This window comes from Lottia gigantea (genome assembly GCF_000327385.1).
Source record: "Lottia gigantea unplaced genomic scaffold LOTGIsca_9, whole genome shotgun sequence".
NCBI classification, from domain to species: Eukaryota; Metazoa; Mollusca; class Gastropoda; family Lottiidae; genus Lottia; species Lottia gigantea.
This window is the reverse complement of record NW_008710950.1, coordinates 663,561-735,649: the sequence shown is the minus strand read 5'-3', so window position 1 is coordinate 735,649 and position 72,089 is coordinate 663,561. Positions and strand designations below refer to the sequence as shown.

General features: G+C 32.1%; 3 protein-coding genes across 3 annotated transcripts; 1 reads left to right on the top strand and 2 right to left on the bottom strand.

The window, feature by feature from the left end:
* Positions 1 to 29,111: 29,111 nt before the first annotated feature.
* On the bottom strand, positions 29,112 to 48,096 carry LOTGIDRAFT_211312 (hypothetical protein; the record flags this gene model as incomplete). Its single annotated transcript, XM_009068226.1, has 22 exons — positions 47,908 to 48,096; positions 46,277 to 46,410; positions 45,119 to 45,211; positions 44,769 to 44,846; positions 43,751 to 43,855; positions 42,604 to 42,665; positions 41,150 to 41,219; positions 40,823 to 40,882; positions 40,470 to 40,513; positions 40,206 to 40,274; positions 37,750 to 37,846; positions 36,174 to 36,205; positions 34,858 to 34,939; positions 34,662 to 34,758; positions 34,180 to 34,233; positions 33,312 to 33,410; positions 32,205 to 32,329; positions 31,990 to 32,044; positions 31,491 to 31,586; positions 31,252 to 31,346; positions 30,289 to 30,366; positions 29,112 to 29,252 (listed from the first exon to the last, which is right to left on the bottom strand). Exons 1-22 carry the CDS (start codon positions 47,975 to 47,977, stop codon positions 29,112 to 29,114), a joined length of 1,836 nt encoding a protein of 611 aa, XP_009066474.1. The 5' UTR covers positions 47,978 to 48,096.
* A 9,487-nt stretch (positions 48,097 to 57,583) lies between these two features.
* Positions 57,584 to 64,883, bottom strand: LOTGIDRAFT_155686 (hypothetical protein; the record flags this gene model as incomplete). Its single annotated transcript, XM_009068225.1, has 14 exons — positions 57,584 to 57,761; positions 58,541 to 58,655; positions 58,953 to 59,061; positions 59,209 to 59,414; positions 59,616 to 59,811; positions 60,026 to 60,189; positions 60,307 to 60,395; positions 60,582 to 60,709; positions 60,990 to 61,054; positions 61,285 to 61,410; positions 61,841 to 62,002; positions 63,051 to 63,215; positions 63,818 to 63,949; positions 64,790 to 64,883. The coding sequence occupies 14 exons, from the start codon at positions 64,881 to 64,883 to the stop codon at positions 57,584 to 57,586; spliced, it is 1,929 nt and encodes a 642-aa protein (XP_009066473.1).
* A 375-nt stretch (positions 64,884 to 65,258) lies between these two features.
* LOTGIDRAFT_229738 (hypothetical protein) lies at positions 65,259 to 70,077 on the top strand. The gene is made up of 10 exons (XM_009068224.1): positions 65,259 to 65,395; positions 65,887 to 66,019; positions 66,254 to 66,465; positions 66,901 to 67,048; positions 67,747 to 67,838; positions 67,992 to 68,045; positions 68,309 to 68,455; positions 68,661 to 68,875; positions 69,186 to 69,330; positions 69,619 to 70,077. Exons 1-10 carry the CDS (start codon positions 65,306 to 65,308, stop codon positions 69,736 to 69,738), a joined length of 1,356 nt encoding a protein of 451 aa, XP_009066472.1. The 5' UTR covers positions 65,259 to 65,305; the 3' UTR covers positions 69,739 to 70,077.
* Positions 70,078 to 72,089: the final 2,012 nt, after the last annotated feature.

The following is a 72,089-nucleotide window of genomic DNA, read 5'->3' as shown; positions in this document are numbered from 1 at the left end:
AATACTTGTTTTTAATCAGACATCATAGAACTATATTTATTTTCTAGGTAATATAATACTTGTTTTTCAATCAGACAACATAGAACTATATTTATTTTCTAGGTAATATAATACTTGTTTTTCAATCAGACATCATAGAACTATATTTATTTTCTAGGTAATATAATACTTGTTTTTCAATCAGACATCATAGAACTATATTTATTTTCTAGGTAATATAATACTTGTTTTTCAATCAGACATCATAGAACTATATTTATTTTCTAGGTAATATAATACTTGTTTTTCAATCAGACATCATAGAACTATATATATTTTCTAGGTAATATAATACTTGTTTTTCAATCAGACATCATAGAACTATATTTATTTTCTAGGTAATATAATACTTGTTTTTCAATCAGACAACATAGAACTATATTTATTTTCTAGGTAATATAATACTTGTTTTTCAATCAGACATCATAGAACTATATATATTTTCTAGATAATATATTACATGTTTTGAATCAGACATCATTGTAATAGATCAGTCCTGACAATAATTTAAATAACATTTCTAAGTGTTGCATGTCGTCATCTGATTGTCTAGATATGTATATAAGAATTGATTATGGTTTAGGACAAAATTTCATTTGAAGAAAATTGATGTGAAATTTTTGTTTATAAATTATTGATTTTTATTTGTATATTGATGATGATTAAAATGGTGTTGTAATGTCTATAAAAGGATCAAACATGATAAAGTTAAATGTCATGATAACACTACTTTTACCAATCCAATTTCATACTAATTATTTTTATCATGAAATCTTTTACCATAAATAGAGACTCGAGAACAAAATTCAACATGTTGATGCCTTAATAGATAAATCTTGGTACTATAATATTGGTACTGGGTTTCTAAAGTTGGGTCTACGTTATATATGGAAAGGTCCATATAATCTAGAATCGTTTAACTTCACAAGAATACAGAAGAAAAAACATGATCAATATATTCAAAACTGTTATTCAAAAATTAATGTCTCAATACAAATGAAATCATACACAACTTATTACGAAAGTTATGAATTTAGAAATATTATGTGTAAATTTAAATGAAATTAAAAATTGAAGTTGGTCGATATTTAAAAATCAAAAGAAATGATGGAATACATATATGATAGAAAATGAATTCCATTTTTTACTATGCTCTCCAGCTTATAGAATAAAGTAACTCCCAAGATATTGTTGGAATTGGCCATCAATTTATAACTTTCAAAGTATTATGAAAAACAAACCTGAAACTATTATCATCAATCTGTCAAGATATATTGACTATTCCTGGCATAAACAAAAACAATATCTTAAGAAGTCAACTTTTCTTATATATAAATTGTAAATAATAAGTATCTATATAATTTAGCATGCGTTGAATCTGTTCCTCCCATTATATGATATGCTGCACAATTCTACATATTCTACAAATTTGTTTGTTAATTCTGCGCACCTTTCATTGTTATATAACTTATGCTATAGCAATATGTATTGTATTGTACATGTAAATGCTGATTGTAATAAATCAGATCAGTCAGAATTGGTACTTCCTAACATACAGACCCGAATTGTTTTAAAACTTTGAAAGTTTCTCTATTCTCAAGAACATGGAAAATAAAAAACTAAATCATTTTATAAATATCTAAAACTGTCATATTTTTATCTCTATCAATATACAGAACTCGAATATATATATCAACATTACAATTCTAGGTACCTAATCACCTTGACCTGTCTCATAATCTTGAAATACACTGTATACTAGGATCTTGTATACTTCAGTAAATACACATTATGGTAAATAATGTAATTTATGTCTTACCCTGATTGGTTGTTTAATATGAGCGCGGAATTACCAATGTAAATAGAAGAATGTTTCATGTTCCAAGAAATATGAGTTTCACTTTATCTTACATTTATGTATCAATTCATGTAATCTTTTCAATTGCTCAACTCATATTTCTCATATCATTGTAATAAATGATATTCACACCAACAAGCATACCTTTTATCTGGAGAGGAGAGGCACCTCAAAATTGCCTGACTATTCCTAGGGTTCGTCAGTCTGGGGGTTGAGAGACATAAGGTATTTTTGCACATTCGGAACCACTTTAAAACATAAATATGTGCAGTCAACTTTTGGGTGAACTAAATAAAAATATAAACCAAACAAATTGGATGTACTCTTTCCATTACCATTTCTCTATCTAAAAATAAAGTGGACAGCTCAGGTTTACAGTTTGTATTGGACCCGTAGGTGCAAAATGTATCTTTGGTCGATTTCAACAAATTTTGTTGTTTTTATTACTGATACAAAACTCACATAAAAAATTTTATGGAAGAAATTACAAATTTGGGAAAATAAAAAAATATATTTAATATAAAATTAATATTTCACAATATCATTTTTATTGTCTACTTTCAGCATAAACATTGAGAGGGCAGAAAGACATTAGTGATAAAATGAATTCAACAAATGAAGAAGAAAATATCATTATAACTAATGTTTCACAGATATGTTACCAATACATAGGACCAGCAATATGTGTCTTTGGAATAGTCAGCAACATCTTAAATTTACTCATTTTGACAGAAAGATCACTGAAAGTCTCGCCATATTCCTACCTCACAGCAATGGCTGTTACAGATTTAAGTGCATTGTGCCAAGCATTCCTATTCATGGTATTTTCTCAAAATAAACCTAACAATTATCACTGGAGATTTTATGATGCTCACATCTTCTACCCACTGGTTAACATCTGTACCAATTCCAGTGTTTGGTTGATTGTCTTACTCACAGTTGAAAGATTCCTGTTTGTTCGCTTTCCATTTTGGGCTAAAATTCATCTGAACAGAAAAGGGACTCATATCAAAATTGGATTAATTATCTTATCAATGTTCATTATCAACATTCCAAAATTTTTTACATTCACAGTTAAATATAATGCTGAAAAAGATACATACCACCTAAATTCACAGGAGTTTCGACACAGTCAGTTTAATTTTATCATCAACTGGTTTCACAGTACAGTTATCAACTTCATTCCTCTTACTATTTTGTGCTTATCAAACATCTACCTTTTAGTGGCAGTACAACAAATAAAATCCAACCACAGACTACTGACCAATCAAAACAACAACAAAACCACTTGGCATCGAGACCAAATGCGCCTAACCATAACACTAATAAGTATTGTTTGCCTCTTTATCATTTGTATCATGCCAAATGCATTTGCAGATAGACCTGTGGCATATGCACTTTTTGCTAAAGAAGGGCAACCAATAGGTGAATTTGTGAAGTCAAGTACATATCTTATTTTACAGTTGGTTTCAAATCTATTATTGTGGTGTAACTTGTCATTGAATTTTGTACTCTATTGTGCGTTTAATACAAAATTTGTCCAAGTCTTCAAAAAGATGATCAATCGTTGGGCAAAAAAACTTCACGAAAGAACAGAAGCCATGAACTCAAATTACCAAATTGGAGAAATGAATTCATCTGAAATCAGTAATGCTCATCGTCAAACACAAAATATATGTGTGACAAGGTCCATATGACTAGGAGAACATGTTGCAGAAGTTCTTCACGAACTCAAGCCTGGACACATACATAATTCAGTATAAATAATAAGACTTGATGATTACTGATATTTGACAGGATATATTAGGTTCATATGGATCACTCTACCACAACTTTAACAGTTGATGAGTGAATAAGTGAAGAGACCAATGAACTTTTATCATTCAATACTAACATAACTTTCAAAGGAATCAGAATCTGACTGAGAAGGGAAAGACTTACAGTGAAGGTACATCATAATCCTTTGATGTGATCTGGACAACATTGTTATTGAAACTTTGTGCATTTTCCACCATGAACTTATTGACAGAATTGTGATTGAGATTATAGAACACTTTGAGAAGTTACATTTGCTACAGACTGAACTAAAAAACTTGCATTATATACTGTCAACATTAATATATTTTTCTTTTTTGTGTATTGCCCTTAATTTACATTCTGATATATTTGTGCCTTCTGCATTTCAAATTGCTTTAGTGACATACAGAATGTCTCAGTATTAATGTTTATGTTACCTTTGTCTTCGACCAAGTAATTAATGCACCAGAACTATCTCAATCTCATCTGAACATACTTTTCATTGACAAGAATGTGTATATATAAAACATAATGAATTTAATGATTTTTACCACTCATTAGTTTCTTCTATAGATTTCTATAAAGGCATGAACATTTCAGTCGTTCAAGAAAAAAAACTAAGGCTGATTAAAAAGTTCTTATCTTTTCTCAAGAGATTTGGCACCTATCTTGCAGATGGGTTTCAATAAGGGTTTCAATAAAACCAACCCTGGTTAAGAAAAGTTTAAAATGTAGCTGTTTTATGGCTACAGTGACTGTATAAAATGTATCAAACAATATACTACCTTACAGTAATTAAAATAATTTGCAAAAGGTGACCAAGATTTTTTAAACAAATTCTAGATTGAAACTTAGTTGAATTTTAAATTTGATGTTGAATAACAATAATTCAATGTATTTTATCTCTGAATGACATGCTCACGGTTTAAAAACATCTGTGTGTTCCATAAATAAACCAAGTAGGTCTACTAATAATTTAAACCACAGAACAAAACTGAAATCCAAAACAACATAAGGTGATACATTGATAGCAGCTAAAGAACTTTTTGCATGATGAAGAATGAAGTAAATAAATCATAAGTTAATAAGTATTTCATAATGAAAGGTGGTATCAGGTGTCTAAAAGTTCTATCATCTCATGCAAGGAATTCTGGTGTATGTAATATTGACTACAGTCGAGCAATATTATTTTTGCTCATCTGTGTCAGATAAATTTTATTTTAAGTAGTTTTTATGTATGTATTAATAAACCTAAATTACTCTGCAGAGTTTCTATTACTATTCATTCTACCTACAAATAAAGTTGACTGATAACTTTTAAGTTTTTAATCAAACCCAGATTGCAAACAAGATCTAAATAAATGATTTAACCACAAAAAAATTAAGTGAAACCAAAAAATCTGGAAAGAATCATTAATCTTAAAATTAGAGGGTCACAGTATACAAGATAGATTAAATCTGTTTAAGCCTTACAATATGATATAAGAAGTACAAAGTATTATAAATATTACCTAATGTGGTCAGTATCATTTACAATAGATGAGGGGGTGTGTTCTGGTTCAAAATAAATAAGACCTGTCATGGATAATTGAATACACAATTATTAACTGACAGTTTACCATTATTTTTTTTTTGTAAAAAAAGTATTTGTTAGAAGGTGTTATTAAAAATATTTATTTCATAGTCAAAGAGATGATTGCCCAGAATAATATCATACTGTATCATATCATTTAACTTAAATATCTTATGTTCTGTCAGGCAAGTCAATTATTATTATTTTTTCAAAGATTATAATACTTGTCATATCTCTCTAATTAAAATTTCAAGGAATGACTTTCATCCTATTTGACTGTAAATGTATATATTGTAATAAGATCTGATTTTATTTTTGTAATGTATTTTATGTGAAGTAAATATTATTGTTAAGAGAAAGATTGTATATACTAGATATAATTGTTGTAGTTTACAAAAACATTTTGAAATTTAACGACAAGACACATTGTTTGTGCATCATTGCACGTAGTAAGAGCTTTTTAAGTAAATATTTGAGGACTGTCAACAATATCAGAAAGGTTTGTTAACACAGAGTGGTTTGATGGTAGATGGCAAGTTATCATCCTCTCTCAGCAGAAGCTGTATCAGGGACAGACTACTAGATTCGCAAGACGGAATCATAGAGTGGGAGTCAGCATAGAGACATATTACCAGTAATTTGGAAACATAGAGTTGCTGTAACATCTATTTACAGTAGTCTGTAAAATATAGGACAGTAATGTATTGAATTCTCAACTATATAATTAAATCTTCTGGTTAACTAGATATAACATGACTTACACTATTTCACATATGGCTATTCTCAAATTTTTACAGTTTTTTTTATCATAAAATGTAATAAGTTATATGTAAGGTTGCCCTATCAGTGAATCTTTTGTTTTGTTTATATTACATTGTTATATGTCTATTGGTATGTTATAAAATTGTTATCTTTCCTTCACATATATTTCTTTCATTTTCATCTTATTATATTTTTCAATATGGTCAGAATACACAAAATAGCTGCAAAAGTCATAACCTTTCATTTTGTGTGGAACCTATGAAATACAACAGAACCATTTAACTGTTGAGAATCTTAAGAGACTTCTTAAAAGAAGTATGCTTTTCTTGTTCTTCCAATTGTGTACCAGGGTTAATTGCAGCTATGACAAACAGACTCTATCATTTGATATCATCAGGAATAAGGTAGTCCTTGAATTTAGACCTGAAGCTTTAGTTGCACACTTTTATAAGAGGAATTCAGGAGCTTTTTGAGACAGAAATAACAATAAGCAGCTATATAGTCAGCAACTAATTAGGATCAGTAAAAGTTAATTGCCTACTTGAAACAGAAAATAAGCCAGTATGAGGGTGATACGAGAATAGAATTCCCATAAAGCCTGTATTATTTACTCTCACACAGCAGTTGTAATGAAGAAGACTTGTAATTTTTTTCCCAATAGACTTTTGTCAAATATCAGATGTATGGTGGCCCATGAGCGCCATAGCTGTTTTATTATTTTATTTATGAAAATACCTTTCTTTTGAATTTGAATTCATTTATATTTCACTTTCATTTTGTTTTTAAATTAATTTCGTTTTTTATTTTACTTTCATTTTGTTTTTAAATTCGTTTTACTTTCATTTTGTTTTTAAATTCGTTTTATTTTCATTTCGTTTTTTATTTTACTTTCATTTTGTTTTTAAATTCATTTTACTTTCATTTCGTTTTTACTTTTTATTTTACTTTCGTTTTGTTTTTAAAATCATTTTACTTTTTATTTCACTTTCGTTTTGTTTTTAAAATAATTTTACTTTTACTTTCATTTCACTTTTTATTTTACTTTCACTTTCGTTTTGTTTTTAAAATCATTTTACTTTTACTTTCATTTTCGTTTTTAAAAAAAAATTCTTCTTCATTTACTGCGCCATAGTGTCCAGATTATCCAGTCACACTTTTGTCTATCATCCAAGTGTTAGAGTAATTCCCCTTGAATGTGGTCGTGCAAGAATTAAACTCTCCTTTTTATACGCCCACATGAATATGTGGTCGTATATTGTCGTCGCCCCTGTCCATCGGTCCGTCCGTCCGTCAACATTTCTTGTGAGCACTATAGAGACTACAGTTTTTATCTGATTTTGATCAAACTTGGTGTGATGCTTTAGATTGATAAGATCTCGGTCAAGTTTGAATTTGACATATTTTCAATGAACGGTTTTTGAGATATTGCCCTTGACTTAGCAAGCCTTGAAATTTGTTAAAAATTGTTCGTGAGCAGGATTGAAGCTACAGTTTTCATCCGATTCTGATGAAACTTGGTGTGATCATTGGAATTCATAAGATCTCGGACAAGTTCTAACTTGACGCATTTTCGATGAACGGTTTTTGAGTTATTGCCCTTGACTTTGTTAAAACGCGTCAAAATTTGTTAAAAATTGTTCGTGAGCAGGATTGAAGCTACAGTTTTCAACCGATTCTGATGAAACTTGGTGTGATCATTGGAATTGATAAGATCTCGGACAAGTTCTAACTTGACGCATTTTCGATGAACAGTTTTTGAGTTATTGCCCTTGACTTTGTTAAAACGCGTCGAAATTTGTCAAAAATAGTTCGTGAGCAGGATTGAAGCTACAGTTTTCAACCGATTCTGATGAAACTTGGTGTGATCATTGGAATTGATAAGATCTCGGACAAGCTCTAACATGACGTATTTCGATGAACGGTTTTTGAATTATTGCCCTTGACTTTGTTAAAACGCGTCGAAATTTGTTAAAAATAGTTCGTGAGCAGGATTGAAGCTACAGTTTTCAACCGATTCTGATGAAACTTGGTGTGATCATTGGAATTGATAAGATCTCGGACAAGTTCTAACTAGACACATTTTCGATGAACGGTTTTTGAGTTATTGCCCTTGACTTAGTAAAAACACGTCAACATTTGTTAAAAATAGTTTGTGAGCAGGATTGAAGCTACATTTTTCAACCGATTCTGATGAAACTTGGTGTGATCATTGGAGTTGATAAGATCTCGGACAAGTTCTAACTTGATGCAATTTTGATGAAATGTTTTTGAGTTAATGCCATTCACTTACGAAAAACGCGTTAAAAGTTGTTTTTTGCCCTTGATTAGAGCTGTGTGATTTAATTGTTTGTTGTATTTGGGTTATTGATATTGATTTTAAAAAAATTTGTGGAATTATTCAGCATGAATGATTTCTTCAATATGAGAAAATTCGTACTTTAGTCACTAAAGACTGTTTTATTTTTTCTGACAGCTGCCAGTGGGCGTATGTTACCTTGTAACGCAAGCTATCTTTAATCTATGGGTGCTGGGGGTATTAATTTTCCAATATTCAGCATGCTTGCAAGGGAAATGGAGGCAGGGAAAGCTTGAGGTCGTGCAACAGATGCTGATGGTGTAACTGACAAAATATTTGTGCCGACAGGTTTTTTAGTAGAAATACCACTACAAGAAGGCATATTCCTATTATGTTCATTTGTTGTGTTCATGTCAGTCTGAGAAAATTCAACGAATCTGATGTGAAGTAATTTAAATGATTTGATCTGATCTGATCAATATTTGAGAAAGATGGCCCTCGATCTCCTGCCATAGTAAGAAGATGGAATATCAAAATGTTTTTGACAAGCAGCCTAGTTTAATGCTATCTAATGACATCTCCCCGTTAAATTCCACCATTGTGAGGGGACCAAGACGGCGATATTTTTGACATTTACCCTCAACATGTTCTGAGAGTCTTTGAACAGTTAAATATTCCAAGGTTTCGCCATCACTAGTTTGGTTTCTACGTTTGGCAATTTGGGCCTTAAAATCTGTCCATTTTCGTTTAGACATAATTATTTGCTCCGTTAAGGGGGAGGTTACTCGCAAGAGCACATTCAAGGGAAATAACTCCTGCTCATACTAGTATGCAATGACGTCATTAGCCTCAGCTGTTCAAAAATCTGTTTCACCATACAACAATTTTAACAATTCATCATTTACCATTCTAGTTTTTCTCATAATTCAAAAGGATTCAGTCCTATTTCAATATTTTTTTGCACAATGAATCCAATGCTTACATTTTAGATGAGGTGTGATCAGAAGGTATTGAAATTGAACATCACCTCCTGTGAGTAACATAAATTATTATGACTCAATGCAGGATTAAAACATTGAGTCCTGTTAATTCAATGATTAGAGTTCTATTATAAATCAACACCTTCTCCAAGTCTTGGTTCTAATATAGCAGAGAACCTTGTAAAATCAAATACTTTCAATGATTAAATAAATTTGATCACCTATTGCCCAGTTAATGAAGATCCACCTAGCCTAGGATACCACTTTCTATTTCTATTCAATCAAAGTCTCAAGAAATGACGAGTTGTCATTTTAACATTCAAACGTGGATAATTTTATTTTCAAATATATGAATACAATTCAATTAATCCTCTGCACACACATTTCTCTTCCACAATAAAAACCAAATAACTTTGAGCATGTGCAAAATCTGTCACATTGTTCCAATTCCAATTTTGAGTTATTCTTACACATAATAACTGAGGTTAAAACGCTTTAATTGCTTTAATGTAACACGTGACTGAGTGTTTTCAATGCATGTGCTTGACTGTATTTTAAGTAGGTTAAAGGTCTCGAGACTTTAAATAACTTCACTCATGTCCTTCGCATCTGTCCAGCTACGGATATTCGTAAAATTATTGAACATCACTCAACCATTAACCTTTACATATGGTATATGATTAAGATGAAGTTCATAATAGCTTGACATAGTAGTAGCAGAAATGGTACTTAATAAAACTTAATACGCTTCATGTACTTATGCATTAAGAATTCTGTGCTCATTTTAACTGGGAAATTCACACCATAGTTTCTGTATCTCTTTTCTTTTGACTCTCTCTATGACCCTTACATGCTATTGTCATATCTGTTCCCTTTCAAGTTATTTCCCACATGATTTCAAACCCATTATTACAAGAGCTAAAAGCTACAATGATCATTTATCTACACCATTAGAGCTATAAATCACTTTAAGAAGATTTGACAAGAACAGCAAGATGTAAAATTCCATCCATTTCATTCAATATAAGGTTTGATAAAGCCTAAGGAGTGTTTATAAGTAGACTAATGGATATCAATATCTATTGACAGAAGTTTGAAAATAATATCAAAATGATAAAATAATATAGTAACTATAATAGAAGTCCATATTGTCCTTCAATTATCAACTAAACCACTTAAAAAAACAATCAATTTTGTGAATCGTTTAAATGCCAGATAAAAGTTCTATGTTATATTTTTAAGAGTTTGATTCATCAGGCAACTTTTAATAAAGCTAAAAGAAAAGATGGAACAGAATTTGGATTTTCACAACAATTCCTGTCATAATAATTACACTAGGATGCATTAAAATGTTTTTTTATCTGTTTGGACCAACCCCAGATTACATGTGCCCATTTAAATTACAGTAAAATCAAATAATCTGAGAAAAGGTGTTTAATAATAGCGTAAGTGGAAACAGTTCCTGAAGTTAGAATTAGTTACCATAGTCACCCGAAGGTAAAGAACAATTGATTACCAACTTGCTGATGGTGGGCTGGGAGCAGTTGATGGTTCTGGCTATCTAATGCTGAGTAGCTCACACATAAGTCTTACCATACAAATTATAATATTCATAAATGATAATAGCACTAACATTCTACAATTTAAAGCTTTTTGGTATAAAATTGATAGTAACCCTTAAATGATGGGTCTATAATATCAAAATATATTTTGTGAATACTTGCTCTCTTTTCAATTGTATTGTACAAGGCTTCATATTGTTGTGTGGACCTAATAAGAGAAATCAATTTCAGGGCTGTTGATTAATGAACAAGAGTTAAATATTCTATTGTCTTGTTCCAAGGTTAACAGACAATGGCATGCATTAAGAGACATTTGTCCAGGACAGTAGCAATAGCTGTACTTACATTTCCAAAGTAATCATCTTTATCATGCTCAGCCTGTAGCACAAACAACCTTGATTTATTGTCCATTATAAATGACATGGTACAAGAAGATTAGACACATAAACAAAGGTCAAAAATAGTCTGAATAATGTAAAATAATGCTGACAAGTTTATATATATCACCTTCAAAATTGCTTGAAATTATTCAAATGAAATGTAATTGTTGGACAGCTAACTTCTTAGGTTATTGAGTCAAGAATGATAATTCCACATAGTATCTGATACACATAGTAAGTAACAAGTCCTGACGACGTAAATCCATTTATGTCAAGAAAAACAATTTGTCGAACATTCAATTAAATCATACGTCTTTTTAAACATGTTTCAAACTATTTTTACACAACACATATAAACACGATATAACAAGAAAATCTTATGTATCACCAATTTCAAGATTTTTCAATGTTTAAGGTATCCAGTCAAACAAAGAAATTACCACCGAATAAAAATTTGTATACAGAAATACAAGGTGCAATGAAGGAACGGCTTTTGAGCCTTTTTAATACAAATCATCAGATATGTATGACAGTTCTGAAATAAAGAGACTTGGGGTCATCTGCTAAGGAATCATAGAGTGTTATTATTGACGGATAATAAATGTGTTGTATTTGTAATCAACAAAGCTACCTCTAAAAGGCCATGATGTCTCTGGTAAGGCGTTTGGTACTAGCTTCTATTAAATTTAATGTGCTTCTTCGGGCAAAACACATTGCTGGCAAAACGAATGAGGTGGCTGACCATTTGTCTCGTTTTCAATTTCAGAAAACCAGAGAATGGGCACCATGGCTAGACAGCACTCCTCATTTAGTCGATCCCAGTATAATCAGAATTTGAGCACTACAGCCATTCGGTTATTAAGTGAAGCCTTATCGCCTAGTTCCAGATTGTCTTACCGGAGAGATTGGTCTCGTTTCTTAGACTATTGTAAAATAATGAGTTTGTCTCCATGTTTTCCTATACCAAGTTTTGTGGTAATTAATTTTCTAGCACACTTGTTTGAATCCGGCTTTGCACCTAGTACTATTGCTAGTCATGCATCAGTTCTGAGCTTTGTACAAAAGTCTTTGGGGTATGATGAACCCATTCAATCTTTTGTGACAAAAAATTTATTGAAAGGAGCTAAGAAATTACATGAAAGAGCTGATAACCGTTTACCAATAACGGGTCCTATTTTAACTCGACTGCTCAGTGCAATTCTGTCCGTTGTTTCAGTACATTCTAATCGTTTTCTCCTTAATGCCATTTTTAACCATGCCTTTGCAGGATTTTTTAGATTAGTTGAACTTGTTTTGAAATCTAACCTATTAGCAATGAATGTGGTACAGACCCAGCATGTTCAATTTCATTTTAAGTATAATCGTGTTGAATTCTTAGAAATCTCACTCCACCATTACAAACATAAGTCTTCCACTAAGCCCATGACATTGATTTTGCACTGTAGGTGCAGTGAGGTCGGTAAAATGTGTTGTGCACCTTGTTCCTTATTAACGTATATGCAGTCGTGTCCACACAAAACAGGCCCTTTGTTTCAGTTTCCTGATGGTTTAGTGGTTACATATAATTTTGTTAATCAGTATTTGAGAAAATTAGTCATTTTCATGGGATTGAGCGCTGAGTTATACAAACTTCATTCATTTAGAATTGGGGCTGCAACTACCAGGGTCATTCAGAAGAGGCAATTCGTGTTATGGGGCGTTGGCAAAGTAATGCATTGCAATCTTATATCCGCGTTCCCTCTTTGTCTCTTTGAAAATCCTTTCGGAGTGCGGTTTGTAGACCTTTTTCTTGGCTAATGTTGTAGAACATAGCCCTTTTCTCTTTTAGTTAGTACTCTTTGGCTAATGTTGTAGAACATAGCCCTTTTCTCTTTTAGTTACTACTCTTTGGCTAATGTTGTAGAACATAGCCCTTTTGTCCTTTAATTACTGGTCTTTTGTTTAATTAATCCATTTATAATATGTTAATTTTGGTATATTTTTTATTATAATTGCCATTACTTTCGACCTATTGATTTTTGTGTTTATGTATTTATTTTGATGATGTGTGTGTCTTGTTTGGGCATGACAGCTGGGGATGTGTTTGACGTATTTTATCATTATTGTGTTTAGCCCAACAGGAATATGAGCATTATTAGATATTTGAGTTGTTTTATGTAGTGTAAGTTTTACACCAATATTTTATGTTTCTCATATTCTTGTGGTCATGCAAAATAAATGACATTTCACACCATCAAATTGTTCTGATATGTTTGACGGATGTGGGGAGTTGGGTGGAGGACACAAATATATTTTGTGTAACAGGTTTACACTTAAAATTTATAATCCAGGTCAGAATCATTTATCAATTATATAATGTTATGTTCTCTGATGAGAGCAGATTCCTCATCTTCAGAAACGATGGACGGCAGCTTGTATACCGACGATTGGGTGAACGTTTGACGCCAAACTGTATCCAACAGGTCCGGTCGTTGAACGGAGGAGGTGAAGGGTTAATGGTTTGGGGTGGCATATGTGGTGACATCAAAACGAGGCTGATCGTAATTCGTTGAAACCTAAATGCACAGCGTTGCATTGATGACATCTTACGGCCTGTTGTGGTGCCCTTTATTCAGGCTTGTTCTGGCATGTATTGATGCTCAGAGTGGACATATCTGCTATTGACTTGACTTTGTGACATGTGCTGTGACATTTCCCGTTGTTTCTGTGATCAGTGCTCTAACAAAATGTTCATTTTTGACCCCACCCATCTTTAAAGTCATATTGGTTGAACAGATTTTTTTTAAATGAAATTTTGTACAGATGTTTTGAAAGGATTTCTCAAAAGCTTAACACCAATCCTAAACTTCTGCATTGTTTAGTTTTTCTTTTTTGTCGTTGCAAACAGGTAGTATGGTTTCTTTTGGACACTAGTTTATATGTAGAACGTATTCTAATAAATAACCCTATGATGACATGATGGTATCTAAACAAAATGATGAATACCTAATTTTATATTATATCTTAAAGCTTTCATCATACTTCCGGACACAAAAAATAATCTTAATGTAAAAGATCATTAATAGTCTGGAAACTTTATATATTTTGTACCAAAATCAATATATGCTATGCATATCACATTCAGTAACAGATAAACAAATGCACTGAAATCTTTTAAACAGACAGCTGCACCATTTGAGCTAAGCCAATCAGTAACCGTGTTCACAGCTCTCCGTTGAAATTTGAGCCTTCAAATCCATGTGTGTCCAGAATTATCCGCGTTGGAATGTTAAAATGACGACTTGTCATTTTAAAATCCTCTGTGATATATAGAAAAGACATATAGAAATAGTGAGTAAAACTCCTAATTTAAGACATTTTTGAAGGAATCATGCGATTTTTGTACATGTCTAGTACTTCTAAAGACTATTTACATATTTTCAAGACTAAAACCAACCCCCAAAAATGTCCCTTTAAATGAAGAATCAGCTTAATTTGATACAGAAACTTACTGTAAAAATATGCTTCTATAATTAAACCAAAATAAACTGTCATATATTTTACTCACTCAATAAAAGGTTTTTTTAACCTCTAAATTATCTCTATTTTCACAATATCATCAAATGAAGACCAATAAAAAAATAAATATTTGGCTGTATTTTTTTTTTCATCTGGTTAACTAGTTATGATCAGTTATAGACTTCAATAAACAGACACCACCAAATATATCTTACTATTTCATCATACTTCTCTAAAGAACATTTAAAGAACTAAAATACCAATGAAATATAAGCTTAATACAAACTCAATGGTATAAGCTTACATGTACACAAACACTTACTGGAAAATAAATACACACTCTTAAGATTATTTGTGGAATAAAAATACAAACTCTCCATGGAAGATAAATACAAACTCACCATGGAATAAAAATACAAACTCAAGATGGAATAAAATTAGAAAACTCTATATGGAATATTAATGCAAACTCTCAATGGAATATAGATACAAACTTTTGTGTGAGAAGTGCCATCATATCAAATCTTTTTTCATCATCATGAGATACACTTATCATTGAAAATGTTCAAAAAAATTGTTAGTCTTCCTGACTAACTTAATAAAATGAAAAGTAGCAAATAATTATCAAATGATATTAAGATCAAATTGGAAAAGTTTTTGATTTGAATTACCTATTTTTGTTTATTTGTACCCTCATGGTGGCAACAAAGCCAATCAAATTAATTTGACAAAAAAAATGTATGGCCTTCACAAACAAGATTATTAGCATTATGTATTAAAGGTGAAAACACAAAGTGTCAGTTACCTTTGTATTGATATAGGTTAATGATTGATGGTGGAATATCTTAAGGTTAATAAAAAAAATAGAATTCCTGATATAATTGATTTTTCTTATATCTTGACTTTAAGTACCTAATATTCAGGACACGTAGCTCACAATCTTGTTTCATAGTACAGGCTTATTTTAACCATTGTATTATGCCTTATCAACTCTGTGTATCACCTTATAATAAAGTTCCAATCCTCTACTGTTTACAGTAAAACCACTCAAACTCGCAACATTTTGTTTTGGCTCATTACTTGATTCCTGCTGTGTCTAAGTGCAATTCAGATTCTAATGTTATTATCAAAGAAAAGGTATTCTTGATGTCAAATATAAAATGTCCATCACCCATTTATGTACTTAAAATAATTATTGGGAATCATGATAGTGAATAAGATAGCTTGCCAGGCAAGATAATATACGCCAACTGGCAGCTTTGATTTTGAATAAAAATATTTAGCAGCACAGTAACAATCACCAGTATGAAATATTCAATCTTCTTTTGAACTCTTTGGGGTAATACTGATCAATATTAGCTAATTTAGTCGAAATCTGGCAAGGATCATGCCCTTTAATCTTTATCAGCTAAAATTTAAAGTGTTTTCAAGAACAAGGGCAATAACTCATATCAAATATATTTTTATTTTTTGATTTTCAATAGGGTTCATCCATAGGTAATAATAATTAATTTTACTAAATTTTGTCAAAATCCGCTGAGAATTGAAATTGAACACGTTTCTAAGAACAAGGGCAATAACTCATGTCAAATGTTTTTCTGATGTTCAATGGGGCTTATACTTTGGTGATAAGAAACAACAACATATCTCCTACCTACCTTTCAATCCTCTTTAACTATCAACAAACCTCACATTCTAGTATAAATTCAAAACTTATGGTGCAAAAACCACGTATCAATCACAGTATCAAATACAGAGGGTCTATTTTATGTAACGATCTAGGGGTTAATTACAAATCAGCATCAGATCTTAATACTTTTCAGAATGGTTTTTGATTATCTTTAATTAGTACAAGAATACTTCCTTGCCATACCGGCATTCATTATGTAACTAAGACTATGTTAACTTACCATTTTAATCATATTGCCTAATTGTCGCTTTTGTATCTCTCATTGTTCATGTTCAGTTTTAGATTTGATCAATAATACACCTGCTTACTAATAGTTATCTTGACTGTAACAGTTATGGTTCAATATTCTGGATGATTCGAATGATATACTAATTCTACTCTTTCAGGTATACTTAAATATATATTACATCTTATACTTAGGTTTTCACTCATTTGATATACCACATATTGTTTCACTCACTATTCTATTTTTAGCCTGAATTTAATTAATTTGGTAAAACCAAAAACTCTTAATGTCAGGGGATGAGTAAACATCTTTAAAGCTGGTCATGCGCATGGATTAATCCTCCATAGAAAAATAAGAACATGGTATGGAGTAGGGTTGGGTAGCCCACTTACAGCACTTGCTCTGATGAATATCATCGAAAATTAGAAGAATCGAAAAATATTTGAGTTATTGCCCTTGTTCTTGAAAACGCATTCAAGTTTTAGCCTGTAAACACTCTAGAAGGCCAAATTCTAGACAGATTTGACAAAACTTGGCAATATCATACAATTGCCCCAAAAGGTTTAAAAGAAGTGTATGACTGAAGGTAGAATATTTCATACCTGGCATGCTATCTTATAGATATGAAGACAAGAATGTAAACAGCAAATTTTGAAAATGTGTATATTACAAGACTATACATGGACAAATTTTAACAATATGTTAATCACAAGAATGTGCTTTTAAAAACCTGGTGATTTCAAAACAGTGGCTTATTTAACTGTGTAAAAAATGTAGCATTATAGTGGTTGAACGAAGACGGATTTCTCCTTCTGTACTAAAGGAGACGTGTTTGCCCTACAATTTGTCTAATTGTTTGAGACCTGACAATCGAGCATGATTTACTTCGGCCAATCAAAATCATGCACGTGCAGTGAGTTGTATTGTCTCTTTTTGTTCAGTCAACGCCGCCATATTCATTTTTTGTAGTCATATTTCATATTGTATGTTTGAAGAGTGCTTGTTCCATAATCATGAAGCCATTGTATAAAGCCATATAAATTACTACTGACGTTTTGTATCCGGTTTTTCAACTGTGGGTAATTATGATACAGATAGAACCCTCTGCCATGAGTCTGAGCCAATGAACCACCCCTAAAAGAAGCAGAAGAATTTCCTTTCCATGTACACACAGTCAGAGCCTAAACATCGCCATGATACGCAGCGAGCCAATTTGGAACTCGTTGACAAACTGTATTGGAAAATATATCATTTTAACAGTAGAATCTACGTACAATATAATATAAAAGCTATATTTTTAAAGCTTTGTCCCAATATTATCACCTTTGGGAATTATCTATAAATCCTGATAATCAGCTAAATAAGCCACACAACTTTCCTGTTACAAATACATTAATTTTCATGTTTATTAATAATCAGATTTACTAGATACGTAAACAATTTTCTTGAAATATGATGCTGGGTGTTTGATATAGGTTCAGGTGGTTCACTTATATTGTACTGGACTAGAACTTCAAACTGCCCTATTTTATAAATCATATACATTAGAATTTGACAATTGTGCTGAATTAGTGTAAGTCCATTTATATAAGAGTCAAATCAAACAAAATGCGTTTGTATTGGAACAATAGAATCATTTTAGCATCTTCTTCAGAATATATTTTTTAGAAAACAAAATTGATTGCTATAGACTTTTAGACTGATTTTGTTCTATCATGACAAAATGAAATAATGTAACAAATAAAGTATAAAGGATAATACATTAGTACAAATCTGTAATTCAATTCTATTCCTATATGTCTCGGTAGACAATAGTTAGCATAAGACAAAGAAAATGTCACAATAAGGCTGTATTTTGTCAGTATTAGGTCTACAATTAATTTGAAAAGTTCTGATATTGACAATTAAATTTTACTTTTTTTAATATTTAAAGGACGATAGTCCAGAAACTATGATAATAGCTTGCCAGGCAAGGTAATATACGCCCACTGGCTGCTTTGATTTTGAATAAAAATAATTGGCAGTACAGCAACAATTACCAGTATGAAATATTCAACCTTCAGTCATACACTTCTTTTAAACTTTTTGGGGCGATACTGAATAATAATACAAAATCCATCCAGAATTGTGCCTTCTAGAATGTTTATGATTGACGATGGATGAAATTGGGACATGATAAAAAAAGAGATGGCATGCTTTGCAAAATTACATTTGAAACTTTTAATAACTCTAAACAGTTCATCAAACTATCATCAACTTCAAACTTAACCATTTCTACATCAATATATTAAACTGTGTCAGCTACAATCTTAAATCTATCAAAACTTCATATTCGCCCGAGACCTCATCAATCCACAAAAAAGATACTAAGTTGAAGCAAAGTAGGATAAAACCATGAAAGAGATTTTGACATATTTAGCTAAAAGCAATAACTAAAAACTATTCAGTAAATTCTAGCAATTGTTTGAGGCATGATCAGCTGATTTTGAAGCCAAGTTAAGGGCAATAACCAAAGGCAGCTTACAAGACAAGGCAAAATATACACCTACACAAGCAGATTTGTTCAATATCTTGATACAATATCTAATAATCATGTCAAACTTTAAACTTGTCTAAAAACCTTCCTATATAGAAGAGAGTGAGACAGACATTTACACATTTTAGAGGTAGACTAGTGTGGATATGGTCTTCTTGCTTGGTAGATCACTAAACAATATTTGATTAGAATTCTAATGATTTACAATTATGAAAGGCATATAAAAATATTCATTTTTGTGAAGACTATTTTTTTTTATGGCATATAAACAGCTCTGAATCACAAATATTATCAATTAGTATTGCTTTCTTTCTATCGAGATTTATATTTTTACGCACACGACCTTGTCAATTTAGACTCAATGTCATGTCACGGGAAGATAAAAATAGCAAATATCCTTATAGACCTACTAGCAAATATTCGATTAAAAGTTTAATACTTCGTAATTTTAAGATGGAAGCACAACACACGTATTTAATTTTGAATTTCCAAAACCTGTTCCTTTCTTAGACCTATGAAGAAGGTGTTTCCTATGTAGAAACAACTGACCTTCTAAGATAAAGTGGCTCAAAACATGAAGTAATTGTATGCAAAGTTCCATTTTGAACAAATATATTATTTGCGAGTTCTGCCTCTGGCCAAAAATGTCAATAATGAGTAATTTAACCCGGATGTGCCACGCCCATTTCATTTATTTGACATAATTTTAAAATGTTAAGTCGTGTACCAAATTTCAAGGTTCTACATCATACAGGTCAAAAGATATAGGTCAACAAAAGTCAAAAAAGGTCAAAATCTAAAAATGAAAATATCCAAATGTTAAAACCCGTTCCTTTTTTTCGAACTATAAAGCTGAAACAACTGAGCTATTACAACAAACTGGCCAAAAGGATGAGGGAAAAGTCCCTTTTTGAACAAATGTATCCTATTGTTATGCCCCTACCCCTAAATGTAAACAATTAGTAATTCAACCCGAATGTGTGGCGCCCACATTAATTTTTTTGTCATAGGTGAATTCATATTCAAAGTGTCTAGTTGTATTTCAAATTTCAAGGTACAACATCAAATAGATCATAAGATATACATACACCAAGCTCAAAAAGACACAAATATTGTAAAACAAACTCTCAAATTTTAAAAAATCACGAATTTCAATTTTGCTTTAAAAAAAAACCATTGTTATATATCAATGTAAAGTGCATGAGAAGCACATAAGGAAACAGAAAAAATTAACCCCTCTTGGTCACGTGCTGCAGCAGTCTTAAGTTGTAAATTTTTTTTTTTCGGACAGCTATAAAAACAGGAGTACATGTCGGAGGTCAAATGTCAAAGTATCAAATGATAGCCAAGGTCAATTAAGGTCAAGGCAAGGTCATCAAAGGTCAAGGTCACGTGGCGTGGTCGTTAAAAGCTTGAAAAAATTTCAACCAGAAGTTGCAAAAAAGCAAAAACAAAATTCAAAATTCGGCTCCCAATTTTTTTAGCACAATTGATTGCAAAATACATTCACATCAAATTTGAGCATATCAACATTTACCCTGAGGCCCAATTTTGAGTTTTACGAAAGTGTGCTTTTTCAATATCAAGTATGAAGTATCACTTCCAGTCTGAATTTTATTTTAAAATCTGCCATAGAATTTTATTTGCTAAAGATCAGTTAAATTTTGTTGACCTACATAAATTACACTGAAAGTTATTCAACCGGAAGTAGATTTGAAGTTCAGTCGATCGAAAGGAAGAAAAGATAACATAGTAGGCCTGAATAAGTGAATACGCTATATCACCTCTCACTATTACGTGTCTGCATTATGTATGATTTTTCCTTCAGGATAGGGGTGCGCAATAATTACTGTGACAGAGATTTTCCCAAATATACTGGAGATGATAAGGAGTGCACATTATACACGCTTGCTCATTATATTTGGGAGAATACAGCAATATGATCATGTTTAACTTATTCAGAAAGAGTTTACTTTGAATTCAAACTAAATGATCAGACAATATTGATTACAAAAAATAAGAAAAAAAGAAGGTATAATCCAATAAATACCTTTACTAGAGATTTATTGTAACTTGATGTAAGTTGTTATTTAATATATCAATATTTATCAAACAAGTTCAATAGTGTTTTCTGTGTTAAGGCTTTAGCTACTCTAGGCAACTTCTGGTTCATATCGATATTCAATTTAAAATTGATGTTCTAAAAAAAGTAGACAACCAATTAACTTGATGATTAAATGTTATTCAAATAACCTTTGAGTTACATTTATCAAGTAAAAATCTTTATCATTTCATTGAAATCAAACCATTCCTTTTGGGTTAGTGATCTGATATAGTCAACCGAATTAATTACCTAATACATTATTGAAACTTATTTCAAATTCTTAACATGAAGGTCAGGGGCTGATGTAGAAGTAACAATAATATTTACAGGAAAACATTGTTTCACAAGTATTCTGTCTACAAGCTTTCTTTGAGGTCTTTTCTAAATAATAAGTTATCAATTACAACTAGGTAGACTAGAATAATGAGGGAAGATGACTTATTCCAGATCACAAGACCTACACATGCTTACCAAGATTAGAACCAAAAATAACATCAATTGCTTTCAGAAGAGAATAAAATTTTGTCACAGATGTTGATTTGATAGAAATAACATAGTTTGTTTACAACCTTGTTTTGGAAGAAATTGCTGTTATAAGTGCGTATGAATAAAATCAAGAGAAGCTGAAGGGTACCTTACAAATTGTATATTATTATCTATAATTACCAGCCATACTAACCACTTTAACCTCATTATCTACCAGTAATTTTTATAACCAGATCCAGAAAACTTCCACTCTTACTCAAAACTAATAAGAATTTGACCTGTTAGTGTGAGCATTAATCTTCTACCTCATATATGTCATGATAAGCTGCCATGGTTGTTTCCACTTGAATTCCTTGAGGTGAGGCTACAAATGCAATTAAACGAAAGTTGACTTTTGATCTAAGTGCAATAAAAAAGAACTTTCATGTTTTATCTTGTGTCAGAGTTTTCATATATTCAAGCAAATGCAATATTCACTAATAATCAGCATCAGTCATCTACTTATTTAGCTATAACTTCTTGAAGCTTCCATTGTTTTCCCATTGTTATTCCGCCCTTTATACTTATGCAGAAAAACATTTCAAAAGAAAAACATAAACGTTTCTTGTTCAAGTATCAGACAAAAACTTGTGCTTTGTCAAATTTAACATTATTAACAATGTTTGCCAATAAATGTTGAATGACTGACAAAATTCACAAACCCAGAGCTTGAGAGCATGAAACAGAAGAGTTATTGTGAAATATTGTTTTGAGAAAATAAACCTACGAATCATTAAATTTTTACAATTAATTCTACTACTTGATTCTACTCAAGATAATAATTTCTGACATGATAAAAAAAATAACAGAAAGTCACGTTTACAAATAGTTCATTTACCTTTTCTTCTATAAAATATCATACTTTCAGAATATAAATTGCTTTTAAATATATTTAAATTACAAAATTTTATTTCTATTTCTCAGACATCTACAACATTAAAAAGTTTTAATTTCCACGTCAAATTCAAGTCATTTACCAACAAAGTTCATGACAAAATTACAAAAGTCGACAATCAAGGGATTTAACTCATCATTTAAATAACTGAAGTTTAAGTAATACAGAAAATATAAAGAAAGATAGCTTGCGTTGCAAGGTAACATACGCCCACTGAAAAAATAAAACAATCTTTAGTAACTAAAGTATGAATTTTCTCATATTGAAGAAATTATTCATGCTGAATAATTCCACAAAATTTTTTAAAATCAATATCAATAACCCAAATACAACAAACAATTAAATCACACAGCTCTAATCAAGGGCAAATAACAACTTTTTAACGTGTGTTTACAAAGTCAAGGGCAATAACTCAAAAAATGTTCATCAAAAATATCTCTTGTTAGAACTTGTCCGAGATCTTATCAATTCCAATGATCACACCAAGTTTCATCAGAATCGGGTTAAAACTGTAGCTTCTATTGTGCTCACAAACTATTTTTAGCAAATTTCGACGCATTTTAACAAAGTCAAGGGCAATAACTCAAAAACAGTTCATCGAAAATGCGTCAAGTTAGAACTTGTCTGAGATCTTAACAATTCCAATGATCACACCAAGTTTCATCAGAATCGGTTGAAAACTGTAGCTTCAATCCTGCTCACGAACTATTTTTAACAAATTTTGAGGCGTTTTTACAAAGTCAAGGGCAATAACTCAAAAACCGTTCATCGAAAATGCGTCAAGTTAGAACTTGTCCGAGATCTTATCAATTCCAATGATCACACCAAGTTTCATCAGAATCGGTTGAAAACTGTAGCTTTAATCCTGCTCACGAACTATTTTTAACAAATTTTGACGCGTTTTAACCGTTCATCGAAAATGCGTCAAGTTAGAACTTGTCCGAGATCTTATGAATTCCAATGCTCACACCAAGTTTCACCAGAATCGGATAAAAACTGTAGCTTCAATCCTGCTCACGAACAATTTTTAACAAATTTCAAGGCGTTCGAAGTCAAGGGCAACATCTCAAAAACCGTTCATCGAAAATATGTCAAATTCGAACTTGTCTGAGATCTTATCAATCTAAAGCATCACACCAAGTTTTATCAAAATCAGATAAAAACTGTAGTCTCCATAGTGCTCACAAGAAATGTTGACGGACAGACAGACGGACGGACCGACGGACGGACGGACCGACGGACAGGGGCGACGACAATATACAACCACATATTCATGTGGGCGTATAAAAATTTACCATGTTGCATAAATATCTGATCATAAGTGTAGTCACTTTTTATTGGCCAATTTAACATCTAGGACAAGTCAAGCACTTACCTAAAAGCTTTTCATTGAAAAATTACTGAAATAAATTAAAATCTAGTTCAAAACAGTACAGGTACAAACAGATGAACAGAGGCCATGTCCATATGCATCCTCATAATGATGTGTGTCATGGGCATATAAATATGACATGATAAAAGAAAGGTAACCAAAGATTTTTTTAATTAAAATTTGAAACAAAATATAACTAGAGCCACACATGGCACAGAGTGGGACTTTGCAAATGAAGCAATTTCCTAAAGACCCTGAAAAAAATCAACCTTCGACGACAATTAGGTCAAGTACAAGGACAGTTTAAAGTTGAGAAATTTTCATTTTTTAGAAGATTCAAATACCGGAAGTAGACACCAGTCCTCACAAATGAAAGTATCATCAGATAGCCAAGGTCAATGACCTTTGATCTTGTAAAGGAGAAGATCTAAAAAGGGCAAGTTCACGAGATATAAGTCATCAAATTTTCAAACTGTACACGGCTATAAAACCGCAAGTGGACATAGGACAGCAAATACAAAAGTATAAATAGATAGCCAATGCCAATGACGTTTGATCCTACACAGGTCAAGGTCAACAAAGGTCAAGGTCAAAAATTGAAAATTGTGAATTTCCAAAACATGTTCCTTTTTTAGAACTATGAAGCTGAAACAATCGAACTTTTAAGACAAAGTGGCTCAAAGGGTGATGTAAATGTATGCAAAGATTCATTTTAAACAAATGTATTATTTGCGAATTAAGCCCCTGACCAAAAATGTCAATAATGAGGATTTTAACTTGGATGTGCCACGCCCACTTTTTTTGGCACAAGTTAAACAGATATTCTGAATATTATATTTTGTTCCAAATTTAAAGCTTCTACATCATATAGGTCAAAAGATATAGGTCAAAAAAGTCAATAAAGGTCAAAATCAAAAATTGAAAATATGGAAATTTTAAAACCCGTTCCTTTTTTGGAACTACAAAGCTGAAACAACTGAGCTATTAAAACAAACTGGCTGAAATAATGAGGCAATTGTGTGCTAAGTTCCTTTTCGAACAAATGTATCCTATGCAAGTTATGCCCCTTTCCGAAAATGTAAACAATTAGTAATTCAACCTGGATGTGTCACGCCCACATCAATTTCAATTTTCTATTCATAATGTCCAGTTGTATTTTATATTTCAAGGTTTTACATCAAATAGATCATAAGATATACATACACCAAGCTCAAAGAGACACTTGTATTGTAAAAATAAAACTCAAATCTGAAAAAATCATGAAATTTCAATTTTGCTTTAAAAAAAAAGATTGTTATATATCAATGTAAAGTGCATGAGAAGCACTTCATGTCTAAGAAGATTTAGACATTGACATCAAAACTAATATATTCTATGATCTATATGAATAGCTTATATTGTCTGATAAATCAGAATTTGTAGTGTTACCATCTGCTATTCATTCCATTTAAAACTCATGAAAAGTAAAAAAAAAAACAGAAAGAGACAATTTCCTTTTACTAAAGTTTAAAAACAAAGGTAATGAGATATAGCAAAAAAAAATAAAAATACTGCTGATCAAATTATTTTGTTCCTTGAACAATATTTCAAGTATCTTTAAAGTACTGAAAGTATCAATCATATGATGACCAAACTCAAAAGATTCAGAAGATCCAAATTACCGGTAATTTACTATAAATTACATACTCAGGGTATATAACATAGAGTACCAGCATCATGAGAAAGATAGTGAATTAGGACCCAATATGTTTAAATACGAAATTGACACAAACTAAGCAGCTTCAGTTTGTTTCTCCATATACCTATAAACCAAATTTTATGAAAAAAAATCTGTTGAAATCTTTGATAAATATTTCCAATATTTAAGATCAGTGAGAGTTAAATTCACAGGGGTTAATATTTGGAAAGTGTGATATAGAACGTTTTTGAAAGAATGGAAGTGATATTCTTATCTAGATAACTTCTTGTGTGGTTTCGCACTTCTGGTTATAACAGTATTAGTGCGAAAGCAATTTGAAGTTACTTGGATAAAACTGGATAGAAATCAATTACTTTTAAAGTGCAAAAGCTGTATTAGAGAGATGTTGGTTTATAAAACTACATACATAGAAAATATCTTTTAACTAATACGGGCAAAGTAGTAACTGAAGAAAATAATTCAGATCAGAATATAATCATAGTATCCTTAGACAAAGAGGAAAATAAATCTTCCAAAGAAGGCAAATAACCAATTAATCTATTCAAGAGAAAATTCTAATTTCACACAGCAGTACATTGTGAAACATCAAAAGCTTAGCAGGAGTCTGAATAATCTAAGTTTTGACTAACTCATAATTACTGGTCATTTCTCTACAAAGACTACATAAAAAAACAAAAGAAAGACCAAATAAAGGAATCAATGACTGTAAGACACAATGTAATAATGATTTGAGTAGAGTAGTGGAATAATGATCAATTACTGATAAACAATATCCCACAAGGATAACTTCATTGAATTTAAAATGACCAACTGATTTAATGTCAATGTAGAGGACTGACTGGTGATGAATCTGTCAGAAACTACCGATGGATGTAGGCGGAATTATTATACGACCATTAAATACTACCGGAATGTCCTGACTCACTTGAGACACAATTACATCCAATACATCTACTTTAGTTTCATTGTAGGCAATACAATTATTCTGGGATATAGATATTGGAATATGTGGGCTAATTGACATTCAAAGATTGATGTGAAAAATACAAAAAAAAATCCTAAAAAAAAATCCTAAAAAAAAATCATGTCAAAAGTCTATCTAGTCCAATGGGTTCCAAGAGTCCTGGCTATTACTCAGGAAATTGCTTGATGAAAGAATCTACCCAAACCATACCAGTAACAATAACAAAAGCACCAATCCATCATATGATTCACCCACCCATCCAATTTTTACGCTTTTACTTATTCCCACTAACAAATATGCATATAAACATACTGATATGGCAGATAGTGGTTACGGCAATATATTTGCTCAAATAAACAAGTGGTTGCCTTGCAAGATTGCCCACTTTCTGGATACATTTTCAGTATATCAAGGGCGGTCACCAACAACTCAAACTGGACTAATTGATCACATTGTAATAGATTATCACACCAAATTTCTCTAAAGTCATGATTTCAATTTCTGTATAATGTTCACAAACAAATTATGGAGAAATTTACTAAGTCAAAGGCAATAGCTCGTTCATCAAAAGATCGTCAAATTCGAAGTTGTCTTAGTTAAATTTCATTTAAATTGGATGAAAACTTTAGTCTCAATTAAGTTCACAAATTTTTACACATCAAGTGCAATAACTCCAAAATTGTTCATTGCAAGATAGCCAAATTTTCATCCAAGAGCTCATCATTGTCTCTATTGTGTTAACTAGCCAACTGTGGACAGACTGACCATATTATAATGGCACATAAAAAGAAGTACCAGTAACTTATAATGAGAAATCACCCATGCACCATATAAAAGATTTATAACTATCTATTATCAGTATCATATCAAATTATTGGCAATCACTCAAAAACATTCTTCACATGTTTAAAAAAGTTTACTAAATTTTTGTAGAAATTCAAATTCTAAATTTATCAGGGACACTGATAGCATCAATTTTCACTATTCCAATTTTGCGATTATTGACGTCATAAGATGTCTGATGAAAAATTGAAATGGTGAAAATTTAGAAAACTCTTACAATCCCTTTAAAAATTTGAACATTGTTTTAATTAATGTTTTTGCAATCCCTTTCAGACTTCAACTATATTCTCATATTTGAGTTGTAGTACACATGACATAATCAAAAAGATTAATTCTGATAAAGGCCAAAGCTCAAGATAAGACTGTTGATTTATGTTAGATACTTTCTAATTACATTTGTACCTGCCTTTGTAATTTTGGCACAATTTTCCAGAGGGGGGCATATCATATTGAAATTTTATTTGATAAAATAGATGAACAAGAAAAGTGTTACTTAAAAAGAAGTTCCAGTACTCTATAGTATTTTTACTGAATCAGTGTAGCACAATTCATTTCTATTTTAAAGGAACAGATGCACCATTTTTGGGGTTGATTTGACTCTATGAAAAGGGTATAATTTCTTTAAAGATACTTCAAACTTGGAATTATACTCACTATTTCTACATATTACAGAGACAATTCGTCATTTTAATATTCAAACCTGAATAATTAATTAAATTTCTAACACTATTACTGATTGGCTTAGCTAAAAAAGTATGATTGTTAAAAAAAAAGAAAAAAAAAGGCACACCTGCCCCATTAATATGTTCTATCTAAAACTGTGAAGTAATATTCTGTCACCTTAACACCTGCTGTTCTTTCCATTTTGATTTAACACTAATAACAGGTAATTAACTGATTATCAGATAGATAATCCGGTCATTACATTACACTACACTAATTGACCAGAAAGTGAGATGTCTTCAATTTTTGGTCACAAAAGTGAATGACACAGTCTAATTTAAAGTCAGTGTCTTGTGAGATTTGATAAGCTTTGCTGGACATATTCAATGCAAACACATTCATTGAAAAATCCTCACCTTCAAAGATCTGAATCATAATGACCATAATCTGATGAAATTGTGTGAGCTTCTATTGTGATAAGATTCAAAAAATGAGATGTGTCTCATGTCAGTGGTCGGTCAGAGCCCCGAAGAAGGTAAGGAATTTCATATGGCCTGAGATGAATTTTAAGCATTAATAAGGCCTTATTTTCACTTCAAATTGACCAGTCCCCACACCCTAAATCACTTTTAATACCCCCATCTGTATATTAACCTCCTTCCCCAGAGGGTTCATACCCTTTCAACATATACGAAGGCTTTAAATAAATCAGCTATTTCAAGCACTCCATTATCTAAGATTTAATGAATAAAATAATGTTTTATTCCTCACTGAACACAGCAGGGATTATTCAATATATATCTTAACAATAATACATCATCTTATTGAAGCTTAGACAAAATATATTAACTAAATCCTACCTCCACATGATATCAATGGTATATTGTATTTTATTAACATTCTTTTTAGTTGGTTTCTTATTTCAACAGCTCGACATAAGCCTTTGTAATTTAGAAAATATTCATGGCACCATTTGGCATTTTGACCAAACTAGAAAGAGAAGATTAATTAAACAGTAATAAAACACATTGTGTCTGGTGTATCATATGTCTATTAACTTACAATTGTTTACAATCATTTGACCTGATTTATTTTATCTTTACATAAAGTGACCAAACAGTAATCAATCAGAGTCAGGGTCAGGAAACTTCAGAGGAAAGGTTTTATCTTTATCGCCATGATATTGTATTAAAGGATTAAAAATTCTGAACAAATACAAGTGATTACCTATCAAGATACGCTTATTTTTCTGATACATTTTCAGTATATCAAGGGCAGTCACCTATCTGCGTCAAATCATACTAAAAATCTAATTTGTGCAATTTAATAAATAACCTTAATTGTTGAATTAATAAAATTCTGACATAAACTGTCACCTCTATCACGTTCACAAGCCAACAAATTTTGATGCGTTTTTACTTAGTCAAGGGCAAAAATTCAAATTTTGTTGATCTTAAAATCATCAAATTCAAACTTGACTAAGATCTCATCATTATAAATGATAACACCAAATTTCATTTCAAGCAGATGAAAACTGTAGTCACTATTGGGTTCACAAAAATTTTTTGCATTTTTACTAAGTCAAGGGCAATAACTCTAAAAGCATTTGGCAAAAAATCGTAAAATTTGAAATGGTCCAAGATCTCAACATTATAAATGATCATGCCAAACAAAAATTGTTGTATCTATTGTATTCGCCAGCCAATTGTGGATGGACGGACAGATGGGGGAGACATTATAATGTTTGCATATAAAAATTAACATAAGCCAAAAATAACCTCTTATTTTGTATTCAGTATTCAGTAATGATTTGAAACAATACATTCAATTTCTGTCAAACAACCAAGGTTAAAAAAGTTTTTGTCCATCTACCGATTTTACCCGAATCATGATGGGTTGCAAGCTCCATTGATAATACAAAATTCAATATGAATTTAAAATGTTGACAGAAACACAGTATCAGTGAGTATTTTTTTGCCACAAAATGTACAGGAAATTCTGCTTCATATCAAATAACAAATCTTACCTTTAAAAATGCTTCATACACATTAATTAATGATACATGGTCTCCTTCTTCAACAGTAAATTTTCTACGACATTTATCCTGTAAAATTGAAAAAAATTACCTAAATAATCAAAATCTTCTTAATGTATTCTCAGAAAAATTAAATACAAAACCTGTCCAAAAATCGTAATTGTTACACCATAAGGTGGCTTTTTTATTTTGACTATTAGGGGTTTTATGATGAAATGAACTGAAAGATGGTAAAGGTTTTATTGAACTAATGATCAAGATCAAAGCAATAAATATTGGTCAAATCTGTCTACATCAGCTGTACTAAGCATGCTATGATACCCATTTCATTAAACGTAACCTGACCATCTAGTGTTTGTGTTCAACATTGTCTGCTACATATTGCACACAATGTAGCTGAATCTTCACCGTGAATGCTAGCATGACTGGACTGTTTATTTAACTGATAAATTAAGTTGAAATAGTATTACAAGACACTTTATGTCAACTTGACACGTCAAGACATTCTATTTTCATGATCAATTTCTAGAAAGTTTGTGAGAAGAACGACTGCATTGGGTAATCAACAGATATGTTGAAAATCAACTTAAAGGGACAGGTTGGACATTTTTTTGACCAATCATACTTTAGTCTCAGAAACTGAATTTTTTTTGGTTGAGCTAATCAAAAATAGTGTTCACAGCTCACTGTCGAAATTTGAGGGTTCAAATCCATATTTGTCCAGAATCATTGAATGTTAAAATGATTACTGGGCATTTTAAGATACTCTGTGATATATAGAAAAGAAAAATATAGAAATAGTCAGTAAAAATCCTAATTTTTAGGAATTATGTGTTTTTTATACATTTCTTGTACTTTTGAAGACTATTTACATGTATTTTAGACTAAAATCAACCCCCCAAAATGGTGCACTTGTCCCTTTAAGGAAAACAAGAGTATAAGAAAGGTGCTTACAGATTGTATTCTTTGAGAAGAGGGAGTAATAAAAACATTTTGTATCTGTGTCATAGCTGCTACACTTAATGCTTCTTCAGAACAACCATATTCACCTATAACAATACAAATTTATTATTTTTTACTAAAAAAATGCATATAATATGGTCTTCTTCATCAATAAGTTGTCATTAAATCAATATTTTGTTTAGTTTCATTTCATAGGCATTCAATTGAAAATGTTCATCTCAAAACTATACCTGACACTAATAACATCTTGGAAAACATTGGTGATAGAGGAAACTCAGCCATTTGTTGTCCTAATTCTGATTTTAAGTTACAATTATCATCGATAGCTGAAAATTTCAAGAATAAATTGATAGTTTGCTGTTATAATGTATGGTTAATATCTAACTGTCTTTAATACACAGGTTAGAGTTCTCAACAAGAAATACATGTACAATGCTTTAATAAAATCTTAATGGACGAAACCAAGCAGTGAGTAATGAGAAGATGTTACTTTTTTTGACAAACAAATGCACCAATGCCCAATGTTTTTCAACAATTTTCCACCTGAAAGTTTCAGATTTGTATTTGTACATAGTATAGTCCACAATGGAACATGCATAAATAAAAGTGACAATCATATATCATTTCAGAATGATAAAACTAAAAGTTTCACAAGTAAAAAGTGTTTTGTAAGTTCTGTTGGATTAATTACTTCATAACCTATGCTTACTATATATAAATATAATTTACCTCCTAAAGCATACAATAATTCTAATCCTCTTACAAGATTCTGAGCTGGGGGTGGCTGAAAATACCAAATTATATGCTTTTAATTGCTTTGAGAGCAGAAGGCAAATTGCATCAGACAGCCAATAAGATTAGTTTAATATTCATGTACAGCCTGAAGAACATATTTGAGGGAATATTAAACATTCTAATAGGATTTACTCATATAAACTACTTACAGAGAGAAAATGAAACCTGACAATATTAGCTATTCCAAGAGCTTTAAGTTGCAGTATAACTGGTGCCATATCAGATCTTTGTATCTCTGGTATTGTAGAGGTAGGTAGTTTATCAAAATCTTCTTCTACAATGACAGTAAATATCAAGTATACATAACTAATATATTTCAATTATATAGTTATTTATTATTTAATATCAGAAAATTCTAAAGTACAGTGGTAAATATGAATGATATGCATGTCTGGGGTATATGGGGTATGCTCAGTGTATCCTGAAAGAATTCAGTAACTTTTCAAGCATAGTAATTATCAAAGATAGTGGACCACAGCCACATACGCCCTTCACGGCATGCGGATGGTAAAAATGAAACATCCATTTTAAGTTTCATCAAAATCGGTCGAAAATAGCAGAGTAATAGCATAGTCAAGATATCGGGGCAAGGGCAATAACTCTGCTTCTAACGGTCGAAAATAGCTCAAATTCGAACTTGATCTTCGTTTCATGAATATGTATAAACATACCGAATTTAATTTCATTCCATCAAAAAATCTAGTTTTTAGAGAGTTTACGAGCAATTGATGTTGATAGAAGCACTTACTGTATAGAGGTTAAAGGGCGATAACTCCTCAAAACTGACGTAAGAGGACTAAATCTTGAAAAAGCCTTGAATTTAATCAGAAGTAAACTAAACTTTATCAAACCTTTCGATTTAGGTCCAATAACATCCATTTTAAGTTTCATCAAAATCGGTTGAAAACTAAGAGAGTAATAGCATATTCAAGACTTTGGGGCAAGGGCAAGAACTCTGCTTTTAATGGTCGAAAATAGCTCAAATTCGAACTTGATCTTCGTTTTATGAATATGTATACACATACCGAATTTCATTTGATTCCATCAAAAAATCTAGTTTTTAGAGCGTTTACAAGCAAATGTTGACTGACGGACCAACGGACGGACAGGGGTGCCGACAGTATACGTCCACATAGAGAGATGTGGGCGTATAATAAAAGGGTTTAGGACAACTTAATAATAATTTTTTAGCCGAGAAAATCAAGACACATTTACCATATTTGTTGAAGATGATTACAATTGGATAAATTTCAAACCTGTATAAAGACGATATGCTTTGCCTGCTCTCACACGACCAGCTCTTCCTGCTCTTTGATTGGCCGATGCTTGTGATATAGGGGTAATGATCAAACTCTCTACAACATACATCATTACATCTTATATTACTAACATGCTGTGTACAATTATAAATCACTGAACTCTTTGAAATGACCTAGACAGAATAGTTAATATTTCATAACTTAGTTTGACAATTTGTCTCAACTTTCAAACCAAGATAATGAGAATACATGAACTTCTATGGCAAATTAAATAAAGATTCAAAGCAATTCAAATGAATGATCTTTTTGTTTCTAAAAAATTCAATTATTTCAATGATTTCCTTCATGTATGACGTTCAGGACAACTACAAGCTAATATGAATATAATAGCTTGCCAGGTAAGGTTACATACAACCACTGGTAGCTGTGTGACTAAAATACAAATTGCTTTATATTGAAGACCTTCATTAATGCGTTTGTAGTTCAAAAACTTACAATTTGGTAATATCTCATCAATTTACTGTCAGTTTTTCCACTAAATCATTTTAAATCAATAGCCAGGCTGTAGCTAAGCCAGACCCCCTAAGAAATATTTTGCCCCTCAGTATGAGTCACATAGTCGATATCAATTCATCATATTTACATAAATCAGGGGCAATAACTTCAAAACCGTTCATTTTATCATTACCAAATTGGAACATGACCAATGCCTCTATTGGTTTTTGGGGATTTGTACCAATCATCATTTCTTTAATCAATATTTTTAACTAAAATCGTGACGTTTTAAAGAGAAATGGATTTGTATAATGGAAACTGCACTACAAAGAGCACATGTGATGTGATCAAATTCATTTCTATTACCTACCTACGCCAGTCTTTGGATTATACGCTTTAATCTTAACAAAACCACAATCAATTACTGAAAAGACAAATAATATGTTACATTATCATAAGATTAAAGTTAACATCCTAATGTTCAAGTAACAGCTAAGGCTAAATAAACTAAGTCAAAGACGTCATCCACTAATGAACATGACAAATTGATTTCCTGCTGAAAGGGAAAGTGTGCAAAATTTTCATTACTAATATGGATTTAAATCATACATTCAGTAATTCTTAATTTTCTCTATATTTACTTCTATCTTTCTACCTTGTCATTCTAAATTTGTTTTAAAAGGGTTCCTGGGTATTAACATTTTCTTTTTTTAGTTGAAACCTTCAGAATAAGGACATTAGTTTTAATACCAACCAACAAAAATTATTAATAATAATAAATAAAATATAATTCTTTTTTAGAATTCTTTTTATAATGTTTGTATTTGTGATATTTCAACATAAAGTACTTACTATAGACAATACCATTTATTGTTATTGAAGTCTCAGCTATATTGGTTGCTACAACAACTTTTCTTGTATTTTGAGGTGTACGACTAAAAACTCTCATCTAGAATGTCAAATTATTGTTTGATTAATTTTTCAACCAATTTTTAATGGTTATTTTTAAACCAACAAATGATAAGGAAATAAGGACAATATAACAAACCTGTTCTGGGGCTGGTAAACTACCATACATTGGTAAAATTTGTAATTTTTCACTATCTTTGGGCAATTTCCTTGCTTCCTCTCTGAAAATAAAGAGTTTTAAAAGCAGTATCATTAGGCTTGAAATTAAATAAATCAATTATAAATAATATCCTGTTTTTCACCACCAAAATCTATTTAGATGATGATGAGTAGTTATAAACAATTAAAGCTTCAATTATCATTCAAAACTGTCACATAAAAACCTTCAAGCTAGTAGGCAAGAAATGAATCTCTACCTGACAGAGGTAATGAGTGTGGACATAAAAATAAAGCATGCAATCAGATAAACCTATTTTGTCCCAAATTTACCTTTTGTGGCAATTTTGTCCTAATGAATTATCAGATGATAGAAAATTGTGATATATCTCACTACTATAACTACTTATATCATTAAAACTTTGTAATATATTTGTAGATATACAAGTTTTTTTTCAGAGTTTTTTTTTTAGAATTTTCAAGAAAAAGGTATAAACTGCATGGAAAATCTTAGTTGGGATTTTGCAATAGGATGATGACAAAAAGGACAATTGATCTTTGATAAAATGATAATTGTCCAAGGACATTACCCTAAGAACATCAGAAGGAGCAGTTAAAAGTTCAGAAAAAACTCCAAGGACATCAACTCTGTTTTAACTATGTTATTCAAGTAATCTTGCAAAAACTAGAGCATTTCCACGCTGATGCCTGAGGTTAAGAACAGAGAGAAGCATGACACACTCTGTCCAACGCCTTGCTGATATTACAGTCAACTGCCTCATGTACAGCTCTTGATCTATGGCTTGACAAAAGAAGTGAATAAGATCAATTAGTTGATAAGTAGTGGAATTTTCTTGTAACAAGCTGCTTTGCAGATTAGTTATGACAGAAAAGTTAAAGATATGATTATAATCATTTTTTGAATAATGTTGATATGATACTTAGATTTTGTTCTGAAATTAAATACAAGGCGTGTTTGAGGTGTTCTGTGATTGAGATATGAAAAATCTGTTTAGACAGTCAGCTTTGTCAGGTGAAGTAACAGCTCGTTAAACATTTGCCTTTGGTATTGAAGCTAAAGTAAGAAATTTTGTAAATTTGTGTCCATCTGCAATTCTACAGCTTCATTTGGAGGTCTATTTTTTAAAGTTTCGTTTGGTCTATAAAATCAATATGTTGTCTTTAAAAAAGACTTTTGAAGATTTGAAAGAAAATATAGGGTAATTTTGTTCGCACTACTATAGAAATTTTATTCTTATTTTAATATCTTAATATCTTAATATAAGGGAGATAACTTACATTAACAAATCAACAACTTTTAGTACTTCATCCTACAATACAAAACAAATTTCTATCTAAAAGGCTGTCACCTAAAACTGTCTTTTTTACAAACTTTTAATTAATCAAGTAGCTATAGTCTATCAGACAAAAAAAGAGAAAAAGGTAGAAACAATCTTATTTTACAAAGACAACTTATGTTCACTTGGATCTTTTAACTTTTGGGAATATTTTGAAATCTTGAATAATCACCATCCTCCGTCAAGCTAACTGCAAATATTTTTTAATATAATTTGAATTTTTCTGGACATGGCTGTATTTTAATCAAAATAAAAAATTAGAGATCAAAGAATATTTCAAAGAAACTGACACACACCACAACTTTTGTTCAAAACTTTGTCCGAGATCTTATCAATTCCAATGATCACGCAAAGTTTCATCAGAATCGGTTGAAAACTGTAGCTTCTATTGTGCTCACAAACAAATTTTGACGCGTTATTCGTAAGTTAATGGCATTAACTCAAAAACATTTCATCGAAAATGCGTCAAGTTAGAACTTGTCCGAGATCTTATCAATTCCAATGATCACGCCAAGTTTCATCAGAATAGGATGAAAACTGTGGCTTCAATCCTGCTCACAAACAATTTTTAACAAATTTCAAGGCGTTCTAAGTCAAGGGAAATATCTCAAAAACCGTTCATCGAAAATATGTCAAATTCGAACTTGTCTGAGATCTTATCAATCTAAAGCATCACACCAAGTTTTATCAAAATCAGATATATTCATGTGGGCGTATAAAAAGTAATTTATCTAATTTCTTGTAAAAAAATACGATGAAACCCAAAATGCGTTGCGAACTCATTTTAGCAGTCATTGCTTTGATATACTTCATAAGACAGATAGACCAATTTCGAATCATTTCAACCATTGAAGATATTCATCTCATGCCAATTGAAAAAGTTCCCTTATTACCTACTGTTAAACCCAAAAAATAAGCAATTACAGAGAGTTTCTGGATTATCAATTGCAAACCTTTGTACCTAGTGATCTAAATATTCAGCATGACAATCAAATCATACTCCTTGTTGCAACCTATAATTCCACTGCCAAAAATGCTACTCTGATTGTCAAACGATATTATTAGGAACTTAAAAATCAATTCCAAATATTTTCACTAAATGTTTGGTTTCTGCTTTGAAAAGAAACACAAATTTAAGTAATTTACATGTCCATGGCAAATTAGACCCCATTCCATTAACTCTCTGAAACAATTGCAATATGTTTTTTAAATTATTTTTTCATTTTTTGTAAGCATTGTATTATTCCAGGCTTTTCAGAATTTACATGGTTGTAATTTCTCTTTGCACCCAGCACAGAACATTTATAGTACCATTTCAATTTCAATTTTATTACTCAAAGTGATAATTGATGTAAAAGAAGTATGTTCTCTTTTTGTGATCTGGGCCAGTGAGAGAATCTTCCATAAAACTCAACACTCAATATCTTGACATTGATATTTTAAAAATTTTCAGACGCCAGACAAGATAAGAACCCATGACTATTATATTCAAGTCAGAAATAAATAACTGACATTACCTGTCCAGTTAAAAAAACCAATACATCACCAGGTCTCTGAGTAAAATGGACTTTCGTAACAGTTTCCACTGCATATTTTAAATAGTCTGGTATTGGACTAAAAAGATATAAAAGACAACTTGCCGGGCATGGTAACATACATCGACTACCAGATGTCAGATATCATAGCTATGTCATAAGAGACCTTTATAATAAATTTTGAAAGAAATTTAAAATACTTGTAAGTGAAGGCAAAGCCTAAAAAAACAGTTCAACAATTTACCATTAAATTCAATCAATGTCAATAACTACAAGCAAAATTTGATGTTTTTTTCGTAAGTCAAGGGCATTTACTGTGAAATCGTTCATCCAATCCAATTGTTACCAATTTCTAACTTCACTGTGAACCATCAATATATACATGCATACCAAGTTTCATCAAGATCAGAAGAAGACTGTAGCCTCTATCATGCATACTAGCCAAATTTTATGAGTTTTTACTAGGTCAAGAGCAATAACTCTGAAACTGTTCATTTAATTATTACCAATTTCAATGGCTGAGATCTAATCAATGTATATATACAAGCATATGTTTCATCAAGATCAGATAAAAACTGTTTTCTCTATCATGCCGATTTGTTTTAACTAAGTCAAGGGCAATAACCCCAAAACCTTTCATCCAATTGTATTTGACTGAGATCTCATCAAAATATACATGCATACCAAGTTTCATCAAAATCAGATAAAGATAGCTTGCGTTGCAAGGTAACATACGCTATGCTGAATAATTCCACAAAAATTTTTAAAATCAATATCAATAACCCAAATACAACAAACATTTAAATCACACATCTCTAATCAAGGGCAAAAAACAACTTTTGACGCGTTTTTACAAAGTCAAGGGCAATAACTCAAAAAATGTTCATCATAACTATCTCTTGTTAAAACTTGTACGAGATCTTATCAATTCCAATCATCACACCAAGTTTCATCAGTATCGGTTAAAAACTGTAGCTTCTATTGTGCTCATAAACAAGTTTTGACGCGTATTTCGTAAGTTAATGGCAATAACTCAAAAACATTTCATCGAAAATGCTTCAAGTTAGAACTTGTCCGAGATCTTATCAATTTCAATGATCACACCAAGTTTCATCAGAATCAGATGAAAACTGTAGCTTCTATTGTGCTCATAAACAAGTTTTGACGCGTATTTAGTAAGTTAATGGCAATAACTCAAAAACATTTCATCGAAAATGCTTCAAGTTAGAACTTGTCCGAGATCTTATCAATTTCAATGATCACACCAAGTTTCATCAGAATTGGTTGAAAACTGAAGCTTCTATTGTGCTCATAAACAAGTTTTGACGCGTATTTCGTAAGTTAATGGCAATAACTCAAAAACATTTCATCGAAAATGCTTCAAGTTAGAACTTGTCCGAGATCTTATCAATTTCAATAATCACACCAAGTTTCATCAGAATCGGTTGAAAACTGTAGCTTCTATTGTGCTCACGAAAAAATTTTGACGCGTTTTTACAAAGTCAAGGGCAATAACTCAAAAACCGTTCATCAAAAATGCATCAAGTTAGAACTTATCCGAGATCTTATCAATTCCAATGATCACACCAAGTTTCATCAGAATCGGTTGAAAACTGTAGCTTCAATCCTGCTCACGAACTATTTTTAACAAATTTCGACACGTTTTAACAAAGTCAAGGGCAATAACTCAAAAACCGTTAATCGAAAATGCGTCAAATTAAAACTTGTCCGAGATCTTATTAATTCCAATGATCACACCAAGTTTCATCAGAAACGGTTGAAAACTGTAGCTTCAATCCTGCTCACGAACTATTTTTAACAAATTTTGACGCGTTTTAACAAAGTCAATGGCAATAACGCAAAAACCGTTCATCGAAAATGCGTCAAGTTAGAACTTGTCCCAGATCTTATGAATTCCAATGATCACACCAAGTTTCATCAGAATCGAATCAAAACTGTAGGTTCAATCCTGCTCACGAACAATTTTTAACAAATTTCAAGGCGTTCTAAGTCAAGGGCAATATCTCAAAAATCGTTCATCGAAAATATGTCAAATTCGAACTTGACCGAGATCTTATCAATCTAAAGCATCACACCAAGTTTTATCAAAGTCAGATAAAATCTGTAGTCTCTATAGTGCTCACAAGAAATGTTGACGGACGGACCGACGGACAGGGGCAAAGACAATATACGACCACATATTCATGTGGGCGTATAATAAAAACTGTAGTCTCTATAGTGCTCACAAGAAATGTTGACAGACGGACCGACCGACAGACAGGGGCGACGACAATATACGACAATATATTCATGTGGGCGTATAAAAAGCCATTCCATCTAAAATCGTGAAACCCAAACTAATCAGTCGTTTATTTTTTCCTCAGTGTTATAACAATGCAAAACAGATAAATCATTGTATGTCCATGAATTTAACTTACTCTATGGTATAATGAATATCAACAGGATATTCTCTACCTTCTATTGTTAATATGGAAGCTGTATCATTCCTAGAATATAATCATAAAATACTGTAATAAACAACACAGCTACAATTATCTAACTATTAAGTCCAACTTTTATGTCAAAAACACTTTATGTGATGTTTTTTTTAAAATGGGTACCATGGACAGAAAATATAGTGTGAATTATATATATTGATATTTGACTGACTGAAATCTGAAGAGATTATCTTATTTACGTACTCTTTATTATCACTTTCATTGGTGTTGAAAAAACCACATATTTCCTGAAATTAATTGTTTAAGACTGCTAGAGATGATCTTCATTTTCTAAATTAGCAATTTACTGTGATATGCTTAATCTGTTCACACAGTAGAGAAAGCCTTTTTCAATTTAAGAAATGCTTCAAAAGAGATAAATATAGATTGCATCATATCTCTAACTTATCAAACATGGTGTCAACATTACAAAATGTTCGATTTTGAGAAAAATATCAGTTAAAGGAAACACTTAAAAGAATGATATTTTCTCAAACTGAGCGATGTATATTCTGTTTCCTTCCAGGTTAATATCATCATTATAAAATATATCATACCTCTGCGTTCAATGTAGCAGAAGTCACAATAAGTTTTAAATCATCTCTTTTCTTTTGAATCTGAAAATATATATTAAAAGTTTGACTATTGTTAGTAAATGTAATTGAGAAGACAATGTCTATTAATATCAATACAGGTTTCTAATCCATCAACTAGAGTGCTGGTTTTAAAAAACGGTAGTATTGCTAATATTTATGCAATATTTTTATGTAGAACGTAAAACAGTTTTTCCATGGACCTGTATCACTTCAATTATTTGAGAGCATGATTTAAGAATAAGGAACACAATCAAGTCAATATATAAAATATATAAACATAAGTACTACCTTTCTCATTAACCCCATTATAATATCTGTATTTAATGATCTTTCATGAGCTTCATCCAACATAATGATACTTAAAATAGAAATAATGAAAAAAAAATCTGCCTTATTTATAAAATCTAAAGACGCAAATAAAGAGTGGATTATGTCCAAATAAAACCACTTTAGCTGACGGTGAAATGAGTAATTTTCATAGACTTTTACAAAACTTGGGAGGTCGCAGGGATTAAGTATGTTAAAAAAATTCAGGTGTATAAAAAACCCCAGATAAACTGACGTGTGTCTTAAATCAAAGTTGTCATCAGTTGTTAAATCTGTGCTGTTGGTAAATCATCGTGTCATACTTCCTCGGGGTCGTGGTAACACAAGTGAGAAAAATTACGTATTCATAGATAAATATTGTCCAATCAAAACTGGCCCTACTGTATTGGTAGCAAATTTCAGCCAATCAAAACAAATCAATCGTTATGACGTTTTGTTTGCAAACATAAACAAAACGAAAGCAGCGTTCCATTACATATTTTGATGAATGCGTACGGTACAGAATTGAGTAAGATTTTCGTTAAAGAATACAAGTGATTGCCTAGCAAGATACGCCTACTTTCCTCATACATTTTCAGTATATCAAGGGCAGTCACCTAGCTGTGCTAAATCATACCAAAAATCTAATTTGTGCAAGATATTGTTGATTTAAACAAATACACATTACTTAATAAAATTCTGACATAAACTATCACCTGATTGAAAACAAATTTTGATGCGTCTCTACTAAGTCATGGGCAATAACTCAAAATCTGTTGATCAAAGAATTGTCAAATTCAATCTTGACTAAGATCTCATCATTATAAATATTAACAACAAATTTCATTTAAATCGGATGAAAACTGTACTCTCTATTGTGTTCACAAACAAATTTTGACACGTTTTTCATAAGTCAAGGACAATAATTCAAAAACCGTGCAACGAAAAATCGTGAATATCAAACTTGTCCATGATCTCATCAATATAAATGATCACACCAAATTTCATTCAAATCAGATGAAAACTTTAGTCTCTATCACGTTCACAAGCCAATCGTGGACAGACGGACATGGTTGACGACAATATACGTCCACATTATAATGTGGGCATATAAAAAGCCGAGAGAAATCAAACCTTACTTTGGAATATTAACTTTGAAAGAATGTGTTCTTATCTCCTCGAACATGCGGCGGCAAAGTGATGTTATGTTTTGTTAACATGACCTCATTTCTGTTCTACCGATCTGATTGGTCAGATTTAAATGCAACCAATCTCATTTCCACGGCCCCAAAATGAAGTGTAGCGGGCTTAGTTTAATATGTGTTAATAAGAACATGTCAAAACCTGTATTCGTGATACGATGATGATAAATAAAACTATACATTAAGTGATATAAATAATTTGTTAAGAAGGTACAATTGAATAATAATAATTACCTATATTTTGAAAGGAGAGGATCTTTCATTATTTCTCTAATTAACATACCATCAGTTAAAAACTGAAATAAAATATTACATAGTAAATATAATTCATTGAAGCCCAATGCAGACGAGGAACATTTTAAGCGAACAATCGTAAAAATTTTGTTTCAATCATTTTTTTTCACCGTCTGCGGATAACAGAAACACGAACAAAAATGTTCGTGAGAATTGTTCGTGAAATCAAACATGTTTGATTTTTTAAAATTGTTCGCCTCCCGAACAATTCTTTGTTCGCCGTCTGCGTTAACGACGAACATTAGCGCTGAACATTCATCGACGAAAAACTAATCAGCGTTCGAAGCCAGACCACATGACACTCAAAATGGCCACGTCCTGTGAATCCACCAACACACAATTTTGTACTGTGGAGAAGAAGCAGATTTTAGATATGTGGTCGCAATCTGCCTGTTTGTTTATGATTTTTGACTTTGTCAACCCTGAAATATTGCCGATAGATTTCTGCGTCGTCAGCCGACAGCCCCTGTACAAGGTTACCGAACACACCCTGCTCTTTACGACGTTGAATCCAGGTACGGACCCAAATGCTCATATTTCGCCGTCTACGTTGGTGTCTTTTTAAAATTAATAAAATAGCTAACGCTATTTTACACTTTCTTCTGGACGTCGCCATTTTGAGGTCATGTGATTTTCCGTGGCACTGGCTTATTGTCCAAGCTAAATGTTCGTCGTCTGCAGAATTATCTTTGTCCTCTGCGAATAACGCAAAACAAATATATTTGTTCCATGTTTTTGTTCGTCGACATAAATGTTCCTTGTCTGCGTTGGGCTTAAGCATTTCAATGGATACAGTCCACTTCCTTCTAATTAAAAACATAATATAAGCTTAACAGATCAAAAAATTGACCTGCCACTAACTATATGAAAAAAATATGATCACAAAAGTCTATCTATTTTGGTATGTCAAAACTGCCTTCAAACTAAGTCTATTTTTCAACCAGAGGGTAAAGTACATTCAGAAGGTAAAATGATTAAATACACAATCATTTTTCTTTAAATTATCTTTCTTTATAAAGTGAATACCTGTGTTAAAAAATATCAAATGACTGATTTCTGATTGCCAGTGTTTGTAAGTTCAGCTTACTTTAAGTTTAGTGTTGTGTTCATCTGTACAGTCATCAAATCTTATTAAATAACCAACTTCATCTCCTAATAAACACCCTCTTTCTTCAGCTACACGTGAACAAACCTACATTCATAATTCAAACTGACCTAAGACATTTTTTTAATCATATACTCGCAACAATTATTTTGGGAAGGAGCATTGAATTCATAAGCCACTAGAGATAGACAAATCAGATGTCACTGTAATCATGTTATGTTTACAACTGATTAATTTAGATCAGGTTAAATTTTTCAGCAAACTAAATAGAACACATTGACATGCTTTTCAATCTTCCAAACTTTGTTAGCTCTTAAGTAATACATCAGATACATCGGCATCTTTGATTTTGAATAAAAATATTTGGCAGTATGAAATATTCAACCTTCAGTCATACACCTCTTTTGAACTTTTTGGGTGATACTGAAGAATGTATTACCAAGTTTTGTCAAAATCCAGTAAGAATTGTGCCTTTTAGTGTTTATGACCAAAAATTGATTTCAAGAATGAGACCAATAACTCATATAAAATATTTTTCAATATTTGATTCAATAGGGTACATCCATGGGTGATAATAAATAATTTCACCAAGTTTCCTCAAAATTCTTCGAGAATTGCGCTATCTAGACTGTTAACTAACTAAAAAGTGAACACGTTTCCAAGACCAAGGGCAATAACTCATTCTAAATATATTTTTGATTTTCGATAGGGTTCATTATATGGTGATTAGTAACAACACCAAGTTTCACTGGTATCTGTCAAAAATTCTGCCTTATGGAGTGTTTACAGGCTTAAAATTGAACATGTTTTCAAGAAGAAGGGCAATAACTCATACAAAATAGTTTTTGATTCGTCTGATTTTAAATAGGGTTCATCCTTGGATGATTACGGACACTCACACCAAGTTTCATCAAAATCCGTCAAAAATTGTATCTTCGAAAGTTTTCCAAGCATTTGTGGACGGACTGACGGACATGGGTGATGCCAAAAAGAAACTCACAGAAACAGCAGCTACACGTCTTGGTTGTGTTACACCTATACAATAACCTTGGTTACCCCAACCTGCTTCTAATAAATACTATCAATAAAATAAATATCACTTTAATTAATATGCACAATATATGAAAATAAAGGTCTGCAACATGTTATGAAAATTGCCATTTTCTGTGGCATCTATCTCCTATCATTTGTCACTGATTCTGCATCATAAAAACAAATTATCAAATGTAATGTACTGTGTCAAACTGATATGTATATTTGCCGATGATGTACATTTTGGATATTTGCATAAGATGTAAAATTTGTTTATTTGCTCCTTTGAGTTCATTTCAGTATTTCATTTACACTAACCTGGGGTATTTGAGTACTTTTACCACATCCTGTTTCACCAATAATAACTACGGTTTGAAATTTTTCTACTAGATGTAGAATATTATTACGATGCTGAAATTTACAGAGTATTAATCATTATTCTGAGCACTAAAAAACATATAATCAAAAAACATTAACATAATAATTTTACTTGATAACGTTGCCTGTATGTGTTCCGAAAAGTATTATGTAATAAATGCAGAAGTAGTATATCCATATATCTTAGTGTTTTATTTTAATATAATCAATAAGAAAAAATTCTGCAATTCCGCAAACTTCTAAAATAGCTTGCCAGGCATGGTAACACACACCCACTACCAGCTTTCAAAAATAATAAATTTTCAAATATTCTTAAAATAATTTATAAATCCGTTTTTTACCAAGTCAAGGACAATAACTCTGAAACAGTTCATCCAATTATTACCATTTACGAACTTTACTGAGATCTCATCAATACATGCATGCAAACTAAGTTTCATCAAGATCAGAAAAAAACTGTAGTCTCTATCAAGACGAAGTCAAGGGCAATAACTTCGAAACTGTTCATCCGATTATTACCAATTTTGAACTTGACCGAGATCTCATCAATATATACATGCATAACAAGTTCCAACAAGATTGGATAAAAACTGTCACCCCTATTGGACAGACAGGGGTGATGCCAATATGTCCACATTTCCATATGAGCATATAATATAAATGGCATGGTACAGCAAAAGGGCAATTAAATAATTAAGCTTATTTCAAATCGAGAGTCTGCACCTGACTTATTACATTTATCTCTTGATGGGTCATTTGATAGCGAGCTGGATTTTATGCTTCAGTCATTGCTTTTTTTAAGTAAAATCCTGCTACTATAATATAAAGATAGCTTGCCAGGCAAGGTAACATAAGCCCACTACCAGCTGTCAGAAATGATAACAAAATCTTTCAATAACTCTGTAACCGTTCATCCGATTATCTCATCAATATATACACGCATACAAAGTTTCATCAAGATCAGATAAAAACTGTAGCCTTTATCACGCCTACAGGAAATGTGAATGGACAGACCGACCTACGGACAGGGGTGACAGCAGTATGCGTCCATATTTCCATGTGAGCGTATAAAATGTTATACACTAATATCAAACAAACTTGAAAGACTGGTAATTTGAGTCTTTGTTGTTCTATTGTCAAGTTACGATAAATATTATAAACAGTAGTGGTGGAATCTGTATCATGCTCTTTTATTCTTTCTTGATTCAGCTGACTTCCTGGAGCTTCACTGCCTATATCAAAAAAATCTTTTGATTAGTTTTTATTAGTAGGCCAATGATACCTTAAGTAGTTATGTTCCTTAAACTTGTGGAGACCATTAAACCAAACATATTTAGAGCCCAACAAGATGGATATTTCAAATATATCAAATACATAAGCCCTTTAAGTTTTGTCAATATTAATGAAATATGGGCAATGTGGAGAAAAAAGTGTCAACTTACATAAAAAAGAAAAGGCTTCCAATGGCATAACAGGGACAAATGTAAACAAAGCTGTTCATCTGTTCGTTAAAGACTTTTTTTGGTGTTTTTGAACGAAGGACTCCGGTGTACTTTTTATTGGAAATCAATCAATTAGTATTCGACAAAAACCACTTTTGTTTAGTTTTGGAAAATAGTCATGAGCAAAACGTCATTATTACACTGCAGTCCCGCACAAAAGCAAGTCAAAAGTGTTTTTTGTCGAGTACTATTTTCTCCACATTGCCCATATATTATTAATATTCACAGAACTTCAAGGGGCTGTGTTTTATATACAGACAAGTAACCTAATTTCGTGGTAACCTATTTTTCAAACATCTTCGAAAAATGATGCTCAAATCGATAGCTCAACGAGAAGGGAAAGGGGTCGAAACTGCAACAGTGTCTATTAATTCACATGTGACCACCACATTTGCATGCACTTATAAACATACGTCAACTTGCATAATTTTTCTTGTCATTTCAAAGTCAAATCCATTATGTATTTCTAACACATACAAAATGGGGGATTTCAGTTATTACCAAATATCACAATTTTTTATCGGGCGAATTTATAATACAAAGCTCTAATTGAAATTCCAAGGTCGTCTAGTAGAATATATTCCAATGAACGCAGTCACGTCACAAACTAGCGGATTCTGTGTCAGCAGATAAATTCTATAGAACACAATGTTGTTTCAATGAATTTTAGCAATAAATTACTCTTACGTTTTACTTAGCTTATTTTGACACTCACTATTTCTTTTTTCACACGTATTGTTCTTTGAAGGAATTGTCATTAGTTATAATGAAATATTATTAAAAATAAATGCTAAGAAAAAGGTAAATATACCACCAGGTATCCATACAAAGTGTTTTTTTCGCGACTTGTCTATAGATCAAACATTTAATAACACGAAAATAGGTGACGCATTTTGGAGCCATAGTCGAGTTAGTTAATCATGAAGTATGAGTCAAAGTAAGAGATTCATAAACCAAACAAACCAATTTTAATTATTTTAAAGAATATCTGAGGAATCATCTAAGACTAAACAAAATTTTGACAAAATTCGGTGTTAAATCCTTATATGCACGACTATAGGTTACACCACTATATTGTAAAGGAATCAAATATCTGAAGAACGCAGACTGTCAACAGGACTCAAAATAATTTTAGCTCAAAAGCAAAAGGACCATTATACCGAATAAAGAAATTATCATTAACATTTTTCATTTATCACATGCACTACAATTTAAAAATAGGCTTACCAGGTTTCCAAAACTTCATAGGCTTAGTTCTAGTACCGGTACTTGTATTTATAGATGGAGGGCGATTCATATCTAGTAAGGGTGGTAATTATGTTTAAATAGACATGCGACAATGATGTCGACAATCAGAACAGCAAGAATAAATGACAAATGGTAAAAGTCAGATTTATGCAGGTTTTATTTATGTTTCCAATTGACACTTCGTCATTACTTCAGTGGCCGGCCAATTTTTGTGGCCCATGGATACACTAATTTTTTGGATTGATTGTAATTGTTGTAATTAAATCAAAAAACGAAAAATTTGTAATTCATTTCATTATTCAAATAAAGCCTCTAAAGGCGTGTAATGAATAGAATCATTACTTAGTTCTCAACATTTCTTTCGCCAGTGACGGATAGCCAATATGGATAATGAAGAAGGACCAATTTTTTCAATGGTCTCCTTTGGAATTATAAATGCAATTGTTGGTGCCATTAAGGTCCTGAGATGCCAATCTAACATATTTAGGTGTACAATAGGGAGAAATGCCCTTTTATTCCTGTAATTTCTCAAATATGGCCAGTAACGATTATCCAATATGGCGGACTGGCCAGTCAACTCAAAGACGAAGCCCCTACATGGCCAATTTTTTCACAGTCCACAGTAAAGGGGATGGGGCAGATTTTTAGATGGAATTGGCACAAACTCAATCACATGGTGCCTTCCGACCTGTGAATATCTCTAAAATTCCAAAATAATGGTATTTTCATGCCTAACTGTGTTACTGGCCAGTCAATGACGAAGCCTATACATGGCCAATTTTTGACATATGGCCAATTTTTTCCTATGGTTTGCGAAGGAAATATGAATGACATTTTTGGTGCCAGTGAGGTCCTGAAATGCCAATCTGACATATTTAGGTGTACAATGGGGAGAAATGCTCTTTATTCCTATAATTTCTCAAATATGGCCAGTGATGAATATCCAATATGGCGGACTGGCCAGTCAAAGACGAAGCCCCTACATAGCCAATTTTTGCACAGTCCACAGTAGTAAGATTTTTGGATGGAATTGCCACAAACTCAATCACATAGTGCCTTCCGACCTGTGAATATCTCTAAAATTCCAAAATAATGGTATTTTCATGCCTAACTCTGTCAAGGGCCAGTCAATGACGAAGCCCCTATATGGCCAATTTTTGATAAATGGCCAATTTTTTCCAATGGTCTGCTATGGAATTATGAATGATATTTTTGGTGCCAGTGAGGTCCTGAAATGCCAATCTGACATATTTAGGTGTACAATGGGGAGAAATGCTCTTTATTCCTATAATTTCTCAAATATGGCCAGTGATGAATATCCAATATGGCGGACTGGCCAGTCAAAGACGAAGTCCCTACATGGCCAATTTTTGCACAGTCCACAGTAACGGGGGTGGGGCAGATTTTTGAATGGAATTGGCACAAACTCAATCACATAGTGCCTTCAGACCTGTGAATATCTCCAAAATTCCAACACAATGGTATTTTCATGCCTAACTTTGTCACTGGCCAGTCAATGACGAAGCCTATACATGGCCAATTTTTGATAAATGGCCAATTTTTTCTTATGGTCTGCTATGGAATTATGAATGATATTTTTGGTGCCAGTGAGGTCCTGAAATGCCAATCTGACATATTTAGGTGTACAATGGGGAGAAATGCTCTTTATTCCTATAACTTCTCAAATATGGCCAGTGACGATTGTCCAATATGGCGGACTGGCCAGTCAAAGACGAAGCCCCTACATGGCCAATTTTTGCACAGTCCACAGTAATGGGGGTGGGGCAGATTTTTGGATGGAATTGCCACATACTCAATCACAAACTGCCTTCCGACCTGTGAATATCTCTAAAATTCCAAAATAATGGTATTTTCATGCCTAACTCTGTCAAGGGCCAGTCAATGACGAAGCCCCTACATGGCCAATTTTTGATATATGGCCAATGTTTTCCTATGGTTTGCTATGGAATTATGAATGACATTTTTGGTGCCAGTGAGGTCCTGAAATGCCAATCTGACATATTTAGGTGTACAATGGGGAGAAATGCTCTTTATTCCTATAATTTCTCAAATATGACCAGTGACGAATATCCAATATGGCGGACTGGCCAGTCAAAGACGAAGCCCCTACATGGCCAATTTTTGCACAGTCCACAGTAATGGGGGTGGGGCAGATTTTTAAATGGAATTGACACAAACTCAATCACATAGTGCCTTCAGACCTGTGAATATCCCCAAAATTCCAACACAATGGTATTTTCATGCCTAACTCTGTCACTGGCCAGTCAATGACGAAGCCCCTACATGGCCAATTTTTAAAAAATGGCCAATTTTTCCTATGGTCTGCTATGGAATTATGAATGATATTTAGGTGCCAGTGAGGTCCTGAGATGCCAATCTAATATATTTATGTGTACAATGGGGAGAAATGCTCTTTATTCCTATAATTTCTCAAATATGGCCAGTGATGAATATCCAATATGGCGGACTGGCCAGTTAAAGACGAAGCCCCTACATGGCCAATTTTTGCACAGTCCACAGTAATGGGGGTGGGGCAGATTTTTGGATGGAATTGGCACAAACTCAATCACATAGTGCCTTGCGACCTGTGAATATCTCTAAAATTCCAAAATAATGGTATTTTCATGCCTAACTCTGTCAATGGCCTGTCAATGACGAAGCCCCTACATGGCCAATTTTTGATATATGGCCAATTTTTTCCTATGGTCTGCTATGGAATTATGAATGATATTATTGGTGCCTGTGAGGTCCTGAAATACCAATCTGACATATTTAGGTGTACAATGGGGAGAAATGCTCTTTATTCCTATAATTTCTCAAATATGGCCAGTGATGAATATCCAATATGTCGGACTGGCCAGTCAAAGACGAAGCCCCTACATGGCCAATTTTTGCACAGTCCAAAGTAATGGGGGTGGGACAGATTTTTGGATGGAATTGGCACAAACTCAATCATATAGTGCCTTCCGACCTATGAATAAAATTCCAAAATAATGGTATTTTCATGCCTAACTCTGTCACTGGCCAGTCAATGACGAAGCCCCTACATGGCCAATTTTTGATAAATGGCCAATTTTTTCCAATGGTCTGCTATGGAATTTTGAATGATATTTTTGGTGCCAGTGAGGTCCTGAAATGCCAATCTGACATATTTAGGTGTACAATGGGGAGAAATGCTCTTTATTCCTATAATTTCTCAAATATGGCCAGTGACGAATATCCAATATGGCGGACTGGCCAGTTAAAGACGAAGCCCCTACATGGCCAATTTTTGCACAGTCCACAGTAATGGGGGTGGGGCAGATTTTTAAATGGAATTGGCACAAACTCAATCACATAGTGCCTTCAGACCTGTGAATATCTCCAAAATTCCAACATAATGGTATTTTCATGCCTGTCACTGGCCAGTCAATGACGAAGCCCCTATATGGCCAATTTTTGATAAATGGCCAATTTTTTACTATGGTCTGCTATGGAATTATGAATGATATTTTTGGTGCCAGTGAGGTCCTGAAATGCCAATCTGACATAATTAGGTGTACAATGGGGAGAAATGCTCTTTATTCCTATAATTTCTCAAATATGGCCAGTGACGAATATCCAATATGGCGGACTGGCCAGTCAAAGACGAAGTCAATACATGGCCAATTTTTGCACAGTCCACAGTAACGGGGGTGGGGCAGATTTTTGGACGGAATTGGCACAAACTCAATCACATAGTGCCTTCAGACCTGTGAATATCTCCAAAATTCCAACATAATGGTATTTTCATGCCTAACTTTGTCACTGGCCAGTCAATGACGAAGCCCCTACATGGCCAATTTTTGATAAATGGCCAATTTTTTCCTATGGTCTGCTATGGAATTATGAATGATATTTAGGTGCCAGTGATGTCCTGAGATGCCAATCTAATATATTTAGGTGTACAATGGGGAGAAATGCTCTTTATTCCTATAATTTCTCAAATATGGCCAGTGACGAATATCCAATATGGCGGACTGGCCAGTCAAAGACGAAGCCCCTACATGGCCAATTTTTGCACAGTCCAAAGTAATGGGGGTGGGGGAGATTTTTGGATGGAATTGGCACAAACTCAATCACAAAGTGCCTTGTGACCTGTGAATATCTCTAAAATTCCAAAATAATGGTATTTTCATGCCTAACTCTGTCAATGGCCAGTCAATGACGAAGCCTCTACATGGCCAATTTTTTCCTATGGTCTGCTATGGAATTATGAATGATATTATTGGTGCCTGTCAGGTCCTGAAATGCCAATCTGACATATTTAGGTGTACAATGGGGAGAAATTCTCTTTATTCCTATAATTTCTCAAATATGGCCAGTGATGAATATCCAATATGTCGGACTGGCCAGTCAAAGACGAAGCCCCTACATGGCCAATTTTTGCACAGTCCAAAGTAATGGGTGTGGGGCAGATTTTTGGATGGAATTGTCACAAACTCAATCTTATACTGCCTTCCGACCTGTGAATATCTCTAAAATTCCAAAATAATGGTATTTTCATGCATAACTCTGTCACTGGCCAGTCAATGACGAAGCCCCTACATGGCCAATTTTTGATATATGGCCAATTTTTTCCTATGGTCTGTCCAATATCCAATCCAATATCCAATATGGCGGACTGGCCAGTGAAAGACGAAGCCCTTACATGGCCAATTTTTGCACAGTCCACAGTAATGGGGGTGGGGCAGACTTTTGGATGGAATTGGCACAAACTCAATCACATAGTGCCTTCAGATCTCTAAATATATCCAAAATTCCAACATAATGGTATTTCCATGCCTAACTGTGTTACTGGCCGGTCAATGACGAAGCCTATACATGGTCAATTTTTGATAAATGGCCAATTTTTTCCGATGGTTTACTTAGGAATTATGAAGAAAGTTTTTGGTAACAGAGTGGTCCTAAGATGCCAATCTAGCATATTTAAGTGTACAATGCGGAAAAATGCTGTTTATTCCTATTATCTCTAAAATATGGCCAGTGATGGATGTCCAATATGGCGGACTGGCCAGTCAAAGACGAAGCCCCTACATGGCCAATTTTTGCACAGTCCACAGTAATGGGGGTGGGGCAGATTTTTGAATGGAATTGGCACAAACTCAATCTCATAGTTCTTTCAGACCTGCGAATATCTCTAAAATTCCAACATAATGGTATTTTCATGCCTAACTTTGTCACTGGCCAGACCATAGGAAAAAATTGGCCATATATAAAAAATTGGCCATGTAGAGGCTTCGTCATTGACTGGCCAGTAACACAGTTAGGCATGAAAATATCATTATATTGGAATTTTAGAGATATTCACAGGTCTGAAGGCACTATGTGATTGAGTTTGTGCCAATTCCATCCAAAAATCTGCCTCACCCCCATTACTGTGGAGTGTGCAAAAATTGGCCATGTAGGGGCTTCGTCTTTGACTGGCCAGTCCGCCATATTGGACAATCGTCACTGGCCATATTTGAGAAATTATAGGAATAAAGAGTATTTCTCCCCATTGTACATCTTATAATGTTAGATTGGCATCTCAGGACCTCACTGGCACCAAAAATGTCATTCATAATTCCATAGCAGACCATAGGAAAAAATTGGCCATATATCAAAAATTGGCCATGTAGGGGCTTCGTCATTGACTGGCCAGTGACAGAGTTAGGCATGAAAATACCATTATTTTGGAATTTTAGAGATATTCACAGGTCGGAAGGCACCATGTGATTGAGTTTGTGCCAATTCCATCCAAAAATCTGCCTCACCCCCATTACTGTGGACTGTGCAAAAATTGGCCATGTAGGGGCTTCGTTTTAACTGGCCAGTCCGCCATATTGGATATTCGTCACTGGCCATATTGAGAAATTATAGGAATAAAGAGCATTTCTCCCCATTGTACACCTAAATATGTTAGACTGGCATCTCAAGACATCACTGGCACCAAAACTTTCATTCATAATTCCATAGGAGACCATAAGAAAAAATGGACCATATTTCAAAAATTGGCCATGTAGTGGCTTCGTCACTGACTGGCCAGTAACACAGTTAGGCATGAAAATATCATTATATTGGAATTTTAGAGATATTCACAGGTCTGTAGGCACCATGTGATTGAGTTTGTGCCAATTCCGTCTAAAAATCTGCCCCACCCCCATTACTGTGGACTGTGCAAAAATTGGCCATGTAGGGGCTTCGTCTTTGACTGGCCAGTCCGCCATATTGGACAATCGTCACTGGCCATATTTCAGAAATTATAGGAATAAAGAGCATTTCTCCCCATTGTACACCTAGATATGTTAGATTGGCATCTCAGGACCTCACTGGCACCAAAAATGTCATTCATAATTTCATAGCAGACCATAGGAAAAAATTTGCCATATATCAAAAATTGGCCATGTAGGGGCTTCGTCATTGACTGGCCAGTGACAGAGTTAGGTATGAAAATACCATTATTTTGGAATTTTAGAGATATTCACAGGTCGAAAGGCACCATGTGATTGAGTTTGTGCCAATTCCGTCTAAAAATCTGCCCCACCCCCATTACTGTGGACTGTGCAAAAATTGGCCATGTAGGGTCTTCGTCTTTGACTGGCCAGTCCGCCATATTGGATATTTGTCACTGGCCATATTGAGGAATTTTAGGAATAAAGAGCATTTCTCCCCATTGTACATTCTAAATATGTTAGATTGGCATCTCAGGACCTCACTGGCACCAAAAATATCATTCATAATTCCACAGCAGACCATCGGAAAAAATTGGCCATTTATCAAAAATTGGCCATGTAGGGGCTTCGTCACTGACTGGCCAGTAACACAGTTAGGCATGAAAATACCTTTATGATGGAATTTTGGAGATATTCACAGGTCTGAAGGCGCTATGTGATTGAGTTTGTGCCAATTCCATTCAAAAATCTGCCCCACCCCCATTACTGTGGACTGTGCAAAAATTGGCCATGTAGGAGCTTCGTCTTTGACTGGCCAGTCCTCCATATTGTATATCCATCACTGGCCATATTGAGAAATTATAGGAATAAAGAGTTTTTCTCCCCATTGTACACCTAAATATGTTAGATTGGCATCTCAGCTCCTCACTGGCACCAAAACTTTCATTCATATTTCTATCTGAAAGAATTGGCCATATTTTAAACAGTTAACCATGAAAATTCCATTATATTGAATTTTTTTTTATATTAACGTTCCTGATTGCACCATCTTTATCTGAAGAATGTACTATGAGCCTATGAGAGATTCTATTGTATAGAAAATATCGTTTTTTGTCATAATATTGTAATTCATAATTAAATTCTTTCCTTTGTACACAGCCACTGGCCGGCCATAAAAATTGGCCATTGGCCACAAAATTGGCCAAAAAATTAGGGACGAAGCCCTAACTCCTATGTTTTGGTGTGTAAATTTCGCGCGCCTGCTACTACTTCCGGTGTCATAATATCTATTATTAGTAACACTATTTTGCCATTGAATCAGAGCCTAGTCCATAATCTCTTATAACGGACAGTTCGGTTGTAGTAAAAGGTTAGAATAGACCAAACCCTGATTACCGTTAGTTCAGAAAATTCAGAATGAAAAATCTGTTGGATTTATTTTACAATTGTTTTCCAGTCTTTTTCTTTTCATTCCTTTTTTTAAAAGGGGTGGAGAGGGGGTGGGGGATTCGCACAAAGTTCATATTGTGTGAGGTGGGAACAAAAAAGCGAAAATAAATATTCATATAATTCTCAAACACAAAGACAAACATAGTGCAACATGTCACTTTGATCTGCCAAAATTGTTATAGTTTTGGTAATATTATTCAATTTAAATGTCAATGAAGTCAGATTTTTGCTCTGTAATATTCTGTACGTCCCATACGTTTATTAAAAATAATTATTGGACCATATGATTGATTATGATTTCACATTTTTGCCAGGGAAAAAAAATTTACAAAGGCTTATTGAAAGATTAAAAAGATAGCTTGCCAGGCAAGGTAACATACGCCCACTGGCAGCTGTCAGAAATGATTAAACAGTCTTTAGTGATTACAGGGTTGCACAATATAGCTAATAGAGTGAAACGTCAGACACGATATTTCGGTGAAATATTATCCGATCATCGCGAAAATCGATAGGGATCATGTTCATAATGACATTGACATACAAAATAAAAATCAAAAGAATCTGTAAACAATTGTAGCCTGTAGAGTGAGCACGAGTTGCACAATATAGCTAATAGAGTAAAACGTCAAGTCAGACACGATATTTCAGTGAAAAATTATCCGATCATCATGAAAATCGATAGATCATCATGAAAATCAATAGGGATCATCTTCATAACGACATACAAAATAAAAATCAAAAGAATCTGTAAAGAATTGTAGCCTGTAGAGTGAGCACGAGTTACACAATATAGCAAATAGAGTAAAACGTCAAGTCAGACACGATATTTCGGTGAAAAATTATCCGATCATCACGAAAATCAATAGGGATCATCTTCATAATGACATTGACACACAAAATAAAAATCAAAAGAATCTGTAAAAAATTGTAGCCTGTAGAGTGAGCACGAGTTGCACAATATAGCTAATAGAGAAAAACGTCAAGTCAGACATGATATTTCGGTGAAAAATTATCCGATCATCACGAAAATCAATAGGGATCATCTTCATAATGACATTGGCACACAAAATAAAAATCAAAAGAATCTTTAAAAAATTGTAGCCTGTAGAGTGAGCACGAGTTGCACAATATAGCTAATAGAGAAAAACGTCAAGTCAGACACGATATTTCGGTGAAAAATTATCCGATCATCACAAAAATCAATAGGGATCATCTTCATAATGACATTGACACACAAAATAAAAATCAAAAGAATCCATAAAGAACTGTAGCCTGTAGAGTGAGCACGAGCCAAATGTGAACGAACGGACTGACGGGGTGATTACAATATACGCCCATCTTACGTGTGGGCGTATAATAATCAACTGATGGTCAAATGATCATTTATGACATCAGGAAATCTATTGAGGATACCCTATGAATTAAAATTATATATTTTTTTGGATAAATAATTTTAATGTATATTGAATGAATATTGTAACTATATTAACAATAATTTATAATACTGAATTCTAAATGTAATAGTTGAAATTATTTTATTCCATAAATAAGTCATCTTTACTACCAAGTAATATCCTACATTTCAAAAATATTCATATTTCATTCACATAAAGGTTAAGAAATTCAAAAAAATACATTAACTAACAAATTCATTTTCAAATAATTTAGACCTTTCTCACAACAACTATAGTAGACCATTTATTATCATGGTCATTGTTAACTACAGTTCACAATATTTTTATCACAAGATTCACAAGATAATTTTAATTATTTAGCTCATTATAATTTACAGTAGCAACTTCAGTTATTTCACCTTATGATGAATTACAGTTCATCACTGTCAATTCTACAGTTCTAACAGTTGATCACTCATAATGATAAAATACAGTTTATCACTGTCAAATAACACAATAGGTCTTGTAACCATTAACTTATCACAAAAAACTACAGAATAAAAGTGTCACCATTTTTCAACACATTAAATCACAGTTCATCACTATAGCATTGATAAACTACAGTTCACTATTATCACCATTATAACTTCTTGATAGGTTTGTTTTATCACGAGAGAAGCTTAGAGATTTTTTCAATTGATCGTAACTCCAATGTAGTTGTTCAACCTCATGCCGATGTCTATGCTGTTCATCTTCTAATTCTTTTAATAAATGTTCGTTTGTTTGAACTAATGCTCTAAAATAAATAATGAACAATAATAATAATAATAATAATAATAATATACGTTTTTTATCGTGCACCTTTCACATTTGTGTTCAAGTACACTGTACAATATAGGCCCTAATACATAAACAAAAACTAAATACATGAAATATAAAAAATAAACTACTGGGAAACATATAGCACGAACAATAAAATACAGATAGACAACTTATGATACATTATTAATTTAAAAACTTGAACATTTACATTAACATTTTTAGAACAAGTGTATTAATATATAACTTGATGATTGTATAAATATCAATTTCCAACTGTTAAAGCGATTAAAGTTTTCTAAAATGTGTGTATTGGGTAGCATCGATTTACACTATGCCACTTTTCGAATTGTGGTTCCTGCAATTCCACTTAAGCATAATTTGCGATAAGTGACATAGAGCAATTGCAGGAACCACTGACGTTTGATTGAAAAATTGTGCAAATTGATGCTATCATTGTCTCCAATACATATACAATTTCAGAAAACCTCTTAACAATCCTTTTAGGGGATCTATAACGTGCACAGCACACTTGGTTTATTGTCCAATCGACTAGATGCATTTTCCATATCAGCCCTCAGACCTGCAACACTGATAGGTGGAAACTAGGTTGAAATCCAAAGATATTATAGAGAGCAGTTCAATTAATTTATCAATAGGGCAGAAACATATTTTTCTCTTTTTCAATAGAAAAAACCTTTAAGAAAATTTGATTTGATGTCCTACTTGAAAATCTAGGACTCATGATGAACTTACGTATGACTTTCTTGTAACATGTTAGTTAATTCTTGTAGTTGAGCAAATTGCTTTAGCCTAACTCTTAAACCTTCTACTTCGTGAGATAATGCTTCATTCTTTCTTTCTAATTCTTCTGAAAATCAAATTAAAATACATCTTTATATACTGGCTGTCCTACAGAATAAAATCAGTCCATTACCTCTTTTCTAGAAAAGAACATTAACATAACATAACTTTGCCAATTTTAACAGTATAACAATAACATCAGAGCTGAGCAAATATAATTATGCACTTCAGTTTGAGGTAGTTTTAAGTGGTAATGAATACAAATTTGGTCTAACATGTATTGTTACTTCATCCTAATTAAAGTAATTAATTGTTTATGTTTGGAGTTGAACCAGGATGTGCAAAAATATCTAGACTTACTTACCTATATGTGACTGATTAGAAGCTACATTCTGTTGTTCTTGATTCTTTAATTTTATCTTCAAGTTTTTATTTTCTGCAACATATTTTGTAACTTCTTCTTGGAGGATTTCCTGTGATAAGAATCATGGTAGCATTCAAGATAATGTGTTAATATCAATTTAAGTTAGGGACAAGTTATGCAAATTAACCAAATTAATAAGCGTTTAAAATATCCTAATTGCATGGACAATAAAAGATAAAGATTTTCTATGTCTTACCAAATCATGTTGAGCTTGTTTTAAAGACCTTTTGATTTTTTCTTCACCAGAAGAAAGATGATTTAATTGTGTTTGGTCAGCAATTTGTTGACGTAATAATCTGTTTTCTTCTTTCAATCTTGCTATTTGTTTCTGTACATTGTCTGATACTAATTCATTTTGTCTGTTATCACCAAAATATTTCTGAACTATTGTCAAAGCTTGCTCTGAAAAATTGGCCAAGACCATGAATGAAGCTGTTTATGGGATATGTGTACAATTTGTCATATGCAGTTTGACTCTCTGGAGTCAAATATATATACAGTTATGGCTGTACAAACTACAATGCCATATTGCATCATTCCTCTTGATGTCATCACATTATCCATGCAGGGTTAATACAAATAAATATAGCATTATATCCTAACCTTTAAATTTAACATGATTATGTAGAGATTTTGAACCATTCCAATAATGATCTACAATGTCTAACAGTTGGTATAGAAATGATGCATAAGGTTTATTAGAATCCAATTTTAATTTAATTCTTTCTTCTGTTTCTGTCAGTCTAGCTTCACCTTTATGATATTTAGGAATGCCAAGTTCTTCTAATGTTTGCTCTATCTGAGAAAGAGAAATTCAAAAAACTTATCATTAGTAGTTAACTATTGTATTATTGAAATGAAATTATGAACTTTACATAAGTACTAGATTAGAAATTTAAAACAGAACCTTAAACATGTTGTTACTCAGAGTTTCAGTGGGGGGTTAATATTCGTAGAGAGAGCTCAAATTCGAAGGAGATATGTCCATATAGATTAATGTATAAAAACAATACCTCATTATCTTGATATATTGTATGCTTATTTCTTTTGTTTTGCTTATCCCCATGTTGTCTTTCAAGTGGTGTTGTCCAGTTTGGAAGTTCTTTAAATTGAGGGTAAATTTCTTCATCTTGTTTTGTATCTATGACAGTTTGTTGTGACTCTGGTAAATCATTCACTAGAAATAATCAAAAGTTTTCAGTCAGAAAGCAATAAAGATCTGTTGTGAAATATTTCATGCTGTGGTACCACTATCCTATGCTGGGTAAAAGACCATGCTGATTCAATGAGTTACCTTGATGAGGGTTTGCTGTAAAATATCCATGACTTTTATATTTGGTAAATGCTTCTTCTTCATCTTGAAATCTCACAAAACCATCTTGCCTGGAATAACATATTTATTTAATCTACAGGTAGGTCATCATCTCATTACTTAAATAACTGATATGATACCTATTTTTTTAGCTTACAACAACATGTGTTGTCAACAACTTAATCTATCTCTAACCGAAATAAACTGTGATCTCCAGTAACTGTAGGAAATAAAAGTAGTCTAATCCTATCACATACCTATGTTGTTGTTGACCTTGTTGATTATTGTTATAGTGAGGTGAATGTTGTAAGACATCAACTGGTATGTTGGGATATTTTTCACGTAACCTTGTCATTGCTTCTGCTTCATCTGCAGTATGGGCCGACTACAACCAAATAATACAAATAATGATATATGTATCAGTATTATTACATCATTATTTTATTGCAATTCTGATAACTAATAAAACATAATTTGTTGGAATGCCCATCAAATTTTCATACAAATCATGGCTAAAGTTTATACTATTGCGTTTTTCTTCCAATTCCCAGAAACTCCAACTAAATATTCAAATTGAATGAATTATAGTGGTATATTTTTTTATTATTGTAAACTAACTATAAAATGAACAGATAAATATAAAAAGAAATATAAAACGTATTTACCTGTTTTTTATCTCTCTGTAAAACATCTATTCTATCACTTTCTTTATCAGCTAGTTTAGTTAAAGCTAACAAACAAACAAACAAAAATAATATAAATGACACAATGAAATTTTTCAATAGAATAAAGAACTTAAATGAATTATTCAAAAATGATATTCAGTATTATTTCCTACTATACTGCATCTTATTGAGGCAAAAGAGAAAACAACATCATTTTGGAAAAAAAATTATATCTATTTAGCACAGGGTCTCTGCACTCTGAAGAATTTGGAAACATTTGAAAAATATTACATACATGTTAAGGAATAATCTGTTGATTTGGGTTGTTTATTATTAGACCCTGTGACAGGTCTTGGTTTATTTAAATCACCATCATTTCTTGATACTAAATCTATTACAGCTACATCATCATCATCTAAAACTAGGGGTAAAATTTATAAAATAATTTATATGTAATATCAATTAATTACTTCATATAATACTAAATAGTATTTTATATGCCCACATGAAATGGGGGGTGCTTATTGCTGTCTTCCATTTTCGTCCGTCAGTTCGTCCACAATTGCTTGTAAACACTCTAGAAGGCACAACTCTTGACTGATTTCTACAAAACATGGTTATGGAATGAACCGGCCCAGGTGTGTGGGTTACTTTGGCCTGGCGCGAGTAAGCACGAGTGATGAAGTCATCGCTAAAACGAACGCGTTCGTGCTTCCACAAGTAGGCACAAGTCATCGAATGCTGTAATAATGAGAACTGGATCAAATGTCATTTATTGGGTGTTCATTAATTGTAAGTATCTTTCACTGAAATTTACAATACTATTATAATTAAGAATTACTTCTATGTACCTGTTGATCCCTTTGTCAATTTATTGATAGCTGTTACTCTTGGATTAGGCTGTCTTTCTATCTCTTCTTCCACAACAGGATGATATGTCATTTCAGTAGCTTGACCAGTACTAAAATGTGTTAAAGCAGCTTGTCTTTCTCTATCTCTTACACCACGATCATCTTATAACAACAAGATGTTTATTATATTAATATTTATTATAATAACAAGTGATTGCCTAGCAAGATACGCCCACCTTTCTCATACATTTTCAGTATGTCAAGGGCAGTCCCCTAGCTGTGTCAAATCATACCAAAAATCTTATTTATGCAAGATATTGTTGATTTAAACAAATACACATTACTTAATAAAATTCTGACATAAACTATCACCTGATTGAAAACAAATTTTGATGCGTTTTTACTAAGTCATGGGCAATAACTCAAAATCTGTTGATCAAAGAATTGTCAAATTCAATCTTGACTAAGATCTCATCATTGTAAATATTAACAACAAATTTCATTTAAATTGGAAGAAAACTGTAGTCTTTATTGTGTTCACAAGCCAATTTTAATTCGTTCAGGCTAAGTCAAGGGCAATAACTCAAAAACCGTTAATCGAAAAATCGTGAATATCCAACTTGTCCAAGATCTCATCAATATAAATGATCACACCAAATTTCATTCAAATCAGATGAAAACTGTAGTCTCTATCGCGTTCACAAGCCAATTTTGACGTGTTTTGGCTAAGTCAAGGGCAATAACCCAAAACCGATTCATCGAAAAATCATGAATATCGAACTTGTCCAAGATCTCATCAATATAAATGATCACACCAAATTTCATTTGAATCAGATAAAAACTGTAGTCTCTATCGCGTTCATAAGCCAATTGTGGACAGACGGACGGACAAGGGTGAAGACAATATACAACAGTCAGATATCAATACTACTATCGATAGATTGATTGTTTACATTTAATTACAAAATTCTGTGCTGTTTTTGGAGAAAGCACTAAACTAATTATCACATAAATATTTGGTATTTGCTGTATATTTGGAACAGTAAATTCAAAATATAAATCTGGACAAAGATTAAACTTAAAGAAACTTACAAAAATTCTAAATTTATAAAAGTGAAACAAAATTCTGTCTTCTTTTTATGCCCGTGATTGAACTGATGGAGATATGTTGATTTAAAAAACATTATTCATCTCAAAAACACAACCTTACCTAATTTTTGAAGGTTTGGTAACATATGTATTAAATATAAACGATAGTCTGGTTCATTTCTGGTTACAGGATTTAACCGTAGATCTATATCGCGTAAATTACTGTTATATTTCAATCTCTTTAATTCATCTAAAGAACTAATACCATTATAATATCTAATCATTTCTATAGCAAGGAAAAAATAAAACAAAACAAATCACATATAACATTTATTATAACAACTTTGTTTTCTTTCATTTCAAGTACCAAAATTAAAGTATTTGTAAAGAGGTTTCCTAATTTTCAATTTGCACCATTCCAATTTTCAGTCAACATATCGATAATTCATTAAAGGGAATTTTTTTATTGCATTAGGGACACTGATAGCATCCATTTTGCTAAATATGCTTGTATAACATGCTTTCCCAATTAGTTATTTCATCAAACATTGAGTTTCTTTCAAAGCATAAAAATAAAAAGATAAAGAAGGGTTACAACAGCTTTCTTTCACACCATAATAAATGTGCAATAAAAAGGATACAAATTTAGTTTTTCTAGTAACTTTAAATTTTCCAATCCCTGTAAGAAAGTTTAAAAGCATATAAGCTTATAGAAGTATCTGAAACACTCATTCAATAATTTGTGATATTCTTCATAAAAAAATCAATATAAAAATCTTTATTGATGATAAGTATGTTTTCATAATTTAAAGTTCAGAATCTGATTTTCATTTTCAAAAGTGTAAAAAGTATACAGATTATGATAGATATCAATAATAATATGTAAACCTACCTCTAATGATTCAATATTATTTCTTGACAAGTCTAGTTCTTTCAGTCGAGAAAATTTGCGTAAAGATTTACCAAGAGCAACAAATTTTTCATGGTAAGTTCCTGGTAATGATAAAGCTTTAACATCCTCTAAAAGATACAAAGTTTTCAATTTAGCAAAAAATGTTCCCCTCCCAGTGGAATAAAATTAAGCTAATAATTACAAGAATGTCTTTGGGTCCATAGAAATATAGCATAAACAAATTTAACATTTGAATAAATAGGACTACACTTCCTTCCAGAAATTTCTTGTGATAAAATAAGATTCTCATTCTTCTGTAAAATAATTTTTTCCAATAATAATTTTTTCACAGGTTGGTATTTTCATCAACCCAATGGCCAAAGCCAATCGAATACCAAGACCTTCAGCACTATTTTGAAGTTAATATTTAAATTCATACAGATATAATTTGTGAAATTGGATTGAAGAGTTCACTTCCACAAAACTTTTTCCTTCGATTTTGCCATACTTTGAATATTTTGATTAACGGAATTGTCTTGCTTGTAGATTTTTAATTGTAGTTAGTATAACAATTGACTCTGTATGCTTATTGTTATAGAGAGTCTAACATTTCTCCTTAATAGAAATATTTCTGTGGAAGTTCATCAAATTATTCATGACTTCAGAAAAACTACCCATAATTTCTTTGTTCATTTTTGACTAAGCTTATAGTCAGACAGTGGGTAAGTCTGACACATCCCACTGATTCTAGCCTCTGATGGCTATTTTGACAGTTGTCGGCTATATAAAATTTATTCGCCCTGTTCAGTGTTCTAAGCCTATATATACATTGGACAGGTCAATAGAAAAGACAGACGAGTCAGAACTCGCATTATAGATAGCTTTCTAATTCCATTACCAAAAAGTAGATGGTTCAAAATATCTATGAATTATGTATATGGTATGTATCGCTCCGGAGTCAAACGTACCATTTAAATTCAAAAATGAATTAACATTACCGAGGTTTTCGTGGATCAAATTAACCCTATCTCTGATAATTTCTTCAGTCAAAATCAGCGCCATGTTTCAGCTTTTCGTTACATGCGTACAAAATGTGTAATAAAAGTAATCCAAAAAACGAAAAAGGTGTAACTATGGACGCTACTTAATTTGATTTGATTCAGTCGGTAATTATGTAACATCTAGGTAGCATTAACGAATAATGGTGATTAAAACAATCAATTCCCAATAACGGTGAAGACAATTGATGACATAACATTCTTATCTCCTTCGTTGAATCATTTTTTTTTATCAGTAGCCTAATCCCCATGGCCATAGTAGATGTAATTGTAAATTAATGTTGTAATTTATTTATAAGAACCAAACCAAACCAGACATGTCCGGGCAAAAAACTGTTGCTGTGGTCTTGAAACATTAACAATATTACTTATGTTGTGTTGTATAAATATAGTATCGTCTTCTATATTTTAACATTCTTTAAAATTATGTTACCGCATCTCATCATGGCTGACAAAAACCTAACAAACGAAGAAATTACATCAAAAACGGCTGCTGAATGGTTACTGACAGCAGAGGTAAAGTGGATGTGTAGAGCTAATGCCATTTAACTCTGTATACATGTTTTAGCTGAATTTTTTTCAGTTTAATAAGACCTTGCCACAAAATTACAGAAACAAAAAGTCAAAGAAACTACTGACTGTACCTTATTGACATTGCATTTCCAGTAGGCCTATTAATAGTGGCAGAAGTGCAGCACAAATGTATGGGCACAAAGTTTACAGAATCCCATTATACCAATCATTTTTTGATGAAATAAATTATCACCTCCAAAAGACTTTGAGACTTTGATTGCTTTAATGTTGATGGAATTGAAAATGCCATATGAAAAAATTGTTATTTTGTAGGCTATTAATAGTGATTTTACAACAAGAAATATAGAATATTGTGGAAAAGAAGTGTATATATTACACATTTAAAGCTATCAGACCATTTATTTCTTTGGACCCAAGGACATTCAAAACAAATGTTGGAATTATTTTTACTAAGATTGATAGTTGCATTTTAGGAAACAGTTTCACATTTGTACAGTTTTCGTGATAACTATATAGAATCTCATGGTGTTGGTAAGGCAAGTGATAAAATAAAGGACGTCCAATCAAAATTGGAAGAAACAATGAAGTATCTTGATGATATATCAGGTAATAAAAATCACACGGCAAATCTGATTAAAATAAAGATCTTAAGTCAACTAAGCCCTCAGAGGCGGAGCCAGGTTTATGTCCAAGGGGGTCCATTCCTTACCATGGAATTTGATGCAACACTCTCATTGAATTTGCAACAAATCACACAAATTTTCAATTTAAATTGTCATTATATGTGTCAAAAATACAGCTTAATTGTATTTTCTTTATTAGTTTTGATTGCTATTGTAGATAAAATAAAGAATAAAGCTGTGTTTTCAATGTTAAGGGGTAAAACTTTAAATGTAAGTGCTGATTTTAATCAAGAGGCTCATGACTGTTTATCAAAAGCTGTTAAGTTAGATCCTAAACAAGTAGAAGGATGGAATCAACTTGGAGAAAGTTTCTGGAAGAAAGGTGATATGACTGGTGCTAAAAATTGTTTTTCTGGTGCTTTAGATCATGTAAGTAAAAAAAATATCATTACATAGCACCTTTAATTTTCTGCAATGGGATCAGTTGACATCTCATCAAGGAATTTTATTCCATATTCATTACTCTTTATGAGAATCTATTTTCAGAAGCACATGATTTGACAGGGGATTTGTTTTGAATAATATGCAAATTTAATTCCGGTATATAAAATAAACAGTATTAGCTACATAGACACTCCAAAGGGGATGCCAAGTTGACAAACATAGTTGCAGAGTGGCATCAAATCTTCAACAGTAGCTACATAAATAGTTGTGCAGGTCAAAATCTATGAAATAGCACTGAAAAGCTCTAAGCTGAAGCTAATATGTTGAAATATAACCTTGGTGTAATTTAACGTTAGATTGCAAATAAAAATTGTAAGATATGTATGCTTCTAGACTTCTCAACATTTCATGTCATTTAAGTCTAAAAATAAAGTGTCCTTAAGAAATTTGTCAATGGTTATGAGACAAATGCCAGGTACCCAAGAAGAAAAGACCAAATTAATTGTAGAAAGTGTGGAAAAAGCTAAAGAAGCAGTACAGTTAGATATTCAAGATGGAATCTCATGGAGTAGGTTTGATTTATACATTTAATCATCAATTTTACTGTTATTTACAAGTTATGTTTTAAAGTATATTATTCTTGGTTTTAATGAATAGATGCAAAAACTTTTGAATAAGTAAATAAAACCAAGATTATTCCTTCTACTAATGAAAAATCGCTGATTGACTTCAGAATATGAACAAAACTCCATATATTATATTCTTGAACAGTGTGAACACTGAATCTAAAGGTCAAGGTTATTCGCTTGTCATGTATGGTTTTTTATACGCCCACATCTCTCTATGTGGACGTATATTGTCGGCACCCCTGTCGGTCGGTCGGTCGGTCGGTCGGTCGGTCGGTCGGTCCGTCGGTCGGTCCGTCAACATTTGCTTGTAAACGCTCTAAAAACTAGTTTTTTTGATGGAATCAAATGAAATTCAGTATGTGTATAATATTCATAAAAAGAAGATCAAGTTCGAATTTGAGCTATTTTTGACCGTTAGAAGCAGAGTTATTGCCCTTGCCCCAAAATCTTGAATATGCTATTACTCTCTTAGTTTTCAACAGATTTTGATGAAATTTAAACTGGATGTTTCGTTTTTACCATCCGCATGCTGTAAAGGGCGTATATGGCTGTGGTCCACTATCTTTCATGTTTTAATCAGATTCAAAATGTGGCCCATTCAGGTTTTTATTAGATGTGTAAATTCATTACATTGTAGGTATACTTGGAAATGCCTACTTATCCATGTTTTTTGCTGCTGGACAAAAACCCAAAATTCTCAAACAGTGTATGAGTGCATACCAACAAGCCGTAAGTTTACCATTTTGCTGTCTTTATAGTTATAATATTGTATTTTTTAAAGTTTAAAATCTAAATGAAAAAATATACAAAAAGATTTTGACTAATGATCCTAGACTAGATTTATTTTGGTTCTATGATTTAGATATTAATATTATGTTGCAGGAAAAAGACAGTATAGCAAATTCAACAGCAGACCTACATCATAATAGAGCAAATGTAAGTAGTTTGCACATAGATTATTGTACATAGTTTGCATGGATTTGACTTAAATTGCAATCATTTTTATACCAGATATCCTAAGACCTTTTAACTGCAGTTCATGCCAATTTACAATATTATTTTTGAATTTGACTTTTAATACAATACTAACTAAAACCCATATATTATTGAGCACAGAAAGAAAGTATTTAGTCACAATTCCAGTTGATATTTATTTGACATTCACGCCTTCTTTCATATGTAAACTATGTAATTTTTAGGCCTATAAATATCAAGAAGATTATCAAGCAGCTTTGGAAGGTTTAACTAAAGCATCATTATTAGATCCCAGTTGGAGTGAACCTAAAGATAGAGAAAAACAACTTATAGCATATCTAACTAATGTTAAACAACTTAAAGATTCCAAGGTATGTCTTGTAACATTCTCAGAAATTCTTGTTTTCTATTGTTAAAGAATTTATAGGTTTTAAAACAAGGTTTGCCTGTGGTTGTCTCCCTTTATCTGTGTTTTTAAGGGAATGTAATGGTTATTCCCAAAGGTTTGTCAAAAGGGTGTGAAAAACTCATAAAAAATTTTTAACTGACCCTAGAAAATTTTTTACATTTTTCCAGGGAAAAGTAAAAGGTAAAAAGTTAGAGACTATGATAGGTCAAGTAAATGAGAAAGATTTAGGACCTTACAACGGTGGAAGTTACACAGGACCAAAAGGTGATAAAGTCACATTAAAACCTGTCAAATTAAAAGAATTAAAATCAGATACCAATTTAGAAAGTGTAATAGTTGGTAAAGTTGTTTGTTCAGTAATGTCAGAAGATTCTGTGCCTTTGTAAGTCTCAATTTAAATTTTCATATAAATCAAAGTTTGTCAACTTATACCCATACTAGAAATATTTACTATGTGGTTGGGTTTTTTTTTCGCATTGGAGTATCAACTTCTCTCAAGACACTTCATTTTCAAATGTATTATCAAAATGAATTTTTAAAAAGTGAGATTGTTACATGTGCATCTAAATTAACTAATTGCATAGATGTGAAATTGAGAAATTGAGCTCCTTCATTTAAAAAAGCAAATATTAGGTTGACTTCAACTCAGCATGGAAAATTTTGTTGATAGTTATGAATGTTATATTTTTTAGTACATTTTGTATGGTTGATACTGAAGAAACTTGTTTTCCTGTGACTGTGTATAATATTGCACCAGGACGTGGTATGAAAATAGGCGATTCAGTGGCTATACCAGAACCTTATGTACAAACAGTCAATGTCCACCATAAAGAACTAGTAAGTACAATTTTATTATATTTGATTGTATAGTATGATTTCATAAACACTACATCAAAATATATTCTTCCAATTTAAGATTTGCTTAAATAACAGAAGTATACAAGAATTTATAGTAGAATAATTGGCAATCATATATTTCATCAAGTTCTCCTTTGAAGATATAGAATGAATTCAGTTTGTTAATATTAAATTGAGCGTGTTTACTACAAGTGACATTGATTTAGGAATTCAACTATACATAATTCATGTTGTATAATTGTTATGATATGTTTGTATTTATTGTAGAATATAGTATATAACAGTATAAGGGTTGATTCACCAGTCCTATTAGTTGTAAATGGCAAGAAATTGGGTATTGATAAACAAGCTCCAACAGTTTTAGCTGTAGATAAATATCATGAATAATATCATTTTATATCTTATATCATCTGTGATAAACCAAGTAATTTATTATATTATGTTATGTGTTCTTCTTTACTCACTGTTTCCTTTGTCAGTGGCTTATATATTTACATAAGAATGCCATAATATTCTCTATCATTCTTGAAAATACATGGTCTTTATTTGGATTTTTTAAAACTTTAGTATGAATTTCACTTTCAAAAAGTGCCCAGCAACCTGATTTTGATTTTCCCAAGAAGCATGAATTTGAAATGCCACCAGTGCTGTGGAAGAATTACAGGAGCAAGTTTCCCTAAATCCTGACACATATTTTGGAGTAAAATAAAATAATATTTTTTTTAGAAATAAATTTTGTGTTTTTTTGGATTAGGGGTACAAACTATTTTTCTCTTTGTAGCTCCACTTGCAACGCGAATGAATCACACAAATTTCTATCTATATATATCCTGCTTTGAATACTTAATTTAGTACCTTGTCATGTTGCTTTTATTTTAGTCTTTTCCTGTATTTCAATAGGGTGCCAGTTGAATAGAAATGGTGTTATAAATATAATGATGTATGTGCCAAGTCATGATTGACATCTAGGTGATGATAATCCTCTTAATATCCACTAAATACAATTCAATAGTATTCATTGTTAACCTTTACCACACTGATTCTTAATCTACACTTCATGTCACAACTCAGAAAACACTGCTTTATTCAGGCCAGTCAAAAGATGAGTGGACTCTAAGTTAAGTCATTTGCAAAATATTTTCCCAAATATAGTCACGATCTGCGCAGCAATTGAAACCAGACAAAAGCTTATGAGATATGAATAACAATCAGATTTTGTGATTAAATAAAAAAAATATGAGCTCCTAGTATCCAGTCACATCCCTCTTGTTAAGCAAGGACTAAATATTAATCAAAAACATATCTCAATTTTTCTTCAACAAGAATTTTATTTTTACTTTTTATAAACTGGCGAAATTTGCAAAATTTGTAAATTGCTTCCAAGACAGATGAAAATTTATTAGTGAATATTGTTCATAATGAATCAAGAAGGAACCTGGGAACCATATCAACTATTATTCATGAGAGATTTTGACCAAATTTTTAAGTATCGGAACCCATTGAAAACGACAAAAATTTAAAGAAGTAAATCACTCAAAAGTTGAAAATTTCATACTAATGTGTGTTACAGAGCTGCAAAATGTTTTTATTGAAAAACAATGCTACCACAGTGGGTGTGTATTACCTTGCCTGACAAGCCATCATCAATTACTTTTGAAACATTATATTTTGAAATTCCATTTGAGAATATTCATGGTCAGATGAATCTTATGGGACTGGTTAAATATAAGTTACAAAAATATGAGCACACCTGGGTATTCTAACGTGTGCTCGCAATATTAGTTTCTACATCGACTTTTAATGATCAATATAGGGATGTGTGATAGAAATATTTCTTTAATGTTCACAAGACATTAATGTAAAGCCTCAAATAACACAGCAACCTTGTGATATAAAGGGACGATGGTTATATAGTAAAAAGACCCTACTCAATAACTGAGTGCGTGGTTACTAGTTTCTATTATGATGCGTTGCTAGGATTAAGATTGGGATGTCACAAAGATCCTGGGAAAATCACTTTAGATCAATGGATTAACTTCAACACGTAGCATCTTTTATCTATATAATTATGTCAAAGTAAATTCATATCCCACCCTTCCTATATGTTTGATGATATACAGAGCAGAATGATTATCATGATGTTCTGTTAGGTTTTTGTCCAGTGATATTTGGATGTGTTGGCTGTGTGACACAGGCATAGAGTGTAACATTACATGTTTGAACAATGATTTATATCTTTTTCGATCCTGCTCAAACATATTACCAAATAAAAAACTTAGCTCATTCAGAAATTCATTCCTATAAAACAAATTTTAATTTTATTATCAAATGAACAGAATAAAGTTTGCAATGTTGGATGAAGCAATTCCACACATTTGGAGTTGATTTCCGTTTTGTTTTAATGGAACCTACTGTTCGCAACTCTCCGACTATGAAATTATAGTGAGTTCATAGTTATATAGACCTGTGTAGAGAAAGTGAAGAATTAATCTGATTGAGAGATAACACCATTGTTAAAATATACTCTAGATTAAGTAGATGTATATTGTTTGTGAGATATTAATATTAGAACGATGCCATCCATAACGATAAGAATAATTATATAGATATTGATATGAAATAAATAATATTGTTTCAATAAATAAATCAATAATAGGGAAATGGAATGCACTGAAATGAGGAGTATTTAATTACATGGAAGTTAATAAATCGTAGGTATTATGATACTAACTAATTTT

Excerpts from the sequence above, each read along its gene's own strand:
- LOTGIDRAFT_229738 (XM_009068224.1), top strand. The coding sequence starts at position 65,306 with ATGTTACCGCATCTCATCATGGCTGACAAAAACCTAACAAACGAAGAA. Across the intron at positions 65,396-65,886 it reads AATGGTTACTGACAGCAGAG|GAAACAGTTTCACATTTGTA; the intron begins GTAAAGTGGATG and ends GTTGCATTTTAG. Across the intron at positions 68,456-68,660 it reads AACAACTTAAAGATTCCAAG|GGAAAAGTAAAAGGTAAAAA; the intron begins GTATGTCTTGTA and ends ACATTTTTCCAG.